At 47.5% G+C, this 72089-nt stretch overlaps 2 long non-coding RNA genes across 2 annotated transcripts; both read right to left on the reverse strand.

Moving 5' to 3' along the window:
- Positions 1 to 43393: 43393 nt before the first annotated feature.
- LOC144767406 (uncharacterized) lies at positions 43394 to 45724 on the reverse strand. Its single transcript, XR_013598190.1, has 6 exons — positions 45656 to 45724; positions 45426 to 45550; positions 45240 to 45315; positions 45019 to 45148; positions 44724 to 44789; positions 43394 to 44521 (listed from the first exon to the last, which is right to left on the reverse strand). It is a non-coding gene; the product is annotated as an uncharacterized LOC144767406 (long non-coding RNA).
- A 3795-nt stretch (positions 45725 to 49519) lies between these two features.
- Positions 49520 to 50915, reverse strand: LOC144767405 (uncharacterized). Its single transcript, XR_013598189.1, has 5 exons — positions 50876 to 50915; positions 50690 to 50765; positions 50469 to 50598; positions 50174 to 50239; positions 49520 to 49971 (listed from the first exon to the last, which is right to left on the reverse strand). It is a non-coding gene; the product is annotated as an uncharacterized LOC144767405 (long non-coding RNA).
- Positions 50916 to 72089: the final 21174 nt, after the last annotated feature.

A 72089-nucleotide genomic window follows, 5' to 3' on the forward strand; every position in this document is an offset into this window, starting at 1 on the left:
AAGGTCATCCCCGAGCAGACTAGGCCGCAATTTGGGGCCGCAACTCACCACGCGCCGCCCCCTCACAATGCAGGAGCATCCAGCACGGGGTCTCACCGGCTCCTGTCCGAAGGTCCTCGGCCTAGGCGGCCTCACCTCAGCGGGCGCCGCTCAGCGGAAGCCGGGCGCCCGCCGCAGGGCCAAATCCGTCCCCACCAGGACCAGGCCGCAAGCCGGGGCCTCACGTTGCGCGGCACGCCGGCCGCGATGCAGGCATGCACTGGGGCCTCTCCCGGTCCGCTCCGCCAAGGGCCGTATCACAGCACCGGTGAGGCGTAGAGAAGCCGGAGGCAGACCGCTGTGTGCGGCGGGGTTAGGGGAACTCGGGAACACTGGGCATCCGCGAGAAGCAGCGGATTTTTTGCGGCTGGAATGAAGCTGAGGGCTCGGGCCGGCGGAGCTCCGGGATCAGGCGGCCCTTTCAGCCGGCGCCAAGCCACGCCCCCCACAGGATTCCCAACTATAGTCTTGGGGGGTACAATACCACTACTAACCGTACTAGGGGGTGCAGGTGTCTTAGGGACTGTAGTGGTAGGAGCTGTGCCTTTCTTGGTGCACTCACTAAACCACTGAGTCTTACTTTTACAGTATTGGCACCATGGTTTCTTTGGAACCTCAGTCTTCTTCTTTTGGGAATTCTGGGACCCACCCTCCTTGGATTGTTGGGGCCCTGTTGAAGACTTCTGGTCATTTTGTTGATTCTGATTACTACCCTTTTGGTCTGCTTTCTTTTGGCCACCCCCCCTGGTTCTGCTGCTTAACCCTGGTTCTGACCCATCTGTCTGCCTTCTTTCCCAATTCTTGGGGAGAGGTCAGATCTGTGTCAATCAGGTGCTGATGCAACAACTGGTTCTGACAATTATTTAAGATTTGTTCTCTCATAATAAGATTGTACAATACTGTGTAATCAGTAACTTTACTTCCCAGTAACCAGCCTTCCAAAGCCTTAGTGGCACAATCAATAAAGTCAGTCCAATCCTGAGCCTGAGTTTTCTGGGTGTCTCTGAACATCAACCTGTACTGTTCAGTTGTTAAGCCAAACCCATCAATCAGTGCAGTTTTTAGGACTTGGTAGTCATTAGCATCCTCACCTCTAACAGTGAGGAGCTTATCTCTGCCTTTACCTTCAAAGGAGAGCCACAATATAGCTGCCCACTGACTCTGGGGTACCTGCTGTACTTTGCAGGCCCTCTCCAGAGCAGTTATCCATTTGTGGATATCATCTCCTGCTTTATAGGAGGGCACTATTTTACTCAGGTGTCTATTATCAAAACTCCTGTCTTTATCCCTAGGGACACTGCTGCCACCAGTGGGCTCTACCCCACTCAATTTCTGCTATCTGGCAAAAACTAGTTTCTCCTTGGCAAGGGCAAGTTCTTCCCTTTGGATCCTCAGATTAACTTCCTTCATCTTTGCCTCATGCTCTCTCCTCTGAGGGAAAGTCATCCTCCTCTGAGCAGATGTATGAGAGATATGGGAGTGAACAGATCTGTTAGAGTCCCTAGAGTGATACCTATCTCTTCTAATCCCAAGGTTAGGCCTGCCTGTGGTTAGGTCTGGGGGTCCCCCAGATCCATCCCCATGTAGGCCTAAGTTGGCTCTTGTAACTCTGCTGACTAAAGGTTGGCCATTGTCTACCTCTCCATCAGAGGTGTCCCCATTTTCCCTACCATCTACATTTTCTGTTTCAGGGAGGTTAGAGTCAGGGTCACTTTCTAAGGGGGGCATGCTCCCATCTGCTGGATCAGAGGGGCCTGGGTTAGAAGCCCTTGTAGCATCATATGTCTCTAAGAGACCTAACAGAAAAGGAAGGTTAGGGTTAGAACCCTGTTTCAGTTTCCTGGAGGTACACAATTGTCTCATCTCCTGGAAGCTGAGAGCTGCATATCTGGAAAGGACCTGTGGAGGGTCACTAACCACAAGGGGAGTCACTGAGGCCTCTCCTGTGGTAGACATGCTTTCTAGTGAGGTGTAAGTGGTGCACTTACCTAAACTATGGGTTTTCCTACTGATCCCTCGCTAAGAGTTGTAGTCAGGGTGTGCTAGGCCCTTTCTACTACAACAGCTGGTTCAGTAGAACTCAGAGTATTTCTAAGCTTGTTATATGTACCTATGGTACCTTATGTGATCTTTCAAATGATATCTCAAGATTATATTTGGTAAAAACAACAGCAAGCTCAAATCCCAACCGCTGCACACCAATGTGAGAAGTTGGCCTGATATATGATGCTCACTAGTTCTAGTGATCACCTTGTATCAGTCCAAACAACCCTTATGGTGATTGGTTGTAAGTCAACCTTATAGACCAGCTATCCTAATGGTAGCATGGACAAAGCAGTCTTAGGCTAAACTCTTTTGGCATGTGAAGCCAGCTGTTTTACCACATATAACCCCTTGAATACCAGATGAAAGGACACCACACAGGTTGTTATGAAAATAAACAGTATATTTATTAATAACAAAACACCTCTGAACTCTTTATGAGGTCAGAGGGCTAAGCACATGACAAGACTCTTAGGAAAAATACGATAAGTTGCACAAATTACAATGGTGCCCTAGGGGCACGACAAACCATATACTAAGTAAATGGTATAAGGAAATCGATAGAGGAAATGAAGATGCCCAGAGGCTGTAGGATCGCTGGGACTACACTACCCTAACCTTAGGTAAGTAGCAGGAGGCCCACGGGACGCGTGTGCAGAGTGTGAACTCACACGCGGGATGCGGAACAAAGTCAATGGGCAGAACAAATTACGAAAAGGTAAGTAAAAGACAGTTCCTACTAGTTACGACTAAAACGACTGGATATCTGGACACTAGGAGAGTCAATCTACCCTTGAGCACCGAAATGCTCTCGTTACCTCACCCACGGGCTGCGGGTGCATAGGTGTGAAAGTGTGTCGGGTGTCCGCGTCGAAGTCTATGGAGCCTTGAAGAAAGATGCTGCAGGCGACCAGGAGGAAGATGTCCGGTGCGATCCAAGGGTGGATCGAGGAAGATGAGGACCTGAAAGCAGAGGGGACAATGTTCAAAGTCACTAGCCAGTGACCGGAGTGGAACCAGGAAGGAACCAGATGCTGTTGTCGCGATCAGGTGAAGAGGGGATGCTTGACTCTGCAGCCACGTGGACCAGGAGGTGTCTTCGACGACCAGGATGGAGGCACGAGCTGTCCCACGCAGGCTCTCGCTGTCGACCGTGTTGGTTCCGGATTCGGCGTCAACAGGCCTTGGCAAAGGCAACCCACGCGGTAAGTGGAAAAAGCGTCTGGTGCGGACCAGGAGGGTCCGGGGTGCTTCTCCTTGGCAGGGAAGCAAAGGCCAGTCTGGAGCAACCAGACCAGCGATGTGGATTTCGTGGATCGTCGTCTAGGAGGCCACTAGCCAGCCGCAGCGGCGGCTGGTCCATAGGGGCAGCTGGGCAGCGCCCCACTAAGCAATCACAAAGAGAAACTGCTCACTGAATCGGGCAAGAATGCAAGCAGACTATCGTCTGTTTACATTTCCGACCTGTGCTGGCAGCAGCTTCACAAGTGAAAGTGCGCATGAGTCAACAGACGCACAGCGCACGCAGGTGAGAGCAGCAGGAGTCCAGAAATGGACTCCGACTGCGCATCTGCGAGAAGGGCGCTTTCGTTTTTCAGCTCCCCACTCCATTGACATTACATTAGGTATGCTGCGCATGCCTAGTGTAGTGGTGGAGTCTGAGGATAGGATCCTGCTCGGGCTGTGACGTGGGGTCGCCCTATGCCCTGTCCCATGCCAGGATACAGCCGAGTAGCCGCCCCCATTCTTCTGATTTGCCAGTCCACTTCAAAGAAAAGAGCGGGGAGAAGTTAATTCCACTGACATCTTGTGGGTGATGATACACGGGACCGGAGCGGGAGATGCCTGGTAAGTTTATTTATTTGTTTTTATGTAATCATTAAATGAAACGCCTTCCCTATCCCCCCCCCCCCTCCAACACCCCCTCCCCCCCCCCACCTTCCCCAACCGCCTGGGTCATCCAGTTAGACGTCACTTTGAAATCTGGTACTTGTAGTTTAAGTTTTGTAGCAAGACCTCCCTCCTGCACCACAGAGCAGCTGAACGCCCGGCACTGCCTTCCAAGAAACCCTCGAATGTGGCAGCGGCACCTCGGCTCTGAGTCTGAAGGAGGGACGATAGTAAGGGTTGCCGAGTGAGGGCGTGTGGCAGGAGCAAGAGAGAGAGAGTGAGAGCAACACGGCCAATCATTATGCAATCATTATGCACAATGCTCCAGCTGACACCAGGCATTCTCTCTTATTATCTCCCGGTCTGCGAAATTGAAGCTATCCTATTGAGGGTGGAGAGGGGAGAGACTGAGAGGGTGCAGGGCCTCGGAGGTGGAAGAGAGAGAGCGGCTGAGACTTGAAGATGGAGAGAGAGAGAGACTGGAGGGAGAGTGGAGCAGGCGCGGTGCGTCCATTGGGGCGAATGAATGAATGATGGATGGATGCAGGATGGATGGGTGGATGGATGGATGGGTGGGTGGATGCATGAATGAATGATGTATGGATGCAGGGTGGGTGAGTGGGTGGATGGATGGGTGGATGCATGAATGAATGATGGATGCAGGATGGATGCAGGATGGGTGGATGGGTGGATGCATGAATGAATGATGTATGGATGGATGCAGGATGGGTGGGTGGATGGATGGATGGATGCATGAATGAATGATGGATGCAGGATGGGTGGATGGATGGGTGGATGCATGAATGAATGATGGATGCAGGATGGATGCAGGATGGGTGGATGGATGGGTGGATGCATGAATGAATGATGGATGCAGGATGGATGGGTGCATGAATGAATGATGGATGCAGGGTGGATGGGTGGATGCATGAATGAATGATGTATGGATGCAGGATGGGTGGGTGGATGGATGGATGGGTGGATGCATGAATGAATGATGGATGCAGGATGGATGCAGGATGGATGGGTGGATGGATGGATGGGTGGATGCATGAATGAATGATGTATGGATGCAGGATGGGTGGGTGGGTGGGTGGATGGATGGGTGGGTGGGTGCATGAATGATGTATGGATGGATGCAAGGTGGTTTGGGCTCGCTCGCTGCGCTCGCTCGCTGTGGTGCAATATGCAAATTAGTTTACGCCTCACCACTTTCAAATGTCACCAGCCGCCCCTGGCCAGCCGGCAAGTGACCAGACAACGCGTCGAGCAGCAACCAAGCAAAAGGGCCCCATGCAGATCTTGTGGATACTGGAGGGCTGGTCTTCGGTGCAGGAGCTGCTCAGGGCTGGGGCTTCTCAATCCCCAAAGCACTTACTCGAGGATGTCTCTGAAGTCGTGCTGGAAGCGAAGTGCAGTTTCTTCAAGATGGCTGGTCCCACGTGTCTCGTCACACCCACGGGTCTCAGCTGTGCTGCAGATGTGGGTAGAGGTCGGAGAGGTCTGGGAATCCGGGTCTCGTCGGGCTCTGCGGTCTGGTTCCGGCAGGAAGGACGACAAAGTGAACCGCTAGGACGCTTGATGGTGCCTGCAGTTGCAGGGTGGACACTCCTTGCCCACAAGGGAGATTCTTCAGTCTTCTGTGGAGCAGAACGTCGAAGTCCAGAGTTTCTTCTTGTAAAGTTGTTCAGGATAATCTAATTTGGAATGGGACCAGCTCCTACCTATATTCTGCTGAAGGGGGCTGCACTAGTGACTAGTGACTAGTTACACCCCCTATCCTTTGTCCGGTTTCACGCCAGAGCTGGGGCTGGAGTGCCCCAGCAACTGGTTTGAACCGGGGGATGCACAGGGACACCTTGTGTGCCCCAGGCATGTCTCATTCCTTTCAGGCCTTCCTACCTCAATACACAAAATCCTGTCTGGGGTGGTGCTAGCACCTCCCAAGGCAGGAAACCCTTTGTCCAGGCCTCCTTCGCTGGAAGGACTCCCAGCAGCAGGAGGTCAGACTTGTGTCTGTGGTGGCAGCATCCATTTTGTGATGCTGAGGCTCGGGTTAACTTTAACCGGGGTTACAGTTACATACATGTCTTATCCCTCTAGAAGGGTGGAATGCTACCCCCGTCACCAGAACTGGGGAGGGGGTAGTATTCCAAAGTGTATTACACCTTACACAACATGTTTTGATAATGCTATGCAAAATAAAAATGGTACCTCACTTGTGTGGGTAGGCATAGTGTTCACGGCAGGAAAGGGCTCAAAACCCAACGTGAATACAATACCCGACATTTTCACAATGAAAATGTACCCTTTTATTTTACGAAGTGTGTAGCTGTTGTTTTTGACCCTAGCTCTACCGGCACCTAGGGAATCCTAGCAAACCTATACATTTTTTAAAACTAGAAACCCAGGGGAACCCAGGATGGGGTGACTTGACTGCCTCCCACCAGGTTCTGTTACCCAGAATGCCTTGCAAACCTACAAAATTGTCAAAAAAGCCACATTTTCCCCACATTTCCGTGGTGGAAAGTTCTGGAATCTGCGTGGATCCCCACATGTCTACACACCCCGCGTTCCCCAAAGTCTTAAGAGAAAAACGGTACCTCACTTGTGTGGGTCGACCTAGTGCCCGTGACAGGAAACGGCGCCAAACGCAGCGTGGTCACACCTCAATTTCACAGTGAAAAATGCCCCTTTTTTTGCAAAGTGCCTAGCTGTAGTTTTTTAACCCTAGCTCTGCCGGCCCGTAGAGAAACCTAGCAAACCTATACATTTTTAAAAACTAGACACACAGGAAAATCCAGGATGGGGTGACTTGACTGCCTCCCACCAGGTTCGGTTACCCAGAATCCCTTGCAAACCTAAAAAATTGTCAAAAAAACACATTTCCCCTATATTTCTTTGGTGGAAAGTTCTGGAATCTGCGTGGATCCACAAATTTCCACCCACCCCGTGTTCCCCAAAGTCTTCCAAGAAAATGGTACCTCACTTGTGTTAGTTGGCCTAGTGCCCGCGACAGGAAACGGCGCAAAACGCAACGTGGTCACACTTCAATTTCTTAGTGAAAAATTACCCTTTTTTGGCAAAGTGCCTAGCTGTAGTTTTTTAACCCTAGCCCTGCCGGCACCTAAGGAAACCTAGCAAACCTGTACATTTTTGATAAGTAGACACCAAGGGGAATCCAGGATGGGGTGACTTGACTGCCTTCCACCAGGTTCTGTTACCCAGAATCCCTTGCAAACCTAAAAAATGGTAAAAAAAAAAACAAATGTTCCCTTCATTTCTGTGGTGGAAAGTTCTGGAATCTGCGTGGATCCACACATTGGTACCTCACTTGTGTGGGTCGGCCTAGTGCCTGTGACAGGGAACGGAGCAAAACGCAACGTGGCCACACCTCAATTTCGCAGTGAAAAATGACCTTTTTTTTGCAAAGTGCCTAGCTGTAGTTTTTTAACCCTAGCTCTGCCGGCACCTAGGAAAAACTAGCAAACCTATACATTTTTGAAAACTAGACACCCAGAGGAATCCAGGATGGGGTGACTTCAGTGCCTCCCATCAGATTCTGTTACCCAGAATCCCTTGCAAACTTAAAACATTGTAAAAAAAAACACATCTTCCCCACATTTCTGTGGTGGAAAGTTCTGGAATCTGCGTGCATCCAGAAATTTCCGCCCACCCTGCGTTCCCCAAAGTCTTCCGAGAAAAATGGTACCTCACTTGTGTGGGTCGGCCTAGTGACCGCGACAGGGAACGGTGCAAAACACAACGTGGTCATACCTCAATTTCGCAGTGAAAAATGACCCTTTTGTGGCAAAGTGCCTAGCTGTAGTTTGTGAACCCTAGCTCTGCCGGCACCTAGAAAAACCTACCAAACCCACACATTTCTGGAAAGTAGACACCTAGAGGCTTCCAAGTAGGTATGGCTTGTGTAGATACCCCAATGTTTCCTTACCCAGAACACCTTGCAAACCTAATTTTTAGCTGAAAAAATCTGTTTTTCACACATTTATGTGTGGGAAAGTGTGGCATCACTGGGCTCACCCAAATTTCCTACCACCCAGCGTTCCCCCAGGCCTTCCGATAAAATTGGTGCCTCACTTGTGTGGGAGCCGCAAGTACCCGCGACAGGCAGGGGCCCAAAACGTAGTGAAGCGACATCAAAATTGCCTATCTCAAAACCACCTGCTTTTGCAAGGTGGGTCACCTGGGTTTTTGGCCCTGTGTTCGGCGGCCATCCAGGGATACCTTCCAAACCCACACATTTCTGAAAACTAAACACCCGGGGGCTTTCAAGGTGGTATGGCTTGCGTGGATCCCCCAACGTTTCCTTACCCAGAATCCCTTGCAAACCTCAATTTTAGCTGAAAAAAATCAATTTTTTCACACATTTCCTACCACCCAGCGTTCCCCCAGGTCTCCCGTTTAAAATGGTGCCTCACTTGTGTGGGAGGCACAAGTACCCACGACAGGTAAGGGCCCAAAAGGTAGTGAGACGACATCAAAATTGCCTATCTCAAAAACACCTGCTTTTGCAAGGTGGGTCACCTGGGATTTTGGCCCCGTGCTCGGCGGCCATCTAAGGAAACCTACCAAACCCACACATTTCTGAAAACTAGACACCCGGGGGCTTCCAAGGAGGTATGGCTTGCGTGGATCCCCTAATGTATCCTTAAACAGACTCCCTTGCAAACCTCAATTTTAGCTGAAAAAATCCAGTCCACACACACCGCCAGCCAAGCGCCAGTCCACGCACACGGCCAGCCAATCGCCAGTCCACGCACACCGCCAGCCAAGCGCCAATCCACCCACACCACCAGCAAAGCGCCAGTCCACGCACACTGCCAGTCAAGCGGCAGCCTACACACACCGCCATCACATTTAAGAATTTTTTTATACAAAAAAAAACACAAACAAATTGCAAATAGATACAAATCTGCTAACAAAATCTGAAACTAAATACATTGCACTAATGCCAACCTTGAAACGGAATAAAAAATGTTACACTATACAGGCCAGGCAGTGCACTTTACCACTCATGGATACTCTCAAAAATTCTTATGCGTGTGGTACGATTTAAAAACAAGCTGACACACACGATCCAGGTTTAGAAGGACAGTCGGGGCAGTACATACGAGTCTCCCTCCGCACACATAATCGCCAACCGACTCTACATCTCCTAGTGGCAAAGTCTTTTGAGGTTGTGGGAGGAATATATTCAGGAAAGTGGCGATCTTTCAATCTAGCCCCATCCTCCACCACTCCAACTCTAGGAACACTTGCCAGTTCCATTAGAATAAAGCTGCCTATTAGCAAAAGTCATCTTTGACTCAGGACAAGAATCCATGAACACAACAAAAGCATTAAAGGTTGCCAAGTGTAAAAGATGAATAGCCAACTTCTTATACCAAATGTAAGCTTTACGAAGAGCAGCGTAAGGTTCCAACCTCAGGGGGCGTGGCCTGGAGCCGTCAATGGTGGACGTGTAGTTTGTTAGCTCCGTCCTATGCCCTAGACACGAGCTAATTATCCTGCACTTCCCTGCCTGCAACCCGCCTAATTTCGACACAGGCTGTCTCCGGAGGCTGAATGAGGGAAGCGGTGTAACGCAGCCCTTCTGAGCCGTCTCCGTTGCTGAGCTCCGGCGGTGAGATCTGGTACGGCCTTCAGGCCACAGCGAAGCCCCGTCATGGAGTGATCGGCCTGGCCGGCCCACCCACAGCCTCACTCGCGGTCCACTCGGGACCCAGACTCGGATTCCTGCTGCTCTCCCTGCCGACCCCGGAGTGCACTGCGGTGCTCATCTTCGCTGCGGCCCCGCTGCCCTTCCACGCACAGCCACTACTGCACGGACAGGCTGCTTTACTGGACGGACCCCTCTGGAACTCGGGGGCGCCACCGGACCGTCCTCCCGTCCGCCCGCCCAGGGGGTCGGCGGGCCTCCAGCGTCCCACCGCTGCGACGAGGACAGCGGAGCGAGTGGCGCACTCACCCTACCACTAACACCGTGACCCAGCTGCCTACGTCGCATTGTGCTTGAGGATCGGCCAGGCATCAGGAACAATCAGGCGCCATTTTATCTGCACGTAGGGGCCTGGTGAAGGCCCTTGAACCCTGACGACCCCCATTTGTGTGCCCCAGCGACGTCGGAACGAAGATCGGGAGCGTCCACGTGACGCAAGGTGACACATATTGCGAATCCACGGTCCACAGGTGCCGGGACCTCTGGGGGTGGAGCGCCACGAGCTTGGACCTTGTATTCCGGCGCTGCAGCCCTGACCTTTGCCGCGCCTCCGTAAGGCAAAACAGACGCACTTTCCAGTGGCCTGGACCCCATCGCCTCCTCTCCCACGACACCTCCACGGCGCTGGGGTAGCGCCTGCATGCGAGGCCTTCGGCGCTGCGCCGACTCATCCCACGCAGACACCTTGGCAAGATAAGCTACGTCGCCCCCACCAGCCCTGGGCCACGCGCCACTCCTGTCTCTACTTGGTGAGGGGCTGATCCTCGTATATCCTCTGCCGGACTCTTCGTGGATCCGCGGCGACCTGCTGCATCCACTGCAGTGCCACCCTGCTAACGAGGACTATGGGCAGGAATAGGGGCAAACCCCAGGACCAGGGCGCCCAGACGGACGTGCAGTCCACGGGCTCTGAGGACATCATCCCTCCGACCGGTACAGGGTCGCAAGACGCCAAACTGGATCTGATCTTGAATGAAATACGCGCGACGCGCGAGGCGCTGGAATCGCGCATAGACAGTATGGCGACCGGCCTATCCCTATTAAAGGCCGACCATAACAAGCTGGCAGACCGAGTGGCGGAGCAAAAAATAGCGCTGGACGACCTAATCCCGCAGCAGACGGAACACTCCACGAAATTGGAGAACGTGGAGAAGCAATTAAAGCAGCTATGGGGTAGAGTGGACGATGCAGAAGGACGTGCCCGCCGCAACAACGTCCGCATCCTAGGCATTCCGGAAAGGAGCGAGGGGAGAGACCCCACGCAATTCGTGGAAGATTGGCTGAAGAAACTGGTGGGCCAAAGAGATCTCACCGCCCTCTACAGTGTGGAGAGGGCCCACAGGATGCCGTCGCGGCCCCCACAACCAGGGGCACCCCCTCGCCCCCTGATCGCTCGTCTCCTCCACTTCAGAGACCGCGACACCGTCCTACGAGCGGCCAGAGAGGACGCACCGATACGCTTCGAGGACAGGAACATTTCGATCTACCCCGATTTCACGCCCACGGTTCAACGAGCCAGGTCCGACTTTCTTGGGGTGAAGCGCAAGTTGCGGGACAGACACATGAAATATGCGCTTTTGTTCCCTGCTCGGCTCAAGATCCTGCATAACAACAAGTCGCATTTCTTCGACTCGCCTGAGGAAGCGGCGGAATGGATGGAGGTCACCTTGACACCGCCGGCATCGCAGGACCCGTTCACCGACCACCACAGCGACACCCGAGGGGGCTCGCCAGGGCGGCGGGACGTCACTCACAGCCCCGGACATCACTCGCCCCACGGCGCATCGGCAACGACGCATCCTTCCGAACGCCGGACAGCAGGGCAGCCGTCTTCCTCCCTACATCAACGTCTAACTGAAGAGGCACTGGCCGCCCACGACGCGGGAGCAACCGGAGACAGACGCACCGTCACCACCAACACCCACACTGAGGTGTCTGGCTCAATCGACAGCTTTCAGCTCTTCCCGAAGATCACGGCCCAGATGGCGGAGGAGTTCTGACCTGCGACGCGATTGATCCTCTCAAGGTGGTAATGTATGACTATCCCCCTCCTTTACACAATGTGGGTTGTAGGTGCAGGGGCCCGTTGCACATTGGGCTGTTGTGCCCACGTGGACAGTTCAGTGCCCATCGACGGAGGCCTACCACCCCCGGTATGCACACGAACTTGACTGAGTTGTGCCCACGTTGGGCACCTTGGTTTGGCCCCTGGGTACGTTGGCTCAGGGACCTTTTTGTTCAGGGAACACTTGGCTGCGAGACACTCTCACCTATTAACATTGCAGGACATGTGGGGTCGTCCAGTTGGTTCATATTACAGCACCACACAGGTGGAAATGGGACCTCTTAACACTTACCAATTGTGCACCTGGAACGTGCGTGGCATGGGTTCAGTGCATAAACGGCACAGAATTCTGGCACAACTCAACCGAAGGGGGACTCAGATAGCGTGCTTGCAAGACACACATTTGAATGCTGCTGAGGCGGTGAAGTTGCGCAAGAAATGGAGAGGACAACTCTTCGCCACCTCATATTCTGCATTCTCGAGGGGGGCGGCGATTTGGTTACGTGGCTCTCTTCCTTTCCAGCTGCTGGAACAACGGGTTGATCATGAGGGTCGATATGTTTTTGTGCGGGGACTGTTGGACGGGGAGGCGGTTGTCATTGGCTGTGTATACTCACCTAACACAAATCAGTCGGACTTCCTGGTTACTGTCAACGGGGTGCTTGCGGACTGGGCTGCTCATAGCTGGATTATCGGGGGTGATTTCAACGCTGTGCTTGATGTCCTGTTAGATAGGTCACACCCTCCCTTGCAGACTACCGAGAGCAGGAAGCAGGCTGATGCGCTTGCGAGTTGGGCTGAGGGTTGGGGCATGGCGGATGTGTGGCGCAGCATGCACCCTATAGAAAGGGAATACACCTTCTACTCCCCTCCCCACCAGCTCCACACCAGAATTGATCATGTCTTCTGCTCCCGTCCCCTCACAGCACTGATTGTCCGGGCCCAACACATGGGGAAGACACTCTCAGATCACAACCCCGTGGAAATCACTTGGCAGTGGGGTAGGCGCCTGGCCCCCATCCCAACCTGGCGACTGTCTCCTGACCTCCTAGAGGACTCGGTCTTCCGATCTGCTCTGTCTGACACTATAGACACCTACTTCTCCACGAATGCACGCACGGCCAGCTCAAGGCAGATAGAGTGGGACGCTTTCAAAGTCTGTCTCAGGGGGACTGCTATGACTGTTAAGGTGGGGAGGAAACGGGAGGTGATAGACCAGTTGAGGGAGGTAGAAGACTCACTAGCGTCCCTGGAGAACGAGGCAGCGGGCACCAACGTTCCATTTACACCACTTCAAGAGGCGCATATTAGACACGCGGAACTACTAGAGGAACTGCGGCTAATAGACTATAGGGAGTACACAAACAGACAGCATACGCAGGCCGACCGTGCCGGTACTCTACTAGCACGCCTCCTACGGGACTCCCCGATCAGCCACCCCATCCTGAGAGTTTTGGACCAATATGGCCGCCCGGCTACCACTCAAATAGGGATTAACACGGCGTTCAAGGATTATTACACCGCGCTATATAGCCCCCCGCAACCCTTATCGGAACCTGCACTTGCGGCCTTCATGGAGGGTCTAACTCTCCCACAACTTACTATCGGCCAGAACAAAGACTTGAAACGTATTATATCTGTGGCAGAAATCAGACAAGCAATCAGGGCCCTTCCAAAGGGTAAAGCCCCTGGTACGGACGGCCTGCCAGCGGAATTCTACGCCACCTATGTTGACCTCCTGGCCCCACGGTTGCACACGGTTTATCTAGAAGCCTTACGCACGTCCTCGCTGCCGCAATCATCCATGCAGGCACTGATCACTTCCCTATTGAAACCGTCCAAGGATGGTCTACACATGGCCGATTACAGACCCCTGTCCCTTCTCAATACTGACTCTAAGATATTGAGCAAGGTGCTAGCGACGAGACTCGTGCGGTACGTGCCTCAACTGGTCCACCCGGATCAATGTGGGTTTGTAACGGGCCGTAATACGGCCATGAACCTTAGGCGCCTGGCCCAACTCATGCTCGGAGACAACTTCGACGCTGATTCCGAAGGATGCATTTCTCTAGACCTGAAACAAGCCTTTGACTCCTTGAGGTGGGACTATATGTTTACCACCCTATTGAGATTCGGGATACCGCCCGAATTCCTAGCATGGGTCAGACTGCTGTACACCATCCCCACGGCCCGGGTGCGCACCTCCAGTCAAATCTCAGGCCCCTTGGCCATAGCCAGGGGCACTAGACAGGGTTGCCCGCTCTCCCCTCTCCTATTCGTCCTTGCCCTCGAACCTTTGCTCTGCAGGCTCAGGTTAATGGCCCCCCGATATGGCATACGACGGCAAGGTGTGGACCATATTGTATCTGCATATGCGGATGATATAATTTTATATCTCCGCGACCTGAGGGGTGACCTGAGCCCGGTTTCCCGGGTTTTCGAGGATTTCAGGGAGATCTCTGGCCTCGCCATCAGCGAATCTAAGTCCTACGGGTTTACATTTGCAGCCGTAGATGGGTCGACCCCTTTACCTTTCTCCCCCCATATGTTCCAGATGGCGGAAACCACGTTCCGATACCTTGGAATACAGATCTATCGAGAGGCGGGCATGATGATGGATGGCAATTTGGGGAAGGCCATTAGATCACTGAAGTCACAGGTTCAATTCTGGCTGACGTTGCCGCTCTCGATACCCGGTAGAGTGGCAGTCTCCAAGATGGTGATGCTCCCCCGTCTTATCTACTACTTCACCAACCTGCCTTTCCAGATCCCGGCGATAACGTTTAAGACCCTTGACTCCCTACTTATCGAGCTTGTATGGGGAGGCGGCCGCAGACGCATAGGTCTGGCCAAACTGCAACTCCCCTCCAGCTCCGGAGGCATGGGCTTACCGGACTTCAGAGCTTATAATTACGCGTGCCAGCTACAATGGCTAGCCTACTGGGTAGCAGGCCGCAATCTACATGAGATTAATATGTCGGTGGATGACCATGCTAAAGGGAGGGTGCACATCTTGCTCCTACCTGGCTCGGTTCTACCTAGAAACGCTCTGCCCCTTCTTAAGCTGGCGATCACGTATTGGCGGAAGGCGCTGAAATACACGTCCCCCGGGACTCCCTACGCCCCCACGGTCCCTCTACTGGGCATCCCACTAGGCTCGGGCACACTCACGACGACCCTCCTGGAGCCCTGGCACGATGCAGGTGCAGTACACGTAGGTGACCTGTTTGCAGAAGGCCACCTGTTATCCTTCGAGGACTTCAGAACCACTCAGGGCGTCCCCAACAGCTCCTTCCTCCTGTACGCCGGACTCCGACACTATATCGAACGCACGTGGTCGCCTGACGGACGGGAGCCTATTACGAACCCCCTCGTCTCAATGCTCTACCTCATGGGAACGGGCGGCCACCTGACCAGATGGCTCACAGCTAGCATTACATCAGGTAGGGCGCCTCCACTGGCACCACTGCGGGCGAAGTGGGAAATAGACATTGGGAGGCCATTGCGAGACAAGGAATGGGAGCGCATACTTCAATTCCCTAGGAAGGTAGCTAGGAACCCCAAATACAAGTTCATCCAATTGATGGTACTACATAGAGCTTACCTGACTCCACACCGCCTGCATGTGATGTTCCCTGCAGCCAGGAGTAACTGCCCTCGATGCGACGCAGACGACGCGTCGTTGGTACACATGCTATGGCAGTGCCCTAAATTGGGGTATTTCTGGACCACTGTTCATGCCTCGCTTGTGACGACTGGTACCCTCCCCCAACCACCTACGCTGGAGAGTACACTCCTAGGACTGGGACCGCCGACGCGCACCAGAACAGTGACGGCGCGCTTCTCGGACCTGGCCCTGTTGCTAGCGAAGCGTGCCATCACGATGAGATGGAAATCGTCTACACCACCTAACCCTGACTTATGGCGGGCAGAAGTAGTGCGCTGGGGTAAGGCAGAGGGCGTGGCATTACAGAGAGAGGAGAGTAGAGGCCTCCGGAAAATCCCGATATCGCTGGAGTGGTTTTATACTTTGGGGGTCTTTGAGGCTGGCACAGACGGAGGGGAAGAAGACACTAGTGATTAACCGCTTAGAATAGTACTACACCATGAGCCACATCCCCACCCACGGGCACTACCCACGGTGCACAACAATGGGGTTCGGGCGCCCCCCGAACCTGCGATTACATTCTCCCACCCTACCTGTGTGTTATATCAGAACATACGCTGCGCGTCAGAACGTTACTGGAGTCCCACATGTCAATTTCTCAAAGAAGTACCTGCCCAGAGAGTGAAGGGAGGGATATTGTTGGGGTGGAGGGAGGGTACGGGGTTGTATGGGGTTTGTTAGACTCTTCTAGTTTGTCGACAGCATAAAGAAGAAAATCGAATGTACTATGCTCCTATCTATGCTCTGAGCAAACGCATGCATGTGACACCGTGATTAACATTGCGCTTGTATGTATTAAACTGTATGCTGCCACTGCTCTTGAAACTATGCTAATAAACAGATTTGAAAAAAAAAAAAAGGTTCCAACCTCTGATCTTCTCTGTCAACACCATAGTCTAAAATGCACACAGGTTTGCGCACTTCAGCAACCTGACCCCAAACAGTCACAGGTGCAGTGCTTTCATCATGGATGGTAGTCAGCACGTAGACATCTCTCCTGTCTGAAAACTTCACAGCTAGAAGCTCCTCGCAACGCAACGCACTGCACTGTCCCCGCACAAGCTTTTGACAAACAAGTTCTTTTGGGAAACCTTTACGGTTACAGCGCATTGTGCCACAAGCAACAGTGCCCACTTTGGCCAATTCCTTGAACAACCGCACACCAGTGTAGAAGTTATCTATATATAAAGGGTGGCCTTTGTTAAATAATCCTCTACCAAGTTCCCACACAATTTTCTCAGTCACTCCAAAAGTGGGCGGACAACCAGGGGGGTTAATGCTGGACTCCTTACCAGTGTACACCCTGAAATTAGAGACATATCCAGTCCCACTGCCACACAGCATATACAGCTTAATTCCATAGCGTACCCTCTTACTAGGAATGTATTGTCTAAAAACCAAGTGGCCCTTGAACAACACCAAAGGCTCATCCACTGCTATTTCTTTTCCTGGAGCATAGATCTCAGAAAAACGATCAACAAAGTGATCAAGGACAGGCCGAATCTTAAAAAGAAGGTCACAATCAGGGTGATCTTGTGGCAACGCTAAACCATTATCGACAAAATGCATCATCTGAAGCAGAAGCACCTACCTATCACGACTCATGACTGCCGGAAATGTAGCCGTTGCCATCAAGGGACTAGTAGACCAATATGAAGACATTGATGGCTCCTTAGCAAGCCCATCAAAAAAGTTAATCCCAAGAACTTCTTCATCTTTTCAAGATTTGTGGGAGTCCACCGGGTAGCTCTAGAATGGGGCTTAAGGCTGGCACTGTTGTCCCTCAAAAACTGTTCGGCATACAAATTAGTCTGCTCAACAATCTCTGCCAAAAAAATATCGTCCATAAACAACTGAAAAAAATGTATCGGCAAAAAGTTCTCAGTATTCACTCTACACCCTGGAACACCAGTAAAGTCTGGCAATGCCGGCTGCACCATGCCAGGGGCAACCCAGAGGCCAGCACTATCAACGGGAAGTGTTGCAGCCCCAGCCTGCAGCCCAGATGCCTCTTGCCGTACTACACCAACGGGAAGCCTAGCAGCCCCAGATGCCTCTTGCCGCACTACACCAACGGGAAGCCTAGCAGCCCCAGATGCCTCTTGCCGCACTACACCAACGGGAAGCCTAGCAGCCCCATATACCTCTTGCTGCACCACTGCCCACCCCTCCCCCAGCCGGGGGCAGTAAGGACAAAAAAAAGACCGACTGCCACCAAGGGCGGCGGGCAGAAATAAACATCCAAAAATATAACCACCTTTGGAACAAACCTTGCCCAAGGGGTCGCTTCCACACACTACACAACACAATCCCTAGGGCCTAGTGGGCCAGAAAGGCCAGAAAAACAGGCAGATCTGGGGCAGACAAACATCAACAAGAAATGGAGGCGACCCTTGCCCAAGGGGTCGCTTCCATCCAAATTGAAATGCCCCCAAATGAGTCCCTGGTGCCTAGTGGTGTTTTTCTGCCCCCCCTCCAGGGGGCGAAACGGCCAACAAAAGGGCTGATTTTCCCCCAGGGGGGGGCAGAAAAAAAGTCCTTAAAAAATGCCCCCTCTAGGAAGCGATACTTGCCAAAGGGGTCACTTCCATCCAAATTTAAAAGCCCCAACTCCAGTCCCTGGTGCCTAGTGGTGTTTTTCAGCCCCCCGGGGGCAAAACGGCCAAAAAATGGGCCAATTTGTTCCTGGGGGGGTAGAAAAACTTTACTTACAATATGCCCCCCTCAAGGAAGCGACCCTTGACCAAGGGGTCGCTTCCATCCACATTTAAATGACCCCAACTACAGTCCCCCTGGTGCCTAGTGGTGTTTTTCAGCCCCCCGGGGGCAAAACGGCCGAAAAACGGGCCGATTTGACACCAGGGGGGCAGAAAAACCTTCCTAAAAAAATGCCCTCTCTAGAAAGCGACCCTTGCCCAAGCGGTCGATTCCATTAATATTTATACCCCCCACAACATTCCCTGGTGCCTAGTGGCATTTTCTGCCACCCCCCCAGGCAAAACGGCAGAAAAACAGGTCGATTTGTCCGGGGGGGGGGCAGAAAATCATTAAAAATATTGGCCGCCACTTGGAAGCGACCCTTGACCAAGTGGTCGCTTCCAATGCACAAATTTAAAATCCCTGGTGCTAGTGGGGGCATTTCCGTTGCACGATCGCGACGTTGTGCGCAATTGTGAAGCAGAAATGCCCTGCAAAGTGGGGTGTCGGGGGTGGCAGCGGAAGCTCTTCCGCTGCCATCCCCCTTTGTGGGGGCAAACTTGGACACCCGTGGGGGAGCGCCAGTGCTTCCCCCGTGGGTGGGACCCATGACGAGCTGGACTCGTCACCAGCACACGTCCACTGTGTGCAATGACGAGTCCAGCTCATCATCAGCAGGGAAGGGGGTAAGGAATCTGTGAACTTAAACACAGATCTATGACTGGGGGTGAATGTTTGATTTGTTCATCATTCCGTACATAATCTGTTCTTTTTGCTTTTGTTGCCCTAAGTGGGAAGGAAATGCCCAGACATGGGCCCTGTGCTCACCGTGCCACTGGATTCAAGCTATTTCTAAAGACAATGGTCCCTAGACAGTAACGAATTTGAAGCAACCAGTACACATATGCTAAATAGACAATATGCTCTTTGTCCAGCCAGACAGAATTGAATTTTTGAATAAGCTTTGTAGAAAGGAATCAATTACAGTTACAAGTGGGAAACAACCTGCATCCAACTTACAAACATAAACGGACAACAAAATATGGGGAAGGGGGGTTTTTAGACAAGGGAAAAGAGTCTGTATTTCATACTGTTTGACAGACTTGAATCACATGAAAGTACCATTGTACATTGTAATCCACAACATTTAGATACATATGGTACATGCAGTGTCAACAACGTTTCGATCCCTAGGGAAGATTCATGGGATCATCCTCAGGACATTAGATATAAAAATGCCTGCTTGCAAACAATATTAGACATTCTGGTTGTTCATGTCTAGATACAATTTAAACCGATGTACATATGGAGGGAAAAGATTTTAGAAGGAAAAGGAGCGATAGAAAAGGGAAGAAGGGGAAAAAAATGGAGAACGGGCATTAATGAAGGGCAGTCCATACAATTTAAAAATTTTAAATTACACGAGTGACATGCGCAACAATCGGGAGTCCGTGGCCGTGTGAGAAGTAACGGAAGTATACAGATCCAACAAGCATTTGCAATGCAATAGGTCTCGCATTAGGAAAGTTTGAGCTATTGGTCTTGTAAATGACACATTTTTTATGTATGTGTTGGTTTTGAAACTAGCGAAATTAATAGCTTTGTCATTTACAATGCCAATACTTGTATCTTTTGCAAATGTGATACCTATAGCATTTGTAATGCAACATGTTTTGTATTTACGTGACTTAGATGTATTGATATTACAAATAACAATGGCTTTTAATTTTGTGAAATAATTAATACTTAAATAAAAGTTATTGTAATTTATAATGGCAATAGCTTAAACTTTTGTAAATAACTTTAGTGAAGGTTATGTTCAGTGTATTTTATTGTGACGAAAATCCAAGAACAGAAGTGAAATATTGATACTGAGAGGAAGGGGTCCCAGTATATAGAGGAAAAAGTTACATACAATTAAATAGAATTAATCAACAACAACTACTTTGATCCACAGAGTTTAATTCACACTGGGATGAAGTATATCAAATATACATCATGCAGAAAACAGTCAACTGTATTTAAAGTCATACAGTGCCCCAGGGAGGGAGAAGGAACGTGATAGTGAGAAGTAGGGGAAGTGATGGGATTAGGTGACAGTAAAATCAATCCTTTAAGCACTTATTCATGCTGTAAATGGTGTAGCAACAACTTGCATAACGCATAGCGACATTATTTGAAAGAAGGGCATACGACACAAGGTACAGTATATATACAAAATGTTGGCGTGAGATTGCCACAATTAAAACAAACAGTCGACGTTTCGAGCCTCTTGTGGTTGCAGGATCGTTTAACCTTGCTGTGGGGTCTTCATCAGGACCGTGGGGGGGGGGGGGGCAAAGGACCTATTGGGGGTATAATGAATTTCAAATTAGAGGGTAATAAATCAGCCTCAGAATTATCACATAGGTAGAGACAAACATATTTCATGGTTCGTTTCATAAGATAGGTTCATGTCATTGATTGGACCCGACTTACATTACGTGAGTCCAAAACTTAACTCAGGGTAAATACTCGGTTAATGCCAAGAATTCAACGGGGGCTTGTATATGAAAACCTAGAGAAACAGGGACTGGTACGGTTAACTAGCCATACACTTGCTGACGGCGGTCCCCAAAGAGAACAGGTAGTTTAGAACAGGGTAAAGGATCAATTAATTCAAACAATTGAGAGGGGGCATGTACGTGAAAGACTAGGAAATGGATGCGTAGCCATACATTTACTGTTGGCGATCCATAAAGAGAACTGGAGCTATCCGGTAGAGGTGCTGGGAAATACCAAATAAATTCGCAATCAACCGCATACCAAGTGTTGGTAATACACTGGGAGATCTCGAGTGGGGAAGGAAAGCCGTGCTACCGCATCTATAGGGATGAACGAGCAGTAATTAAGTCAAGGTAACAAGACCGTTACGGGGTAGTTATTGATGGCAAGTCGGGGACAGTGAGAGCTATCTTACCGAAAGTTGGCGTACTGTTGGTCTCAGAATCGGTAATCAGATGGATAAAATCGGATGAAATGGTGCTGCATCTGGGAGAATGAACAGGCAATATATGTAATACAAGGACTATAAAATTACAAAATTACCATAGTGCCCAGGTCCGGGACTATAAAAAGTGCTTACCGAATGCTAGCGTTTTGTTCGATCTCAAGGATCGGAGAATTCAGACATCATGTGGTTCAGAGATGGATCTGATAAGGCAAGAAAATAGGGGATATTTAGTTGGAGGGACATGTCACCGTAAGGAGATTCATAGCGGGGAGTGGGCCTCGAGCACAGAAATACTCACTCGATACAACTGAATTGGAAAGCTCCGTACGCGGGCCGCCGAGCAAATGCCGCGCTTCCTCGTTTGGGAAGGGAGTCATGGAGACGGGTCACGTGGTAGCCCGAGTTGGCATAGAGCTGGAAAAAAGACTAGATCGCCTAGCACGATCGGTGGAACTGAGGGAAGTTGGTGTAGGCTGAGGATAGTGATGTATCAAGTACCATTACAGTACAATCCAACAACATGTATAAATATTTACAAGTAAATTATAATTAGAAAGATTTAGAAAGAAACTTTTCAGACAAAGCTATACTTGTAACACACAGTGTACATCAAATTTGAGCGTACCTCCCGACAATGAGGGTAAAGGCTCAACAGTGTGTGAATTAGCAGATATTGCCTGCTTAACATTAATGTAGCCACACATGGGATGGAGACATAGTGGGGAGTAACATGACCCGTGTACATAAAACTGAAGCGTACCTCTCAAACATGAGGGTAAAGGCTCAACAGTGTGTGAATTGGCAGATATAATCTCTTTAACAATAATGTTGTCAATAATATAGCCACACATGGAATGGAGACCTAGTAGGGAGTAAGGTGGAACATCAAAGCTAGCTTATGTGGAAAATGTCACATCAGACTGATTAGAGTAGTGTGGCCAATTGGGAAAATGATCTATCAAACTCGTTGAGGCCAGTTTCAATGGAATTGAAAAAGTACATCCATTTCAGTTCTCGTATGTTAAGGATATCAGAGATGTTGCCACCACGTGGTCCCAGTGTTACTCTTTCAATGACCAACCATCGCAAGCTCTCTGGTGAGTGAGTATTCAACTTGAAATGTTCTACTAGAGGGGCGCCGTCGACCTCACAGCGAATCCGGCTCATATGTTGTAATATCCGAGCTTTAATTTTTTGCTGGGTCTGCCCAATATAGATCTTATGGCATGGGCAAACAATGGCGTAGATGACGTTACTGGAATTACAGTTACTGAAAGATTTGAGTTTCACCGTAAGATGAAGGTATACAAAATCCTTCGTCTGAATGGTTGAGTCGCAAGCCTTACAGTGGCCACATTTGGAATGACCAATGACTGGCGGTAGGTTCCATAGAGTGTTAATCGTAGGTTGACACTCAGGGGATAAAAAAGAGTTAACAACATGGTCCCTAATACATTTGGCTTTCTTAAAAGCATGAAGCGGTGTCAGGGGTTGTTTGATGTCATCAGAAACCAAATGCCAGTGCTTGTTAATGATTTTTTTGATGCAGTTGCTTTTGGTGTTAAAAGTGGTTACACATACAATGCGACTCTCCTCCTGGTCAATTCTGTCTTTTGGCACTAGTAGTTCCTCACGGGGATAGAACCAAGCCCGTTTTCGTGCCTTTTTGATCAGACGTCTTGGATAACCCCGGCTAAGCAAGCGATTGGATAGATCCTGAGATTCCGAGAAATAATCATCTTTAGTGGAACAATTGCGACGTATCCTAAGGAATTGACCAAAGGGCAGGTTGTCCCGAAGGGCACGGGGGTGATGACTATTGTAGGCCAATAAGGAATTTCTCTCGGCTGGTTTACGAAATAGTTTGGTGAGGAGTCTTCCAGATTGATGGTAAATGGTGACATCCAAAAATTCTATAGAGTTACTGTCTGATTTGATTGTGAACTTGACCTGGTGGGATTGTTGGTTGAGCCAAGTGAAAAAATTGTTCAGTTGGTCTTGGCTACCATTCCAGACCATGAGAATATCATCGATATACCTCATCCAGAGGCCTACTTGGTCTCTGAATGGGTTGAGTTGACTGAAAATGGTATCATCTTCGAATGCTGCCATATAAAGAATGGCTACGTCAGGAGCAAATGGAGCACCCATCGCTACTCCAGAGGTTTGGAGGTAGAAGTTGGTGTCAAACAAAAAGAAATTCCGGGTCATTGCGATTTTCAATACTCACTCACCAGAGAGCTTGCGATGGTTGGTCATTGAAAGAGTAACACTGGGACCACGTGGTGGCAACATCTCTGATATCCTTAACATACGAGAACTGAAATGGATGTACTTTTTCAATTCCATTGAAACTGGCCTCAACGAGTTTGATAGCTCATTTTCCCAATTGGCCACACTACTCTAATCAGTCTGATGTGACATTTTCCACATAAGCTAGCTTTGATGTTCCACCTTACTCCCTACTAGGTCTCCATTCCATGTGTGGCTATATTATTGACAACATTATTGTTAAAGAGATTATATCTGCCAATTCACACACTGTTGAGCCTTTACCCTCATGTTTGAGAGGTACGCTTCAGTTTTATGTACACGGGTCATGTTACTCCCCACTATGTCTCCATCCCATGTGTGGCTACATTAATGTTAAGCAGGCAATATCTGCTAATTCACACACTGTTGAGCCTTTACCCTCATTGTCGGGAGGTACGCTCAAATTTGATGTACACTGTGTGTTACAAGTATAGCTTTGTCTGAAAAGTTTCTTTCTAAATCTTTCTAATTCTAATTTACTTGTAAATATTTATACATGTTGTTGGATTGTACTGTAATGGTACTTGATACATCACTATCCTCAGCCTACACCAACTTCCCTCAGTTCCACCGATCGTGCTAGGCGATCTAGTCTTTTTTCCAGCTCTATGCCAACTCGGGCTACCACGTGACCCGTCTCCATGACTCCCTTCCCAAACGAGGAAGCGCGGCATTTGCTCGGCGGCCCGCGTACGGAGCATTCCAATTCAGTTGTATCGAGTGAGTATTTCTGTGCTCGAGGCCCACTCCCCGCTATGAATCTCCTTACGGTGACATGTCCCTCCAACTAAATATCCCCTATTTTCTTGCCTTATCAGATCCATCTCTGAACCACATGATGTCTGAATTCTCCGATCCTTGAGATCGAACAAAACGCTAGCATTCGGTAAGCACTTTTTATAGTCCCGGACCTGGGCACTATGGTAATTTTGTAATTTTATAGTCCTTGTATTACATATATTGCCTGTTCATTCTCCCAGATGCAGCACCATTTCATCCGATTTTATCCATCTGATTACCGATTCTGAGACCAACAGTACGCCAACTTTCGGTAAGATAGCTCTCACTGTCCCCGACTTGCCATCAATAACTACCCCGTAACGGTCTTGTTACCTTGACTTAATTACTGCTCGTTCATCCCTATAGATGCGGTAGCACGGCTTTCCTTCCCCACTCGAGATCTCCCAGTGTATTACCAACACTTGGTATGCGGTTGATTGCGAATTTATTTGGTATTTCCCAGCACCTCTACCGGATAGCTCCAGTTCTCTTTATGGATCGCCAACAGTAAATGTATGGCTACGCATCCATTTCCTAGTCTTTCACGTACATGCCCCCTCTCAATTGTTTGAATTAATTGATCCTTTACCCTGTTCTAAACTACCTGTTCTCTTTGGGGACCGCCGTCAGCAAGTGTATGGCTAGTTAACCGTACCAGTCCCTGTTTCTCTAGGTTTTCATATACAAGCCCCCGTTGAATTCTTGGCATTAACCGAGTATTTACCCTGAGTTAAGTTTTGGACTCACGTAATGTAAGTCGGGTCCAATCAATGACATGAACCTATCTTATGAAACGAACCATGAAATATGTTTGTCTCTACCTATGTGATAATTCTGAGGCTGATTTATTACCCTCTAATTTGAAATTCATTATACCCCCAATAGGTCCTTTGCCCCCCCCCCCACGGTCCTGATGAAGACCCCACAGCAAGGTTAAACGATCCTGCAACCACAGGAGGCTCGAAACGTCGACTGTTTGTTTTAATTGTGGCAACCTCACGCCAACATTTTGTATATATACTGTACCTTGTGTCGTATGCCCTTCTTTCAAATAATGTCGCTATGCGTTATGCAAGTTGTTGCTACACCATTTACAGCATGAATAAGTGCTTAAAGGATTGATTTTACTGTCACCTAATCCCATCACTTCCCCTACTTCTCACTATCACGTTCCTTCTCCCTCCCTGGGGCACTGTATGACTTTAAATACAGTTGACTGTTTTCTGCATGATGTATATTTGATATACTTCATCCCAGTGTGAATTAAACTCTGTGGATCAAAGTAGTTGTTGTTGATTAATTCTATTTAATTGTATGTAACTTTTTCCTCTATACACTGGGACCCCTTCCTCTCAGTATCAATCTAACCCAGGTCCCAGTGACTGTATATGGGTTCAACCCCCTTGTTTATAAACCAGAAGTGAAATATTAACATCTTTTTGTGACATTTATAATAAAGCTTGAAGCATTGAGAGAACATATTTGAACCAGTTGTTGTTGAATGGTTGCACAGATTGATACTGTGGTGGCACTGAGTGATGTTGTGGTGGCGCTGAGTGATGTTGTGGTGGCGACGAGTGATGCTGTGGCGTTCAGTGATGCTGTGGTAGCGCATAGTGATGTTGTGGTGCCCCTGAGTGATGCTGTGTTGCCCCTGAGTGATGCTGTGGTGGTGCGATAGATAGTGAGAGTGAGGGCAATAGATAGCTAGAGGGAGGGCGAAAGATAGATAGAGTGAAGGCGATAGATAGATAGAGTGAGGGCGATAGATAGAGTGAGGGCGATAGATAGATAGAGTGAGGGCGATAGATAGAGTGAGGGCGATAGATAGATAGAGTGTGGGCGATAGATAGAGTGAGGGCGATAGATAGAGTGAGGGCGATAGATAGATTGATAGAGTGAGGGCTATAGATAGATAGAGTGAGGGCGATAGATAGAGTGAGGGCGATAGATAGATAGATAGATAGATAGATAGATAGATAGATAGATAGATAGATAGATAGAGTGAGGGCGATAGATGTGCGTGGTTGTGTGTGTATGTGGTTGTGTGTGGTTGGGTGTGTGGTTGGGTGTGTGGTTGGGTGTGGTTGTGTGTGTGTGTGTGTGTGTGTGTGTGGTTGTATGTGTGGCTGTGTGTGTGGTTGTGGTTGTGTGTGTGGTTGGGTGTGTTGTTGTGGTTGTGTGTGTGGTTGTGTGTGTGGTTGTGTTTGTGGTTGAGTGTGTGGTTGTGTGTGTGGTTGTGTGGTTGTGTGTGTGGTTGTGTGTGTGTGGGTGTGTGGGATGATGTGTGGTTGTGTGTGTGTGGTTGTGTGTGTGTGGTTGTGTGTGTGTGGTTGTATGTGAGATTGTGTATGTGGTGTGGTTGTGTGTGTTTGTGAGGTTGTGTGTGTGTGGTTGTATGTGTGTGGTTGTATGTGTGTGTGCGGTTATAGAAGGATGTATGTGGAAGAGAGCAGCAGATCAGCACAGCAGAAGAGAACAGGGAGTTAAAGAAGGAGGCGGGTGGAAGAGAGCAGCAGATCAGCCCAGGAGAAGAGACCAGGGAGTTAAAAAGGAGGCGGGATGGAAGAGAACAGCACATCGGCACAGGAGAAGAGAACAGGGAGTTAGAGAAAGAGGCGGGAGGAAGAGAACAGCAGATTAGCATAGGAGAAGAAAACAGGGAATTAAAGAAGGAGGCGGGTGGAAGAGAGCAGCAGATCAGCATAGGAATAGAGAAGAGAACAGGGACTTAGAGAAGGAGGCAGAGTGGAAGAGAGCAGCAGATCAGCACGGGAGAAGAGAAGAGAACAGGAAGTTAGAGAAGGAGGTGGGTGGAAGAGAGGAGCAGATCAGCACAGCAGAAGAGAACAGGGAGTTAAAGAAGGAGGTGGGGTGGAAGAGAGCAGCAGATTAGCACAGGAGAAGAGAACAGGGAGTTAGAGAAGGAGGTGGGGTCGAAGAGAGCAGCAGATCAGCACAGGAGAAGAGAAGAGAACAGGGAGTTAGAGAATGAGGCAGAGTGGAAGAGAGCAGCAGATCAGCACGGGAGAAGAGAAGAGAACATTGAGTTAGAGAAGGAGGTGGGTGGAAGAGAGGAGCAGATCAGCACAGCAGAAGGGAACAGGGAGTTAAAGAAGAAGGTGGGGTAGAAGAGAGCAGCAGATTAGCACAGGAGAAGAGAACAGGGAGTTAGAGAAGGAGACGAGTTGGAAGAGATCAGATCAGCAGAAGAGAACAGGGAGTTACAGAAGGAGATGGGGTGGAAGAGAGCAGCAGAACAGCACAGGAGAAGAGAACAGGGAGGTAGAGAAGGAAGTGGGGTGGAAGAGAACAGCAGATCAGAACGAGAGAAGAGAACAGGGAGTTAAAGAAGGAGGCGGTGGAAAAGAACAGCAGATCAGGACCAGAGAAGAGAACAGGGAGTTAAAGAAGGAGGCTGGTTGGAAGAGGACAGCAGATCGGCACAGGAGAAGAGAACCGGGAGTTACAGAAGGAGGCGGTGGAAAAGAACAGCAGATCAGTACAGGAGAAGAGAACAGGGAGTTAGAAAAGGAGGCAGAGTGGAAGAGAGCAGCAGATCAGCACGGGAGAAGAGAAAAGGGAGTTAGAGAAGGAGGCGGATGGAAGAGAGCAAAAAGATCATCACAGGAGAAGGTAACAAGGAGTTAGAGAATGAGGCGTCTGGAAGAGAAGAGCAGATCAGCACAGGAGAAGAGAACAGGGAGGTTTTAAAAAAAAATATATTTATTGAGAATACAAGAGTACAGAATAATAATGCATGGCAACACACGGCGAGGCAAAATATAATAGTTTGATACAAAAGTAAATCACAAATTAACAGTACCAGACATTATGCAAATTATCATACCAAAGGTCCTGAATCATAAGACAAAACACATTCATAAATAGGAATACATATGAAGTCAGGGGAGTTTACACAACCACTTCTAAGTGGGACATGACTTCCCCCCAAATTTGCTCCCCTAATTTTCTTTTCCGCCTGCCTTTCAGGGCATATAAACTATGTTCAATGTTGAACATAACAAAGAACCTCGCCCTCCAGGCATCGAATGATGGAGCATCCTTTTGCAGCCAAGAAGAGGCTATACAGAGCCTAAGCACGGCTGTGGCTACAAAAACCAGATATACAATATTACTGGGCAAAGAGCTCGCGTTTGCACCCGTTTCTACCCCCAGCAGAATCTGCATAAATGACAGTTGAACGGGTATTCCCAAAATTGCAGATAGAAACTTGCCCACTTGCTCAAACAAACTCCTCAACTCTACACATGAGCAAAAAATATGTACCACATCAGCCACGGGTGCACCACATCGGAAGCATTTTCCATCCGGTTCGCCACCCCATTTTGAAATTTTACCAGGCGTATGGTACAAATAAAAAACAGTTTTATAATGTTGGGCGGCTAAGTTAGCACACATGAATAGTCATCCAGCTAATTCAATTGAGGTCTCAAGTGAGATCCCTTGGCATCCTAGTCTATTCTCCCATTTATTAGTGTGAGTTTCTAAATCATTAGGCATTGCATCTAGCATAAGATTATAAAGTATACCAATCCGTGCTGCTTTCTTATTTGCTTTGATGAGAGGGTTAGGTTGTATATTCTAGCGAGCTTTCAGCAGATAATCGCGAATTTGCAGATATTTTTAAAAAAGTGAGCGCGGAAGCTGGTATTGCTCCCTAAGCTGCTCAAATGATTTTAGCCCATCTTGTGTAAATAAATCACCAACACACTTTATACCTTTATCTCGCCAGCTTAACACAACCCGATCCCAGAATACACTAGGAAAAAAAATCGGAGCAATCAGTGGAGTGTACCAAGTTACTTTTTCTTCCATGTATATTTTTTTATAGCTTTCCATACTTTATACGCGGCTATTAAGTCCTTGAATCTTGTGCGCTTATATCCAATATCCAAATTCAGGAAAAGGCGATTTTGTACTTCAGTACCTAACAGCATACTGTATATAGAGGGTTGCTCAGCTGGGTCTGCCTACCCCCGTGAGCAAGTTGTTCATATGTTGGAGCATGCAAGCATAATAATACAGCACAAAATCAGGTACCGCCCACCCCCCTACGGCCCTAGGTAAAACTATGTATCTCTTTGCACGCCGAGCTTTACCACGTGACCATATGAATCTCATACACATGGATTGAAGTTTCATAAGATTAGCCTGAGATATCTCCAATGGTACGCATCTTAAAAAATAAATAATCTTTGGGAGGACCATCATTTTTAAGATATTGCATCTGCCTCCCAGCGATAGATGCAAGCATTCAGATTGGTCTAGTTGCTTTCGGATCCCAGTCATCAACCTCGTCCAGTTAGATTCTACCAGGGCAGAGGCAGAGGCCCCCCAGATACGTCACCTCTTGCAATACCCTAGGATCTGTGTAGGGTGCAGTATTGACACATAAAATGTGAGTTTTGGCAGTGTTTAATTTATAACCAGAGACTGCTCCATATACCGCCGCTAATTGCTCTATCTCCAGCATTGCTACTGCTGGTTTTGGGGAGACAACAGCCACGTCGTCGGCATATGCAAAGACGCGGTATTCTTGTTGGTGTATTATTACTGACGGTATCCGAGAATTATTCTCGATCATCTTTAAAAACGGGTCGATATATAGAGAAAATAAAAGTGGGGAGCAAGGGCAGCCTTGTATTGTTCCCCTCCATATAGACACTTCTGCCGATTGTAGCCCCATAGTACAGATCCTGGCTATTGGTTGATGGTATAACGTCTGCAGGGCTGTAATGAACTGTGGCCCGAATCCGAGACTTCTCATCACGGCCCATAAAAAACCCCAAGATACTTGATCAAAAGCCTTTTCGGCGTCTAAAAATATATGGCTTAATGCCTCACCAGTGCCGTTAGCGTGGTCAATTAAGGCTATTACCCGGTTGACGTGATCTGTTGTTCCACGTTTGGGAATAAATCTGTGCTGCCGTATTGACACCAATGGAGAGATCACTGCTGCTAAACTTGACACCAAGATTTTTGAATGGATTTTACCATCTGTGTTTAGCAACGATATAGGGCGATATGAGGCTGCCTGATCTGCAGGTTCTTCCTTTTTTCTAAAAACCACAATACTGGCCTCATCCAATGACTTAGGATATCGACCAGTCTGAGCCCGCCTGAAGATGACTAGCATATCGTCCTTTAGGACTTGTAAGAAACTTTTATAAATCTCCAGCGGGAGTTTGTCAGGCCCCACCGCCTTACCTGTGGGTAGCCCATTAATAGCCTGTTCCAGTTCAAGAAGCGTAATAGGAACCTCTAGCTTCGCTGCTGCCTCAGCACCCAGATCTTGTTCACAATACTGCTGCAGTAGGGTTGTGGCTTTTTGGCTGTCGTAATCTTCACTTGAATATAATGTTTCATAGAAGTGCTGAAATACTTCTAATATTTCGGGCTCACGTTCTACCAATCGCCCAGTGCAGTCAACAAGGGAGTTAATTCTTTGGGCAGCTTCCTTAGATCTCATTTTTTGGGCCAGGCACCTGCCACTTGCCTCCCCATACTCATAGTTCAGCTGTCGCTTCACAGTATATGTTTTGGCCGCCTCTTGGCTCCACTGGAGATTTATTTTTGCCTTACAACAGGCTACTTCGGCTGTTGAATCTTGAATATCACTGCCTATGTGTATATCTTGCCCAAGCCGTTCCTCAGCCATTCTAAGTCCTTGATAACAACTCCGACAGTTTTAACCGTACTTGTTTTTGCACATGCAACCCAAAACTAAGAACCTCTCCCCTAAAAACGGCTTTGAATGCGTCCCAAACGTAGCCCATCTCAGTACTCTTCCTGTTGTTCCTAAAGAATTCTGTGATCTAACCCATCATATAATCATGAAATGTTGGGTCCAACAGCAGTTTACGATCAAAGGAGAAATCCCTAGGCTTACTGGCTACACCAATAGTAGTTAGAGTCAAAACCACAGGCCCATGGCCAGATGTGACCCTCAGGTAGACCTGAATACATGCATCAGTTAACAGATATTATGCGACAAAAAGGTAATCTAATCTCACCAATTTCTGATGGGGCGAAGAAAAGAAAGTGTATCCCGGATCATTACCCCTGAGATAAGACCATGAATCCACCAATCCATGTGCTGTTAAGAGTGATTGTAGTGATTTAAACACTTTTGATTTCCTGCCCGTATACTTATAACTGTCATTACCCAGTGAGTTTGGTTGTAAATTTATGTTTAGATCACCACATACAATTACAGGGGTTGGCCAGGCCGCTAGCTCCACATTAAGAAAATCTAAAATGGCAGACTCATCCAAATTAGAGTCGTATATGGAGCATAACGTGAATTTTAGTGATCCGACAGCACATTCAGATATTGTCCATCTACCAAGTCCGTCCTCTAATATCCGGCCTGTGCCCACTATATGTTTTTGGGCCAGAATTACAACGCCACGAGATGTACAAGCTTGCTTAGTGCATACTAATACATTATAACCCAGTTCAGTTAAGAGTTTCTGCTTAGCCCATACAACATGCGTCTCCTGGAGACAATAGATATCACAGCAGAGCACCTGAAGCTCCCTTGCAACCCGCTGTCTTTTATTGACAGAGTTCAGGCCCCTGACATTCAGTGTACCCAGTCTAATACCTTTAACTGCCATTAATTTCTTTCTTATAGACAACAATAGCATAAGGCCTCCACCTAGCAAACCTAAATTTCAAATAAAGAAAAATGTACTCTTGTATTGATTTTATGCTTAACCCCACTCCCCTGCCTCCCCCAACTCTCGATCACTGCCCACCCAGCGCCCCCCTCCCCCACCACCCACACCAGGGCTTAAGGACCATGTCCTCAGTGATGAGAGTGAATGTGCATTACCCTCCCCCAGGGCCCTCAGCCAGGCCATCAGCCAATATTCCTGATCCTTCAAATTGACACTGAAAGTTGTTCTGCCAAAAATACCATAGAAAAGAATATCTTATACATCAACTATGCAGTCAGTTATGCTTGCAGAGATGTTACAATTTATATTTTAATCGCAAAGACCGGTCGGACTAATTAAATCATTAGCCGCCCAATCCGATAAAGAAGTGCAAATGATGAGCAGACATTCGAGAGAAAGAAAGAAAAGAGAGAATAAGAGAGAAAATAAGCCAGAGCAGCAAATATCAAATTTGTCTGTTACAGAGCAAAGTACAAACGCTTTGTATTATTCACTTGCCAGTGTCTTCAAATAGTCTTGCGCCATATCGTGTCTGTTCTTTGTATATCACCTTTAATTTGGCCGGTTTAAGAGAAATGCCTGGCCGCCCTTGGCTTGGAACAACAAAATTAACTGTCGCAGTTGCCATCTTTGCTGAACAGTGGAAGGGCAGAAATCAGGGCGAACAAAAAATTCACATCCTTTACCAGAGCGCCATCTATCTGGGCGCGCTAAATCATAAATTGCCTCGCGGAGTAGATAGTTGTTAAGACATATTAAAATTGCTCTAGGCAGTACATTTGCCCTCCCCCCCCCCCTGGAATCAGCATTACGTCGGCGTTGTACGAAAGGGAATCTATGTGTCCTGATAACCTCAGTTTCCCATTGCCAGTCTTTTAACTCAGGGAAGGCCTCTGTAAAGACTTCAACAATAAACTTGCGAACATCCTGGCCTTCCTTGGCCTCAGGCATGCCCAGAACACGTAGATTATTGCGCCTTGCGCGATTTTTTAGGTCTGTTAATTTCCACTCAACATCTGCTTTTGTCTTCTGCAGTGTCTCAATAGCCGCTTGTTGTTTGATCAGGGAGTCCTCTGCACCAGCAATGCGCTCTTCGGTTTCAACTACTCTCGTAGTTAGTTCTGCATACGATTTCGCCATCCGTCGCACCATGTTTTGCAGTTTCTGCACCGCTCTCTGTGTGCGCACACTCTCTGCCTTAGTTTCTGAACGGTGAGCCATTATGCTTTTGTAAATAATATTCAAAGTAACCACCTCATCTTCCTCAGAATTGCCCAGACAGAGCTCTGACACCTGATCACACGCATCTGGAGATGTACCGTCCCATCTAGGTTGTACAAGACGAGACAAAAGAGGGGAGTTTTTATCCAATTTGTGGATTCTTCTTACAGTGTCTTGATCAAGAGGCTGCGCTAAAGATTGGACAAGAGATTGCCCTCTTTCATCATCTTCCAGCATCTCGCCTTCATCCCCCCAGTCACCAACTGTGCTAGTATTATCATCACCAGAGGCAGTTGACAAGTCTGACATTGAGTAAAACTTGGCCTCTGAAATGGCTGACTCTGCATCATTCGCGTCCTCATTTGTCTTATCTGCAACGGAGGGAATCATCTCTTTATGTGTATTAGTAATTACAGCCACAGCAGCAGTTACTGAAGACCCATTGGCAACCATCAAGTTGTCAGCAAGTTTACTGACGCTAGAGTCCGTCACATTACTTTTATCTGCTGCAGTAACATCTCTTGTATTCCCCCCGTCTTGCGGTCTTGAATGAGAGGGGGCTTGTGTACCAACCCCCGCCAACGCAGCACCAGTTTTGACTTCGGCATTAGGCTTTTTGATAAATATTGCGGGCACCGTAAGGTTTTTAGCAGAAATGTCAGGTAGTGTATCAGCTTGCTCACCTGGAGCCGGAGCCCGTGCCAGAACCGGGGCCGGTAAGTTGTGTGCAGGCTCACCCTGCTGTCGTTTGGTCCCGCCATTGCCTCTGCCGCGCGTTGCTGATGGGCCGTTGCCCAAATCAGGCACGTCTATGCCGGGTGTAACAACCGTGCGGACAGCTTTGCTCACGCCTGCCGCGTCTAACCCGCGGCTGCAGCACCATTTGAATTTACCGATGAAGCGGCTCCTCGGGTTTTGGCTCCTCTCCCTTTCGGAGCCATGAGTCAGTCTCGTTTCTGCTACTGCTACGGTATGTCGAGCGACTGCTAGCCGAGTTACACTCCGCCTCCAAACATACGGAGCCAGCTGCACCTCAGGACGCCGTAGGCTCTACGTCTGAATGCTGGATCCAAACTTCACGCTAACCACGAACCCGACCGCAGTTACACACCGAGCCGAACCCGGGCAACTTCTATAGGCAGCAGAAGGCTACAGCATCCCGCTACGGGAGATATCCTGGGAACTGCAGCGTAGCATTGGACATTAACCGGGTGAGTAGCTGCTGGGAAGGACCACTGAGGAGGTAGCGCACCGGTCACTCACACGGCCACTACTGCGGCCGCCATCTTGCCCCTCCCTCGTAGAGAACAGGGAGTTAAAGAAGGAGGCGGGTGGAAGGGAGTAGCAGATCAGCACAGGAGAAGAAATTTCTTACAGTGAGTTAAAGAAGGAAGTCGGTGGAAGAGAGCAGCAGATCAGCACAGGAGAAGAGAACAGAGAGTTAAAGAAGGAGGCGGGTGAAAGAGAACAGCAGATCAGCACAGGAGAAAAGAACAGAGTTAAAGAAGGAGGCGGGGTGGAAGAGAGCAGCAGATCAGCACAGGTGAAGAGAACATGGAGTTAAAGGAGGAGGTGGGGTGGAAGAGACCTGCAGATCAGCACAGGAGAAGAGAAGAGACCAGGGAGTTAAAGAAGGAGGTGGGGTGGATGAGAGCAGCAGATCAGCACAGGAGAAGAGACCAGGGAGTTAAAAAAGGAGGTGGATGGACGAGAGCAGCAGATTAGCACAGGAGAAGAGAACACAGAGTTAAAGAAGGAGGAGGGGTGGAAGAGAGCAGCAGATCAGCACAGCAAAAGAGAACAGGGGGTTAAGGAAGGAGGCGGGTAGAAGAGAGCAGTAGATCAGCACAGGAGAAGAGAAGAGAACAGGGAGCTAGAGAAGAAGGCGGGTGGAAGAGAGCAGCAGATCAGCTCGGGAGACGAGAAGAGAACAGGGAGTTAGAGAAGGAGGTGGGTGGAAGAGAGCAGCATATCAGCACAGGAGAAGAGAACAGGGAGTTAACGAAGGAGGTGGGGTGGCAGAGAGCAGCAGATCAGCACAGGAGAAGAGAACAGGGAGTTAAAGAAGGAGGTGGGGTGGAAGAGAGCAGCGGATCAGGATAGGAGAAGAGAACAGGGAGATAAAAAGGAGGTGGGGTGGAAGAGAACAGCAGTTCGGCACAGGAGAAGAGAACAGGGAGTTAAAGAAGGAGGTGGGGTGGAAGAGAACAGCAGATTAGCACAGGAGAAGAAAACAGGGAGTTAAAGAAGGAGGCGCGGTGGAAGAGAGCAGCAGATCAGCACAGGAGAAGAGAAGAGAACAGGGAGTTAGAGAAGGAGGCAGAGTGGAAGAGAGCAGCATAACAGCACAGCAGAAGAGAACATGAAGTTAAAGAAGGAGGTGGGGTGGAAGAGAGCAGCAGATCAGCACAGGAGAAGAGAACAGGGAGTTAAAGAAGGAGGTGGGGTGGAAGAGAGCAGCAGATCAGCACAGGAGAAGAGAACAGGGAGTTAAAAAGGAGGCGGGTGGAAAAGAACAGCATATCGGCACAGGAGAAGAGAACAGGGAGTTAGAGAAAGAGGCTGGTGGAAGAGAACAGCAGATTAGCACCGGAGAAGAAAACAGAGAGTTAAAGAAGGAGGCGGGTGGAAGAGAGCAGCAGATCAGCACATGAGAAGAGAACAGGGAGGTAGAGAAGGAGGTGGGTGGAAGAGAGGAGCAGATCAGCACAGCAGAAGAGAACAAGGAGTAAAAGAAGGAGGTGGGGTGATAGACAGCAGCAGATTAGCACAGGAGAAGAGAACAGGGAGTTAGAGAAGGAGGCGAGGTGGAAGAGAGCAGCAGATCAGCAGAAGAGAACAGGGAGTTAAAAAAGGAGACGGGTGGAAGAGAGCAGCAGATCAGCAAAGGGAGTAAAGAAGAGAACAGGGAGTTAGAGATGGAGGTGGGTAGAACAGAGCAGCAGATCAGCACAGCAGAAAAGAACAGGGAGTTAAAGAAGGAGGTGGGGTGGAAGAGAGCAGCAGAACAGCACAGGAGAAGAGAACAGGGAGGTAGAGAAGGATGTGGGGTGGAAGAGAACAGCAGATCAGCACGAGAGAAGAGAACAGGGAGTTAAAGAAGGAGGTGGGTGGATGAGAGCAGCAGATCAGCACAGGAGAAGAGAACAGGGAGTTAAAGAAGGAGGCGGGTGGAAGAGAACAGCAGATCGGCACAGGAGAAGAGAACCGGGAGTTACAGAAGGAGGCGGTGGAAAAGAACAGCAGATCAGTACAGGAGAAGAGAACAGGGAGTTAGAGAAGGAGGCGGGGTGAAAGAGAACAGCAGATCAGCACCGGAGAAGAGAAAAGGGAGTTAGAGAAGGAGGCGGATGGAAGGGAGCAAAAAGATCATCACAGGAGAAGGCAACAAGGAGCTAGAGAATGAGGCGGGGTGGAAGAGAAGAGCAGATCAGCACAGGAGAAGAGAACAGGGAGTTAGAGAACGAGGTGGGGTGGACGAGAGCAGCAGATCAGCACAGGAGAAGAGAAGAGAAGAGAACAGGGAGTTAGAGAAGGAGGCAGGGTAAAAGAGAGCAGCAGATTAGCACGAGAGAAGAGAAGAGAACAGGGAGTTAGAGACGGAGGTGGGTGTAGGAGAGGAGCAGATCAGCACAGCAGAAGAGAACAGGGAGTTAAAGAAGGAGGTGGGGTGGAAGAGAACAGCAGATTAGCACAGGAAAAGAAAACAGGGAGTTAAAGAAGGAGGCGGGTGGAAGAGAGCAGCAGATCCGCACAGGAGAAGAGAAGAGAACAGGGAGTTAGAGGAGGAGGCAGAGTGGAAGAGAGCAGCAGATCAGCACAGGAGAAGACAAGAGAACAGGGAGTTAGAGATGGAGGTGGGTGGAAGAAAGGAGCAGATCAGCAGAGGGAGTAAAGAAGAGAACAGGGAGTTAAAGAAGGAGGCGGTGGAAGAGAGCAGCAGATCCGCACAGGAGAAGAGACGAGAACAGGGAGTTAGAGAAGGAGGCAGAGTGGAAGAGAGCAGCAGATCAGCACAGGAGAAGACAAGAGAACAGGGAGTTAGAGATGGAGGTGGGTGGAAGAAAGGAGCAGATCAGCAGAGGGAGTAAAGAAGAGAACAGGAAGTTATAGAAGGAGGTGGGTGGAAGAGCGAAGCAGATCAGCACAGCAGAAGAGAATAGGGAGTTAAAGAAGGAGGTAGGGTGAAAGAGAGCAGCAGAACAGCACAGGAGAAGAGAACAGGGAGGTAGAGAAGGAAGTGAGGTGGAAGAGAACAGCAGATCAGCACGAGAGAAGAGAACAGGGAGGTAAAGAAGGAGGTTGGTGGATGAGAGCAGCAGATCAGCACAGGAGAAGAGAACAGGAAGTTAAAGAAGGAGGCGGGTGGAAGAGAACAGCAGATCTGCACAGGAGAAGAGAACCAGGGGTTACAGAAGGAGGCGGTGGAAAAGAACAGCAGATCCGTACAGGAGAAGAGAACAGGGAGATAGAGAAGGAGGCGGGGTGAAAGAGAACAGCAGATCAGCGCCAGAGAAGAGAAAAGGGAGTTAGAGAAGGAGGCTGATGGAAGAGAGCAAAAAGATCATCAAAGGAGAAGGCAACAAGGAGTTAGAGAATGAGGCGGGGTGGAAGAGAAGAGCAGATCAGCACAGGAGATGAGAACAGGGAGTTAGAGAAGGGGCGGGTGGAAGAGAGCAGCAGATCAGCACGGGAGAACAAAACAGGGAGTTAAAGAAGGAGGCGGGTGAAAGAGAGTAGCAGATCAGCACTGGAGAAGAGAAGAGAACAGGGAGTTAAAGAAGATGGTGGGGTGGAAGAAAGCAGCATATCAGCACAGGAGAAGAGAACAGGGAGTTAAAGAAGGAGGTGGGTGGAAGAGAACAGCAGATCAGCACAGGAGAAAAGAACAGAGTAAAAGAAGGAGGCGGGGTGGAGGAGAGCAGCAGATCAGCACAGGTGAAGAGAACATGGAGTTATAGAAGGAGGTGGGGTGGAAGAGAGCAGCAGATCAGCACAGGAGTTGAGAACAGGGAGTTAAGGAAGGAAGCCGGTGGAAGAGAACAGCAGATCAGCACAGGAGAAGAGAACAGGGAGTTAGAGAAGGAGGAGGATGGAAGATAGCAGAAATATCATCACAGGAGAAGAGAACAGGGAGTTAGAGAATGAGGTGGTGGAAGGGAACAGCAGATCAGCACAGGAGAAAAAAACAGAGTTAAAGAAGGAGGCAGGGTGGAAGAGAGAGCAGCAGATCAGCACAGGTGAAGAAAACAGGGAGTTAAGGAAGGAAGCGGGTGGAAGAGAACAACATATTAGCACAGGAGAAGAGAACAGGGAGTTAGAGAAGGAGGTGGGTGGAAGAGAGCAGCAGATTAGCACAGGAGAAGAGAACAGGGAGTTAAAGAAGGAGGTGGGGTTGAAGAGAGCAGCAGAACAGCACGGGAGAAGAGAACAGGGAGGTAGAGAAGAAGTTGGGTGGAAGAGAGGAGCAGATCAGCACAGCAGAAGAGAACAGGGAGTTAAAGAAGGAGGTGGGGTGGAAGAGAGCAGCAGATTAGCACAGGAGAAGAGAACAGGGAGTTAGAGAAGGAGGCGAGGTGGAAGAGAGCAGCAGATCAGCAGAAGAGAACAGGAGTTAAAGAAGGAGGCGGGGTGGAAGAGAGCAGCAGATCAGCAGAGGGAGAAAAGAAGAGAACAGGGAGTTAGAGAAGGAGGTGGGTGGAAGAGAGCAGCAGATCAGCACAGCAGAAGAGAACAGGGAGTTAAAGAAGGAGGTGGGTGGAAGAGAGCAGCAGATTAGCACAGGAGAAGAGAACAGAAAGTTAAAGAAGGAGGCGGCGTGGACGAGAGCAGCAGATTAGTACAGCAAAAGAGAACAGGGAGTTAAAGAAGGAGGCGGGTAGAAGAGAGCAGCAGATCAGCACAGGAAAAGAGAAGAGAACAGGGAGCTAGAGAAGAAGGCGGGCGGAAGAGAGCAGCAGATCAGCTCGGGAGAAGAGAAGAGAACAGGGAGTTAGAGAAGGAGGTGGGTGGAAGAGAGCAGCATAACAGCACAGCAGAAGAGAAAATGGAGTTAAAGAAGGAGGCGGGTAGAAGAGAGCAGCAGATCAGCACAGGAGAAGAGAACAGGGAGTTAAAAAGGAGGCGGGTGGAAGAGAACAGCAGATCGGCACAGGAGAAGAGAACAGGGATTTAGGGAAAGAGGGGGGAGGAAGAGAACAGCAGATTAGCACAGGAGAAGATAAGAGAACAGAGAGTTAGAGAAGGAGGCAGAGTGGAAGAGAGCAGCAGATCAGCACGGGAGAAGAGAAGAGAACAGGTAGTTAGAGAAGGAGTTGGGTGGAAGAGAGGAGCAGATCAGCACAGCAGAAGAGAACAGGGAGTTAAAGAAGGAGGTTGGGGTGGAAGAGAGCAGCCGATTAGCACAGGAGAGGAGAACAGGGAGTTAGAGAAGGAGGCGAGGTGGAAGAGAGCAGCAGATCAGCAGAAGAGAACATGGAGTTAAAGAAGGAGGTGGTGTGGAAGAGAGCAGCAGATCAGCAGAGGGAGAAAAGAAGAGAACAGGGAGTTAGAGAAGGAGGTGGGTGGAAGAGAGCAGCAGATCAGCACAGCAGAAGAGAACAGGGAGTTAAAGAAGGAGGTGGGTGGAAGAGAGCAGCAGATTAGCACAGGAGAAGAGAACAGGGAGTTAAAGAAGGAGGTGGGGTTGAAGAGAGCAGCAGAACAGCACGGGAGAAGAGAACAGGGAGTTAGAGAAGGAGTTGGGTGGAAGAGAGGAGCAGATCAGCACAGCAGAAGAGAACAGGGAGTTAAAGAAGGAGGTGGGGTAGAAGAGAGCAGCAGATTAGCACAGGAGAAGAGAACAGGGAGTTAGAGAAGGAGGCGAGGTGGAAGAGAGCAGCAGATCAGCAGAAGAGAACAGGGAGTTAAAGAAGGAGGCGGGGTGGAAGAGAGCAGCAGATCAGCAGAGGGAGAAAAAAAGAGAACAGGGAGTTAGAGAAGGAAGTGGGTGGAAGAGAGCAGCAGATTAGCACAGGAGAAGAGAACAGGGAGTTAAAGAAGGAGGTGGGGTTGAAGAGAGCAGCAGATCAGCTCTGGAGAAGAGAAGTGAACAGGGAGTTAGAGAAGGAGGTGGGTGGAAGAGAGCAGCATAACAGCACAGCAGAAGAGTACATGGAGTTAAAGAAGGAAGTGGGTGGAAGAGAGCAGCAGATCAGCACAGGAGAAGAGAATAGGGAGTTAGAGAAAGAGGCGAGTGGAAGAGAACAGCAGATCAGCACGGGAGAAGAGAAGAGAACAGGGAGTTAGAGAAGGAGGTGGGTGGAAGCGAGGGAGGGCAATAGACAGAGGGAGGGAGGGCGATAGAGTTAGGGCAATAGATAGAGGGAGGGCGATAGATAGAGGGAGGGCGATAGATAGATAGAGGGAGGGGGATAGATAGATAGAGGGAGAGCGATAGATAGATAGATAGAGGGAGGGCGATAGATAGAGTGAGGGAGGGTGATAGAGTGAGTGAGGGCGATAGACTGAGTGAGGGCGGTAGAGTGACTGAGGGCGGTAGTGAGTGAGGGCGGGAGAGTGAGTGAGGGCGGTAGAGTGGTAGAGTGAGGGTGGTAGAGTGGTAGAGTGAGGGCGGTAGAGTGGTAGAGTGAGGGCGGTAGAGTGAGGGCGGTAGAGTGGTAGAGTGAGGGCGGTAGAGGGAGGGCGGTATAGAGTGAGGGCGGTAGAGTGAGGGCAGTAGAGTGGTAGAGTGAGGGCGGTATAGTGAGGGGGTAGAGTGGTAGAGTTAGGGCGGTAGAGTGGTACAGTGGTAGAGTGAGGGTAGTAGAGTGAGGGCGTGAGGGTGGTCGAGTGGTAGAGTGAGGGCGTGAGGGCGGTCGAGTGGTAGAGTGAGGGCGGTAGAGTGGTAGAGTGAGGGCGGTAGAGTGAGGGCGGTAGAGTGGTAGAGTGAGGGCGGTAGAGTGGTAGAGTGAGGGTGGTAGAGTGAGGGCGGTAGAGTGGTAGAGTAAGGGCGGTAGAGTGAGAGCGGTAGAGGTAGGGCGGTAGAGTAAGGGTGGTAGAGTGGTAGAGTGAGGGCGGTAGAGTGAGGGCAGTAGAGTGGTAGAGTGAGGGCGGTTGAGTGGTAGAGTGAGGGCGGTAGAGTGGTAGAGTGAGGGCGGTAGAGTGAGGGCGGTAGAGTGGTAGAGTGGGGGCGGTAGAGTGAGGGTGGTAGAGTGTTAGAGTGACGGCGGTAGAGTGGTAGAGTGAGGGCGGTATAGTGGTAGAGTGAGGGTGGTAGAGTGAGGGCGGTAGAGTGCTAGAGAGGGCGGTAGAGTGAGGGCGGTAGAGTGGTAGAGTGAGGGTGGTAGAGTGAGGGCGGTAGAGTGAGGGCGGTAGAGTGAGGGCGGTAGAGTGGTAGAGGGAGGGTGGTAGAGTGAGGGCGGTAGAGTGGTACAGTAGGGCGGTAGAGTGAGGGCGGTAGAGTGGTAGAGTGAGGGTGGTAAAGTGGTAGAGTGAGGGCGGCAGAGTGAGGTTGTGAGGGCGGTAGAGTGGTAGAGTGAGGGCGGTAGAGTGAGGGCGGTAGAGTGGTAGAGTGAGGGCGGTAGAGTGAGGGCGGTAGAGTTAGGGCGGTAGAGTGAGGGCGGTAGAGTGAGGGTGGTAGAGTGAGGACGGTAGAGTGAGGGCGGTAGAGTGGTAGAGTGAGGGCGGTAGAGTGAGGGTGTGAGGGCAGTAGAGTGAGTGCAGTAGAGTGGTAGAGTGAGGTTGTGAGGGCGGTAGAGTGAGGGCGGTAGAGTGAGGCCGGTAGAGTGAGGGTGGTAGAGTAGCAGAGTGAGGGTGGTAGAGTGGTAGAGTGTGGGCGCTAGAGTGAGGGTGGTAGAGTGAGGGCGGTAGAGTGGTAGAGTGAGGGCGTGAGGATGGTAGAGTGGTATAGTGAGGGCGGTAGAGTGGTAGAGTGAGGGCGTGAGGATGGTAGAGTGGTAGAGTGAGGGCATGAGGGCAGTAGAGTGGTAGAGTGAGGGCGGTAGAGGGAGGGCGTGAGGGCAGTAGAGTGCTAGAATGAGGGCGGTAGAGCGGTAGAGTGATGGCGGTAGAGTGTGGGCGTGAGGGCGGTAGAGTGAGGGCGTGAGGGGGGTGGGGCAGCAGGCGGTGAGTCGGGGACAGGTAGAGAGTCACTCCAGGAGAAGGCGAGTTAAGAGGATGGAACAATGGGGGCAGAGAGCCAGGGAGAGGGCGGAGAGGGAGAAATAGAGAAAACTCCTGCTTGGATATCAGTTAAAAGGAGAGGAATGAGCGGGAGAGAGTTATGTTATGTTATGTTATGATGAATTTATATAGCGCACGGCTACTCCGACAGAGTGTCCCGGCGCTTTCCACAAACAACTCAGTGTGTAAATAACATAACACGAAACAAGATACAGAAAAGAAAAACCCACCCAAAGAGCAACTAGACATGAAAAAGCCATGTCTTCAGGCTCTTCCTAAAGTGAGCTAAGGGGGCGGAAGAAACGTCTGCAGGGGAGCAGAGACAGAAGAGAGATGTACAGAGACAAAGGGGATGAGAGGAAAGGGCGAACGGTGGAGGCAAAATCGGACGTGGGAAGAGAAGCAACAGGGGGACATATGTGGGACATTCAAGAGAGAAAGGTGAGACTAAAAGCAAAAGGCAGAGAGGTAGCGAAGTAGAGAAACTGAGGCAGTGACAGGAGAGAGCTGGTGTGTGGGATAGACAGAAGAAGGCAGAAAAATGGGTAGAACATGAGAGCGAAAACAGCAAAGAAGGCAGGTAGCAGGCAAATGGTGGTGCGCGATGTGCACGCGTGGGGCGGGGGAGTGGCAGCCTTTTAAGTCTGATGCCTAGGCACAGACAAATGGTGGTGCACGAGGCGCACGCGGGGGGAGTGGCAGCCTTTGAAGTCTGATGCGAGGCACAGACAAATGGTGGTGTGACGTGGCTGGCGATGGCGTGCACGCACATAGATCACATGAACTGTACGTGATGCGCAAGTTTTGAACTGCCTACTACAGCGGTTCCCAAACTTTTGACTACTGAGGACCCCCATTGACTCACCACTGGAAGCCGGGGACCCCTAGCAATTTGTATGATTTAAATTTCACACATTAAAAGAGTAATTCGAATAAAATAAACAGACGTACACACAAAACAAACACTCAAATTACTAAGGATTTTAGCATTTTATATTGAGAGAGTTTGCAAAAAAGGGAAACATTTTATGGGAAGGTTGGTGCTGTATCTCCGTAATTAACTTTTAAATGGTTAGTTTTATTTCGCAGTACAAGGCTCCTGCTCCTGCCAAGGCCAGAATGGAAACCCAAAGCAGCCCTGGCAAATGTTTTCAGACCAGTCTCTATACAGTGCACACCAAGTGCAGTGAGTGAGCCTGACCACTACAAAGGGAGCTGTGGGAGGCTCTCCCCTCAAGACAATTTAGGATACAATGATACATTCTACAACACATTTATCATTATGTATTGAATTGTATTTGCTTTTAAAGAATAGTAAATAAGGACCTTTCTACGTACCAGGATACAACAATCTTTGTTGGGGTTCTTCAATGATTCCCTTATTATCACCCTTCAACAGTGCCTCTCATTTCTCCATAGCACATCTGTCACATGTATTTCATTTGTTTTATAGCTTCTCTCATACCATTGTAGGATGTCAGAGCACTTTACATCACACACATATAGAGACAATGAATCATACGTGTAAATCAGTGTAGAGAAAATGTTACATAAGGCAAAGGGGACTACAAGGTGTAGGATTCACATGCCATTCATTCTGGTATATGAAAACAAGAATAGGGTTGGCTCGAAATCAGCAAGGCTGAGCCTGTACAACAAATAACAAAAGAAATGCCAATACTGATGATACTTATTCAATCTTCACACTTAACATCCACACTAAGAAAACTAATTCAAAATGGGGTATTTGCTTATTATTCGCATCTTTATTTATCAAGATTCACAATTATTACAAAATGTTTTTATTTTTTATAAAAAAGAGAAGCATATAAGAAATGAGGACACATTAAATAGTAACTTCATACATTCTGCATCATCAATCATATCACAAGCAGCAAAACATTCACCCTATTCGTATCTCTATCATACATATCACATACTACTACTATAGTAAAATAAAGAGTGTACTGGATCTGCACAAATTATACAATCGTTTGGTACAATTTAAAGAAAATACATTCCTATTTGTTAATGAATTTAGAATCATTCATTAGAGCTTAATACAGTTGGAGGAAATGTACAGAGAATGGTAAGGAGCCCGGGGATGTTACTGCCCCCCGAGTCCCCAAGCAGACCAGTAAGACAATGGCCTACGCGTTTCGAATCACCTGTTACTCGTCAGGGATTCTCATCAGGGCCTCAGACACTGTAGATATAAAAAAAGAAAGACATAACAATGACTACTTGATTAAAATAGTGAGGGAGCAGTTTTGCTAGAATTGTACATAAGCAGTCTACACATATAGGCATACACCTAGTGGACAGTCATTATAAAAGATTTTTGGAGACACGGGGAGGCCCTCTGATGTTACATGGGGGGGCTGATTGTATGGCCAAAAAATACTTACTACCCAATTGTCTGTTGGTGTGGTCTACGGAAGTCATAGACTGGAGGCTTCTCTATAGTATAATACCTAGAAAAACCAAAGAACAACTCTCTCAGTTTTCTGTACCAATCCATTTCGGCAGAAAGCAAAAGGGTTGTTGACACCAGGGTGCTTCCAAATGGCACAACATGAATGAATCAACTCAGAACACATTCTTGACGCCATCTTGCTCTAAATCTTGTCTGTCATAAACTACGCGTTTATCATGACTACTGGCTAAACACTACGATGATGGAACTCATTTGGGGGCTGTTACCTTGAGGATTGTAAGCAGCCGCCGAGAAGAACACTTTTGCGTGGGAGATGCAAGGGGAAGGACCGGACGCTTCGTTAGTTGACTCAGAGAATTGTGTCACTTTGACTGGTATTAATAGTCGGAAAGAAGTCTACAACAGACAAAAAGCAACAAATTTCCAATCAGTCACCTAATCTTTTTCCATTGTGGGTTGCAGCAACAGAATTAGAAAATATTCATACCTTTCGAACGTCAATAGTGGTCTCCGACAGTTGTTATGGGGGCAGCGTCAGCACATGTAAATTCAGTCGACGTGTGCTGAAATAATCGAATAAACACGCCCAAATGTTAATATTTACACCCTACCGTGACTCAAAAGGTAGTCAAGCCTGGCTTTAGTCAAACATATCCAAGGACTGGTGAATTACCTTGAGATTAATCTCCAGCCCGAATACTTTGAAATCTGTGGATGGGCGGCCCGGCACTGATTTGATCCGCAGGCGCGTTGGTGAACAAGGGGTGGCGTCAGCACATCCCCGGGAAATGGAGTGTACTGGAAAGAAGTAGATACATCCTATTACGAATTTACTCCACATTGTTGTAAACCTAGGCAAGCGACTAAGATTTCGAATGAATGGGGGAAGAACGGGCAAATTACCTTAAGAACTCGATCTAACACAGTCCCTACGCAGGCTGTCGGCGTGTAGCGAAGCGCTAATCTCTCGCGCAGGCGCATTTTGGAAACCTGCGAATGCTACATTTATACAGGGCAGTGTGCTGGTGTAGCCAATCAAATGCTGTATAGTGTAAAAGGAGGGCAGAAGTGTAGCGAAGCGCTAATCTCTCGCGCAGGTGCATTTTGGAAACCTGCGAATGCTACATTTATACAGGGCAGTGTGCTGGTGTAGCCAATCAAATACTGTATAGTGTAAAAGGTGGTGACTTCGCCGTAGTTCTGAATAAAGAAACGATCGGCAAATTTATAATATTGTCTAGGTGTGTGTCCAGGTACCAAAAAAGGACTTTAAGGGTAGCCATTGCGTCAATAGCTTCAAGACAAGAAGGGGAAGACATTAGGATGTATTATAGTCAAAGTTTGAAAATTTCCGAAAGCTCGTTCAGACCTGACACCGCAGTATAAAATTTGACAATTAGCATTGCCTCTCTTTTGGACAGTTTGAGGCTCAGGTCACCGCCTCGGGGGTCTCTTTCTATCCGTGATATGACTGTCCATTTGAATTCATTGGGACCATGTTGCATCCTGGTCCAATGATTAACCAAAGGGGCGTTCTCCACGTTTCTTTTCAGTCTGGACTTGTGCTGTGAAATGCGTTGTCGCACTTTCTGCTCAGTCTTTCCTATGTACAGGCAATCACACGGGCATATGATGCCGTACACTACAAGTTTCGATTTGCAATTACTGAATGCCTCATGTTTCCATGAGACACCCTTGTGCTGAAAGACCGTACCTTGTATCGTGGTGTCGCAACAGAGGCACGTGCCACATTTGTGGTGGCCAAGCACAGGTGCTAAACCCAACATTTGGCGAAGGGAAGGTTGGGTTTGCAATGGCATTGCTGCTCTAACGACATGGTTTGCGACGCTGTTCTCTTTTTTAAAAGCGAAGAGCGGAGGCTCTTTAAGGCTTTCATCTAAATTCTTCACCAAATGCCAGTTCTAACCAATGATTCGTTTTAACTTATTGGCATTGGGGCAGAAGGTGGTTACGCAAACTTGGCGCTTCTGTTCTGTTTTCGTTCCAGTAGTATCTCGCGGGGTGTCCATCTAGCTCTTTTCATACAATCTTTGACCAGTTTTTTGGGGTACCCTCTATCGCATAGTTTAGAGACTAGTTTTTCAGCATGGTATGTGTAATCCCTCTCATATGTGCAGTTTCTGCGTACTCGCAAAAACTGCCCGTGCGGCAAGTTCTCCTTTAAACTTCTGGGATGATTGCTCTGGAATAGAAGAGCCTTATTGCGATCTGTAGGTTTTACAAATGAAGTTGTCGCTAATTTGCCAGATTTGGAGAAAACCTCCACATCCAAGAATGGAATCTTTGTTTCGGAATGGGTGAGGCTGAATTGTATATCAGGCGTTCTGGTGTTCAGCCATAGATGAAACTTAGTTAAATTGTCAAGGCCACCCGTCCATATCATGAAAACATCGTCTATGAAACGATACCATTTCCCAATAAACTGTCCAAAGGGGTTGTTATTATGTATGTACGAATCTTCGTACATTGACATAAATAGCACCGCCAATTCGGGGGCAAAGGGACATCCCATCGCCACCCCTTTTACTTGGAAATAAAACTCGTTGTTGAAACAAAAATTGTTTTTTTTAAGCGCAAAGGATGCCAGGTCTACCAGAAACTGTGTAGGAACACGCATAGGTCTAGAACGTGAATCTAGAAAGAAGGCGAGGACAGCCAACGCCTCATCCTGAGGAATCTGCGTATATAGTGATGTCACATCGAGAGTGACTAGCAAATCTGTCCCTTCGCAGAAGGTTATATTCTCCAACTTGGTAATAAAGTCGGTAGTGTCCTGTAGATATGAGACCACTTGGTTCATGAATTGTTTTAAAAAACAGTCCACGTATTTTGCTATGGGTTCCAGGAGAGAACCACATCCTGCCACGATGGGTCTCCCTGGCGGTCTACTCTGGTCTTTATGCACCTTGGGCAGTGCATACAACATGGGGATCTTGGGATGCTTGATCTGTAAATATTCGCCTTCTTTCTTGCCAACAAATCCTTGTTCAAGGCCCTCTTGGATGATGGCAAAGAGTTGGTTTTGTAGTTCCTTTGTTGGATCCCTATCAATTTTCCGATAACAAGAGGGATCCTCTAATTGTCTTCGTATTTCATTTATGTAGTCTTGACTGTCCCATAGTACAATGGATCCGCCCTTATCGGCTTGCTTTATCACAACAGACGAGTCATTTTTTAAGGTGGTTAGGGCAGACATCTCTTCTTTTGTGGTGTTAAATTTAATGAATGATTTTTCTTTTTCCATTTGTGAAATAGCCGACAAGACGCTTTTTTCAAAAATTATCAATTCCTTGGGGATCTTATTTCCAGGTGGGCAGAATGTCGACTTATTGCGTAAGCCTGTTACCTCAGTTGTAGGTGGTACCGGATTTTCCAGGAAGAACATCGTTAGCCTTAATTTCCTACAGAATTCAATGAATTCTGTTTTCATGCGAACAAAATCTGTTCTTTTTGAAGGAACAAAGGATAACCCCTTGGACAGTATACTCTCTACTGCTTTAGTTAGTACTCGTTGCGAGAGATTAAAAATAGGGGACCTATTTAGTTCTTGTACTGCTGTCTGCGGGTCTTCATTTCCCATGGGATTGTGTATCTGACTCGGCCTCTCGGTCTCGTCTGGCCTCTTCCTAAAAAAGAGTTTTGGGCCTGTCCACGCTGTTGTTGATGGGAATTCCAGTTTTTATTTCTATTGGTTTGGTTGGTATTGCCACTCGTATCGCTGTCGTTACCCGAGGATGAAGAAGTTTCCCCAAAGGAAATGAAATGTTTCCTAGACCTACCCTGATTACCTGTTAGGTATTGTCTAGACTCCGATTTAGTATAAAAATCGGATTGTAAATATGGATAAGTATTTTCTAGTGAGAAATTCTTTTTATCCTTCTCAAACTGGTTAGATTTTTGGGTTACGGTGTAGTCCTTAAACTCCTGAATTTCCTTTTCTACTTTTTCTAATAAGGATTTCGCGTCAGGTATTGTTGAATTAGTGCTGATCTCAGCTTCTAATTTCGCTATTTCTTCGAGCTCAATTTTAGAGAGTCTGACGGCTGTCTCGACTGTCAGGACCATAAGGTCCCTACTGCATTTGGTTTCGATGAGGGAGAAACCTTTTTTGAAAATTGGATCCTCGGTGAAAATCACTGGAATATTTTTAATCTGAAGACCAGCTGGAATGGTTCCTTCCCTAAGATGTTGTAATAGGAAGTGACCATGTAGGTCAGTTCTGATTTGCTTCTTTTTCAGACGCAATAATTTATCCGATTCGTTATGGGATGTGGCTGACACACTAAGGGAGACAGAAGCGAACACTGGTGGATCCCTAAGTAGACTGCTGATGTGCTCTTCACTATAGGCAAACGTGTCCTTGTCTGCCATCACTTAAAAACCAGAAAGAGGAGAATGGTAAATGATTAAATGGTAAAAGGACAAAAGAAGTTATAAAAAAGGGAGTTATGAAAAAGAAGAAGAGGTTTGATCAGAGTGCTGTCAGTAGATCTGCACTAGATCGCACCAAGTATCAATGAGCTATTGGATATACTCAAACTCCAAAGTTAATGGAGAAACACAAGTACCTCGCGGGCAAGCGCCAGCTATAATTATATGAAAACAAGAATAGGGTTGGCTCGAAATCAGCAAGGCTGAGCCTGTACAACAAATAACAAAAGAAATGCCAATACTGATGATACTTATTCAATCTTCACACTTAACATCCACACTAAGAAAACTAATTCAAAATGGGGTATTTGCTTATTATTCGCATCTTTATTTATCAAGATTCACAATTATTACAAAATGTTTTTATTTTTTATAAAAAAGAGAAGCATATAAGAAATGAGGACACATTAAATAGTAACTTCATACATTCTGCATCATCAATCATATCACAAGCAGCAAAACATTCACCCTATTCGTATCTCTATCATACATATCACATACTACTACTATAGTAAAATAAAGAGTGTACTGGATCTGCACAAATTATACAATCGTTTGGTACAATTTAAAGAAAATACATTCCTATTTGTTAATGAATTTAGAATCATTCATTAGAGCTTAATACAGTTGGAGGAAATGTACAGAGAATGGTAAGGAGCCCGGGGATGTTACTGCCCCCCGAGTCCCCAAGCAGACCAGTAAGACAATGGCCTACGCGTTTCGAATCACCTGTTACTCGTCAGGGATTCTCATCAGGGCCTCAGACACTGTAGATATAAAAAAAGAAAGACATAACAATGACTACTTGATTAAAATAGTGAGGGAGCAGTTTTGCTAGAATTGTACATAAGCAGTCTACACATATAGGCATACACCTAGTGGACAGTCATTATAAAAGATTTTTGGAGACACGGGGAGGCCCTCTGATGTTACATGGGGGGGCTGATTGTATGGCCAAAAAATACTTACTACCCAATTGTCTGTTGGTGTGGTCTACGGAAGTCATAGACTGGAGGCTTCTCTATAGTATAATACCTAGAAAAACCAAAGAACAACTCTCTCAGTTTTCTGTACCAATCCATTTCGGCAGAAAGCAAAAGGGTTGTTGACACCAGGGTGCTTCCAAATGGCACAACATGAATGAATCAACTCAGAACACATTCTTGACGCCATCTTGCTCTAAATCTTGTCTGTCATAAACTACGCGTTTATCATGACTACTGGCTAAACACTACGATGATGGAACTCATTTGGGGGCTGTTACCTTGAGGATTGTAAGCAGCCGCCGAGAAGAACACTTTTGCGTGGGAGAAGCAAGGGGAAGGACCGGACGCTTCGTTAGTTGACTCAGAGAATTGTGTCACTTTGACTGGTATTAATAGTCGGAAAGAAGTCTACAACAGACAAAAAGCAACAAATTTCCAATCAGTCACCTAATCTTTTTCCATTGTGGGTTGCAGCAACAGAATTAGAAAATATTCATACCTTTCGAACGTCAATAGTGGTCTCCGACAGTTGTTATGGGGGCAGCGTCAGCACATGTAAATTCAGTCGACGTGTACTGAAATAATCGAATAAACACGCCCAAATGTTAATATTTACACCCTACCGTGACTCAAAAGGTAGTCAAGCCTGGCTTTAGTCAAACATATCCAAGGACTGGTGAATTACCTTGAGATTAATCTCCAGCCCGAATACTTTGAAATCTGTGGATGGGCGGCCCGGCACTGATTTGGTACCAAAAAAGGACTTTAAGGGTAGCCATTGCGTCAATAGCTTCAAGACAAGAAGGGGAAGACATTAGGATGTATTATAGTCAAAGTTTGAAAATTTCCGAAAGCTCGTTCAGACCTGACACCGCAGTATCAAATTTGACAATTAGCATTGCCTCTCTTTTGGACAGTTTGAGGCTCAGGTCACCGCCTCGGGGGTCTCTTTCTATCCGTGATATGACTGTCCATTTGAATTCATTGGGACCATGTTGCATCCTGGTCCAATGATTAACCAAAGGGGCGTTCTCCACGTTTCTTTTCAGTCTGGACTTGTGCTGTGAAATGCGTTGTCGCACTTCCTGCTCAGTCTTTCCTATGTACAGGCAATCACACGGGCATATGATGCCGTACACTACAAGTTTCGATTTGCAATTACTGAATGCCTCATGTTTCCATGAGACACCCTTGTGCTGAAAGACCGTACCTTGTATCGTGGTGTCGCAACAGAGGCACGTGCCACATTTGTGGTGGCCAAGCACAGGTGCTAAACCCAACATTTGGCGAAGGGAAGGTTGGGTTTGCAATGGCATTGCTGCTCTAACCACATGGTTTGCGACGCTGTTCTCTTTTTTAAAGGCGAAGAGCGGAGGCTCTTTAGACTTCCGTAGACCACACCAACAGACAATTGGGTAGTAAGTATTTTTTGGCCATACAATCAGCCCCCCCATGTAACATCAGAGGGCCTCCCCGTGTCTCCAAAAATCTTTTATAATGACTGTCCACTAGGTGTATGACTATATGTGTAGACTGCTTATGTACAATTCTAGCAAAACTGCTCCCTCACTATTTTAATCAAGTAGTCATTGTTATGTCTTTCTTTTTTTATATCTACAGTGTCTGAGGCCCTGATGAGAATCCCTGACGAGTAACAGGTGATTCGAAACGCGTAGGCCATTGTCTTACTGGTCTGCTTGGGGACTCGGGGGGCAGTAACATCCCCGGGCTCCTTACCATTCTCTGTACATTTCCTCCAACTGTATTAAGCTCTAATGAATGATTCTAAATTCATTAACAAATAGGAATGTATTTTCTTTAAATTGTACCAAACGATTGTATAATTTGTGCAGATCCAGTACACTCTTTATTTTACTATAGTAGTAGTATGTGATATGTATGATAGAGATACGAATAGGGTGAATGTTTTGCTGCTTGTGATATGATTGATGATGCAGAATGTATGAAGTTACTATTTAATGTGTCCTCATTTCTTATATGCTTCTCTTTTTTATAAAAAATAAAAACATTTTGATTCATTCTGGTAGGCATTTTTTAAAAGTGCTTGGTCTGGAAAAGCACAAACTCAGGATTCAGACCATAACACAGTAGTTAGCATTGACTAACAATAAAAATCTATTTCCACCCAAATAAGCCCCTTTAGCAGCATAAGGATAATGAAAGACTGGGAAAAAACATGTTACTAACTTGTACCATGCAGTGCGTAAAAAGCTCTTTGATGACAGTTTATAGGTCTCTGTGCTAGATTATGATTATCTCTTATGAGAAGCAGACTAACACAAGAATATCAATGACAAAAACAGTAACCCACTGACCTATGCACATAAAATATTTATTTTTTCAAATGCATGGTAGGCGTTCTTTGCAGCAGGCACATTAACCCTCTGTGCTACATCAGATAAGTCAAACCTGCCACTGGACAACACTTTCATCTCCCTCCAGCAGGTACATTAATCACTGGTGTTATCTGGACACTTTTATTGTTGCTGGAAAACTGCTAATTCTACAAGGAACTTTGCAGTGCTTTTAAAGCTGTTGCCTGAGGACACCCTGGGAATGTGTCACGGACCCCTGGGGGTCCACGGACCCCAGTTTGGGAAACACTGGCCTACTATAATCTCGCCTATCTATCCCTGCGGGATATAATAGTCGAGACCTAAAAATGACCATTTGAAAAGCATGTGACGATCAATAGGTGAAAGAAAAACAAATAAAGGCCGTGTAATATGTCGTCTGTGGGGCAACAGTGGGTGGGCCAATAAGTGGCGCAAATTATTACCCGAGGTAGTGCTGGTTGATGATTTGCACGTCGCAGTGGCAAAGTAAGCTGGTCGGGTACCAGCAGTGGGTGTCCTGTAAGTAAGGAATTGTAGTGATAATGATGAACAAGCGAGGACTAGAATTGGGCAAGGGTGGGGGCAAGCGAGCCTTACCGGGAGTTAGACTGCTACCAGTGGCCGGGAGCCGCGGGTATTATCACAAAAGGTATGCCGAAATCTAGAGAGACATGGCAGGAGTCAGTAGACATAGATTGACGTCTCTTAAGAATGCAAGATCGCGGGTACAAGGAATAATGCTCACCGGGATATAGTTAGAAAGACGTGGCAAGTAGCAATGACCGTCACGGCGGGGGACTTGTTGGCCAAATTAATGGTGACCAAGAGTATTGGGGGTGTTTAGGCAAAAGTCTACAGGTGCAGATGGCATTAGGCGCTAGTCACTTACCGAGACAGTGCTCAATGGAGGTCCAAACGGCGCGGCTCAGAGAATAGAGTCAGGGCTCGGCGTGCAGTGCATTGAGGTTAATGTATAAGTGCTGTGATGGTGGTCACGTGTGCCGGGTCATGTGCTAGACTAAGGGGGCCTATTGAGTGGAAAGCGGGACATGGCGGCCATCTTAAACTAGTGCAGGGATAGCGAAACGAACCATGGAGTGGTGAAAAAAGGCGAGGGGATTAAAACAAACATGATATTGGGCAACTGTGCATCGGGAGACTAACATTCCAAGTGCAGTAAAACCGCTGGAAGGCAAGTGCACTAACGTGCAATTTGATAGCAGGTTGTAATGACGGTTACGTGAGTCGGCTCAAGTGCTCGAATAAGGGGGCCTATTAATTAAAAACTAGACTTGGCGGCTATCTTAGGCTAGTGCAGGGATAGCGGAAAGAACCATATAGAAAGGCAGAATGTAGGCAAAGTAATTAAAACAATTAGAATGTTGGTCAACAACGGGTCGTGAGACCAACATTACAATTCAGTTAATACCTGGAGGGCAAAAGCAGTTACCAGTACAACTTGAAACTAATGGGCAACGGCAGCAGTACATACAGTTTTTTGTATTACAGAAGAAAGGTCCAGTCCTCGAGGCGGTTTAAACCATTGCGTATACTGTTGGTTCTCAGTATCCATTTAAGTTCCTCCTTTTTAAGCAATTGGTTAATGTCAGCGCCTCTTGGGGGAGGTTTGATTGCAGTGATAATAGTCCATGCAAAATCCAATTCGCTGTGTCCAGATGACGCAAAGTGATCCACCAGTGGTGCGTTAGAGGTCTTGCAGCGAATCCTGCTGCGATGTTGCCCTATCCGGAGTCTGACCTTCTGTTTGGTCTGGCCAACATATATTTTCATACAAGGACAAAAAATTGCATAAATAACGTTGGCAGTGTTACAATTTGTAAAGTGTCTCCTTTCAAACTTTATTTGGTCATAAGTAAACTCTTTTCCTTCTATAGTGGTGTCACATGAAATACACTCACCACATTTGGCATGGCCAGCAAGGCGTGGTAATCCCCACAAGTCATTGAGAGTGCCCTTAGGCTCATTAGATGGGAGGGCAGCCCGTACCAAATGGCCTCAAATGTTTTTTGCTCTTTTGAAGGCAAACATGGGGAGTTTAATGTTTAATACGCCTACATTTAGGACCTTCCAACTTTTCATAACACTTTTACGTATGGCATTAGATGCAGGAGATAAGGTGGTGACACAAACCAGCCTACCCTGTGTTCTTTTGATTTTGGGCTCCAGGAGAACGTCCCGGGAACAGTACCAGGCCCTTTTTAAGGACCGGTGAACTAGTTTGCGTGGGTAGCCACGGTTACATGCTTAAGATGGCAGCCATGTCCTGCTCTCCATTCAATAGGCCCCCTTAGTCTAGCACATGGTCCGACAAATGTGACCGACATCACAGCACTTATACCATAACCTCACTGCACTGCACGCCGAGCCCTGACTCTATTCCCGAAGCCGCGCCATTTGGACCGCCATTGAGCATTGTCTCGGTAAGTGACTAGCGCCTAACGACATCTGTACCTGTGGACTTTTGCCTAAACACCCCAATACTCTTGCTCACCATTAATTTGTCCAACAGGTCCCCCGCCGTGATGGTCATTGCTACCTGCCATATCTTTCTAACTACATCCCGGTGAGCATAATTTTTTGTACCCGCGATCCTGCATTCTTAAGAGACGTCAATCTATGTCTACTGACTCCTGCCATGTCTCTCTAGATTTCGGCATACCTTTTGTGATAATCCCCACGGCTCCCGGCCACTCGTAGCAGTCTAACTCCCGGTAAAGCTCGCTTGCCCCCACCCTTGCCCAATTCTAATCCTCGCTTGTTCAGCATTATTACTATAATTCCTTACTTACAGGAAACCCACTGCTGATACCCGACCAGCTTACTTTACCACTGCGACGTGCAAATCATCAACCAGTACTACCTCAGGTAATAACTTGCGCCACTTATTGGCCCACCCACTGTTGCCCCACAGACAACATAATCCATGACCTTTATTTGTTTTTCTTTCACCTATTGATCGTCACATGCTTTTAACCCCACCGCTGCTGCCGATGTTCAGCGGACGCCGCGTGCACTACCTCGGTAGTGCTGCGCACGTCCGTTAGAACGTCGCGGCTTCGCCCGCGCAATAGAATGTTCCACACTAGCGCGGAACGTTCAGCGCAGGCAAGGGGTTAAGATGTTCATTTTTGGATCTAGTCTCCTGTATACTTCCGTTACTTCTCACACGGCCACGGACTCCCGATTGTATCGCATGTCACTTGTGTAATTTTAAATTTTAAAATTGTATGGCCTGCCCTTCATTAATGCCCGTTCTCCATTTTTCTCCCCTTCTTCCCTTTTCTATCGCTCCTTTTCCTTCCAAAATCTCTTCCCTCTATATATACATCGGTTTAAATTGTATCTAGACATGAACAAACAGAATGTCTAATATTGTTTGCACGCAGGCATGTTTATATCTAATGTCCTGAGGATGATCCCATGAATCTTCCCTAGGGATCGGAACGTTGTTGACACTGCATGTACCATATGTATCTACATGTTGTGGATTACAATGTACAATGGTACTATCATGTGATTCAAGTCTTTCAAACAGTATGAAATACAGACTCTTTTCCCTTGCCTGAAACCCCCCATTTCCCATATCTTTGTTGTCCATTTATGTGTGTAAGTTGGACGCAGGTTGTGTCCCACTTGTAACTGTAATTGATTCCTTTCTACAAAGCTTATTTAAAAATTAAATTCTGTCCGGCTGGACAAAGAGCATATTGTCTATTTAGCATATGTGTATTGGTTGCTTCAAATTCGTTACTGTCTAGGGACCAATGTCTTTAGAAATAGCCTACACACCCAAGGTCCCTGTCATATTGCCTGTGGGTCCCCTTGTTTCTTTACAAAAATTGGATTCAAGCTAGCCTGGATGAGGAGGAGTGATTCCCTAAAACCGGTCCCAGGATGCTTGATTCCAGCCCAGGGAGGACCTGGCCTGGCAGTTCGGTTGTACCGTTCTCATGGGGAGCAGGGTCAAGATTGATATGCATATGGCTGGGCCAAACTGGGGTGGTGAGCAAAAAAACAATGGATTAAACCCAGATCTTTGAGGGGGGTGAATATTTGATTTGTTCAGCATTCCACCCATCATCTGTTTTTTTTGCTTCTTTCCCTAAAACATGGTAGAATTAGCTTTCACCTAATTTACTTTACATGTAAGTTCCTAATAAAATGGTACTGCATGCACCCAGGGCCTGAAAAGTAAATGCTACTAGTGGGCCTGCAGCACTCATTGTGCCACCCACTGGAGTAGCCTTTTGAAAACACATCAGAGGCCTGCCACCACAGACTATAGTGCAGTTTTAAACTGACATTTTGACCTGGCAAAATAATCTTTTGCCAGGCCTAAAACTTCCTTTTTAATACATATAAGTCACCCCTAATGCAGGTCCTAAAGACTCTTAGGGCAAAGTGCACTGTACTTAAATAGTAGAAAGTGTGTGTTTCATTTTTAAATGCCCTAACAGTGAAAGACTCATTAAGCGTTGTTCACTGTTGCCAGGCCTATCTCTCCCGTTGAATAACACTGGGTTATCTTATTACATGTAATAATTGATAGCTAGGACTGGGAGCTGTAGGGAAATAGGTACTTGTTGTAGTACCCCCCACTTTTTGCCTGGTTTTGTGTTACAACTTTGACCGAGGTGCACAAGGTCTCTGCTAAACTGGTTCCCAGTACCAGTGTTCTCTCCCTAAATCTGTACCAAGACTGGCACAACTTCAGCAACCCCTGTAAGTCCCTAGTAAATAGTACCCCTGGTACCTGGGGCATTGGATGGTCCTCTAGGGCTGCAGCACAAATTGTGCCACCCTAGGGACCCCTCACCAAGATTATGCATACTGCCATTGCAGGGTGCGTTTCTTGATGCAGAAAAAACTGAAGAGTCGACATAGCACATGTCCCTGTGTGTCATGCCAGAAGACACTGCATGCCGTATAGGTAAGACACCCCCACTGTAGGCCTTACAGCTGTACGGCAGGGTGCACTGTACTCCATGTGGGACTAACTGCATGAGCCGATATGCCCCTGTACTGGGCAATTCTATTATTACCAGTGCAAGTGAACAGGGAAGACATGTTAAAACATGTGCTGAGCAATGGTGAAAACGAGTTCCCCAGCTACATGATGGCTTCACTGATTATAGGGATGTTTAATATCCCACAATGAATGACAATGGTGACAGCGTGCTCCCCCAGCCCAGCAGAGACAAAGCTCAGCTTGGACATGCTCACTGTGGACTTCCCAAAGCTGCCTGCAGCCTCTTTGTGCATGCCCCCTCAACCGCTCCCAGTGACAAAAACCCGACATCTAAGGAGACCTCTGCACCTGTTGGCCCTGGAGAAGAGAACTGATGGTGCCTCTACATCCCTGGAAATCACACGAGTTGAGCCCCCTTGTTAGTTCAGCTCAACTGATCCCTCTTTGTGATCGGACCGATCTCCCGTGAAGTGAATGGAGCACCCAACGCGTAATGCATCTGATGCCCCAGAGCCTTCCAAAGTGAGCTGTTGTTGTTGCCGTGGACCTTGCCCCATACTCACCTTAAGTCCATAAGATAGGTCCTGTAAGTCGCTGCTAAGTACCTGGATGCTCTGTGTGTTTTTCCTGCATAGCTTAACATTACGTGGAAGACTTGAAATTCCAATTTAAAGTATCAAAAATCACTCCAATACTCCTGACGCTGAAAAACACACCTCTGCACCTGGACACCCCAGTGCCTCCCTAGGTGACCGGTTGGTGCTGCCTTGGACCTTGCCCCATACTCGCCTCAAGTCCTGGGGAAGGGTCCCTTATGTCGGTGTTAAGTAACCTTATGCAGGTTATGTTTTCTCCATAGCTTAACATTGCTGCAAAGTGCTTTAATCACGATTGAAAGTATTAAACAGCTGTTTACTTCCAACCTGCTATTTTAAACAGTTCTTACCTGCAAGATTTTTCTCTGGGGCCTAAACATATATAAAGATACTCTCTATTTATATAAATTAGTGTGGGATCTCCTTGAGTTGTGTTGTCATTTATTAAGCATTGTGTGTATTTGCAAATGTCTTACACTCTTCTGTGTAAAGGCTTAGGCTGCTCGACCACACTACCTCTAACAGAGCACTTTAGGATTGCATAGCAAGGCCCTGTGCACTTTTAAGGGAACCACTGGACCCCTTGCATGGTATATCAAGAGCAGATAGAGATATGCTGTTTAGACTCATATTATTTGTAATTTGAATGTCTCTTTAATGATAAAGCTGGATTTTGAGTCACAATTTTGAAAATGCCACTTTTAGGAAGTTCAGAACACAAAACAATGAACCCGGCTCCGTACTACCATGCACTACTACTACTCATGGAGTAACGAACAGTCAACTCTTTTATCTGTCCGAATGGAATTTTTATTAGACCATTCCTGTTTCTTTAAAAGTTCATCAAAATTATTTTTTTTTGGACTGAAAAAGAAACATAGACTTATTAACTTCACAGATGAACTTACATGTATATTGCACTTTTATGCCCCTAGTTATAGCAGTCGCCAAGTACCTGGGATGGGCATGGCCTATTAGACAGAGAATTATGGCCAAAAGCTTGCCCCTACAAGCACCCTTTCTAGCAATCACTGTTACTAAGTAATTTTTTTAACATTTATAATGTATTAACTATGTATTTTATCTTTTTTAATGATTGTCAATCAAAAATGAGGTATTTATTTAATGTGGTTTTAATATATATAAATGTATGTATGTGCTTTTATGAGAATTTTTACTCGAATAAAGCCTCTTTGACTTGACTGGTATATACAATTCACAATAACATACACTTAAAGACAAAAATGGACTTGGAAACTGAAAAAATTATTAGCAACAGCTTGCAACGTGACAAAATCAGCAAATGAATTCATACATTAATCTGATGCAAAACACATTTTTAGAAAAATTTACATCATATACAAATATTAGTAATAAACATGAACACCAATGTTATGAACCACATATGTTATTCCAGCTCCCTCGTCAAAACAGTATATGAATAGTATCAATCCTTTATCCAATAGTTTCCTTCAACACTCGCCGCATTCAGAATTAACTAAATGCCTCCCAAAATGCCGACGCATTTCAAGACGCATTCAGAATTAACTAAATGCTTCCCAAAATGCCGTCGCGTTTCAAGAGCCAGGCGAATAGTACTGGGACTATCATCAGGGCTTCATATAAATGGACCGGATTTTCTGTTTTCTAGAGTTGAAGCAGCCGCTCCAGCTCATTTACTCCAAGAGTATTGGGCTTTTCTGCCACTGGACTCATTTATGTTACTGCCTACGAGGGTCCCTTAACTTTGCCAGTATAAATTTCTTTGCTGCAGACTATGGGCAGGACTGAGTTCCTTGAAGACTCTTTATTTTTACTGCAGCTTCACCAATTCAAAACTGCAATGAACTATCCTTTTGCTCAAATACAGGCGCGCTTTCCCTCACGGGTATTATTTTTCACTCAACAACGAGAAGGAATATTCATCTCGTGCACCATGCTGGTTGTGACTCAACTCGGCATCTCAAACCCTGTTGCTATTTTGAATAGCCCTACCTGGCCCCGGTCTTTTGGGCTTAACCCCTGTAGGTTTTTGTACTTTTAGGAAGTTAGTATTTTTTATCCTAATCATTTGTGCTCTCTGCTAAAATCCTGGGTCACTTGACTGTGAATTAATCTGCTGTTGGGGGTTGTGTATTCCTGAGAGACAATTACAAAAGGGGCTTAGGAGTGGACAGTTTGGGCTATCCTGTCATGATGGCTGGGAACTGAGCAGTACTTTGCCCCACTTACACTTCAAAAACTTGCCTACAACACACACAAATGGCCCTGTCAACCCAGGCTTCTTTGCGCACTGACAGGGGAAGGAAAGAACTTTCCGGAACAAGATGTGGGTGTAGCACAGGGTCCACTCACACATTCAAAGGTTGGCACCAGGTATAAGTATTGACCCTTCTGAACCCCTCCTCAATACACGGACCTGTGGACAATACAGCATAAGGACTGCCTTTCTGCTTCCAGAGGGCGGTCTTCTGCTACCAGAGGTCTGTCCTGCTGCTTGAGGACTGCTTTGCTCTCTGAAAAGGAAGACTGAATGTGCTCCCTTCATCCCAGGCTAACCTCTATGCCTCCAAGTGCAAGCTGGCTGGCCTCCTGTCTGAGGTACAGGGAGACACGTTCCAGAGGCTTCCGTGTAAATGTCCAGATGACCAGCTGTACTGGCCCTGCCTGAACTTGCAACTGGACCTACCTAAGCCCTACTGGCCTCTGCTGAAGTGAGGTCCTGATCCACAAAAGGTGCCTTACCAGGTCCTGGACCCTTGGCTTGCATCATTTGAGCCCCTCATGTGACAAAAGGTGAAATCCTGAAGTTTTGGGCTCTTCACAACCATGAACGGGACCGTTCACACCGAGACTCTGTCGTTCTCAACAACTGCCAACACGAAGCTTCAGTGAACCCAACTCTGCACCACAGTGACTGACAGCAATGACTGGCACCAAAGACCTATACTATGCGCTGCAGCAAAGATAGTCCGGGGTGATCGCCAGTGCAAAGCCCTAGGTATGACTGTCCTGTAAAGATCGACCAGCTCTTCGCGCCACAGTAGCAAACATCCACGATGCAAACCCTGATCCTCGCAGCCTTTTCCACCATGAACTGAACTCTTCACACTGTCCTTTGAGAAGGTAGATTCTACAGGATTAACCTGGTCCCTGACAAAGCCTGCACTCCATCGTGGCTGGCCTATACTTGTGACTTTCTCCTAGTATAGCATGATCAGATGACCACAAGTGGTGCTTTGAATATCTCCGGTTCTACGGATTGGATTTTTGTTGTTCTGGTCTGATTTTATCTATTAAAATATACTCCGGTTTTTTACATTGGTTTGAATTTTTTATTGTGTTGTGTTTTCACTTTATTACTGTTTTTGTGCTGCATAGACACTTTAAACTTTGCCTCTGAGTTAAGCCTGTCTGCTGTGTGCCAAGCTACCTGAGGGTTAAGCACAGGTTAATTTAGTACCTTTCCTAGTTCACCCTGACAAGGATTGTGGCAGTTGTATGAAAGCCCCCCATTCCCCCTGCAACCAATAACCCAATTTCTTAATGTGTTACATCACCCTTGGGGGTGAGAAGGGCAATATCAAGAGGAGGGCAACACAGTGTGATCCCAAAGGCAGTTAGAATTTAATGGGAGGGTGGTAGCAAAGACGGGCAACTCCATTGATTAAATAGCTTGATTTTAGGAGGGGAAAAAGTCCAATGCCAAGATGACTCTTATGGAAGAGGAGACCAACATGAATATGGGCCCCTTGGCGAGACAGCTTTTACTTCAAAAGAATTATTTCATTAATGTCTTAAGGAATGTATGCTTCAATTTACATACGTGTGTCACTGAGACCCCATTCTTTCCGGTGTTACTTGTCAGACTGCCTTTAGCTTGAATCTTCAAGGCAACTAATTGAAGGAAAGTAGAATCTTTCTGGCATAGTTACCCCCACTTTTTGCCTGGTGTCAGTGTGTTTTGACTGTAGTACACTCGGATTCTGCTATTCAGGACCCCAGTAAATGTGCTTTCTCTCCTCAATTCATTGCTAAGTGCTTTGTACACCCCACTATTGCTTTACCGGTGTACCCCTGTAAGTCCCTACTAAATGGTAGTAAGGTACCTAGTGCATTGGTACACCAGGTGTCTTCCATTGCCTGCAGCAGGCATCATTGTGCCACCCATGGGAGCCCATGCAAACTGTGTCTGCAGGTCTGCTATTGCAGTCCGTGTGAAATGGTCCATGGACCATTCACTTCAGATATATGGTTTTCCTGATATCCCAGTCACTGCACTTAAAACCTATAAGTCTCCCATAAGGTAGGCCTTACAGCCGTCAGGCAGGGTGCATGGTACTAAGTGTGCGGGTGCCCCTGCAAGAGTAGAGACACCCCTACAAACCCCGGAGTCCATTCCCTGGCTTTGTAAGTGTGGGGAAGCCATGTTAAGGTATGTAGTGGACACAGGCAAAGTCGAGATGTCCAGCTACATAAAGGCTTCACTGAACCCGGTCATGTTTGTTATCAAACATGTTGGAATCAAGCCACTACACTGATTCTGGTGCTAGTTGCATGATCCCATGTACTGAGGGGGCTCCATAGAGGACCCCCCCATGTCAACCTATGTAGCCTTGCAGTGTATGTGTGCAAGCCAGTGATGCTGCCGACCCCAGACACTGTTCTGCCGTCCTGCTGCTGAACTTAACTTGGGCAGGGGAAGGCAGAACAAAGGATTTCCTGTATAAGAGAGGTGTAGCCATCTCTCCTTTAGAAATAGGTGTTTTGGGGGTGCTTCCAAGCTCTCCAAGCACTTAACCCTGACTTCAGTATAAAAATAGAGAGTTCCCAAATAAATCACTTTTGTAATTTTACTAGGTGATACTATACACGATTAAACAATTTAGATAATTCGGAGTAGCCTAAAATGAGTAATGTTGAATTACGATTTTAGGTCACTATAAGCGGGACAAGGTGAGAATAATACTAGGAGACCCAATACGTAGTCGTCATAAATATACAGTATTCATCAGTATAGAGTGAATAGAATATGGACCTGACTAAGATGGCGCGCATGAAGATCCAAGAGTACGAGAAAGGTAAACACTTGATCCCTTCACAATATGGCGCCGAAAAATTCAACCGGAAATCACGACAATTCTTTCCGGTTCGGCAAAAGGGCGTAGGCGTTAGTAGCGGGAACTAGGATACTATTTAAGATCACACCAGCACCGGCCTCAACGCATGCCGCGGAAGGGGAGAACTGGCAGGAAGAATACATACACGGAAGGTCACATCGCAAACGAGGTAAGCGCCACGGACGTGTTTGTGAGAAAAAAATCGGGGGAATCTAGGACTTGTTGAGATAAGGAATCACCAAGACGCAAGGGGAGTTCTTAAGTCTAAGGCCCGAGTGAGTAGCAATACGTGACTAGGGAGATATGTCGAAGCGCAATTGAGCGAGTCCAAGAGGGTTTTTGAAAAGTACATTCAAAGGAGATCGCTGGAGTGTGTAAAATATCCAGTGGAGGTACCATTTAGAATAAACGTGGTATGCCAGGAATAATACAATGTATCTCACACAATGGTAGCTCCTGGGAGTATCAGACATAGAGAGAAGAACGATTATACCACAGAGAGTAGATATGTTAAAAAGATAGAAAACGTACACTTTTGGAAACCTCCAAAGGCTAAAAAGGGAAACAATCTAATAACGATGTATATGATCTTTTGTCTACTTCTTGACGTAGAATCTGTTACAACTCTGAAAGCGATGCGCAGAGAAGTCAAGTTGCGCGTATGAGAGGCAGGACATAAGAAGATCCGAAAGGTAGCCCCATATCATGAGACATTAAGGTCAGTCAGTCATATTGATTCAATTCACCACTCAAAATAAAGGGAGAACAAGAAAACTAATTACTCGTTACTATCTTCTAGGTCAAACAGAAATCAAAACTTAAAAACAAAGACATTTTAACCTGCGCCCCCTTGCCGAAAAAAGAAAAAAAGGAAAGAATAGGCCCCTATTCACGTAGATGACAAGATACTTTGTGGTAAGAATTGTGCCAGTTTGTGTTGCTTATGGTTGAAACAACTAGAAAACGAGTGATATAATGATACAATTACCTTTATTTAGAGAGTCCATAAGAATAAACTGCAATACTAACAAGGCAATAAGGAGGAGTCGAATACAGGACATTTGCAGAAATATTAGTGGTAAGAGTATCTTGTTCTTCACACATGCCAATAACATATATGGTTAAGGAAGTAAGAACAAACACGTGATATTTTCACTTTTTGCTTAGGTGGGACAGATGGACTTTTTATACTGACTACAAATGAACATGTTCGGGAAAGGCCTTGTATGGATTTGATTGGAAGGTAAAAGACGAGAACACAATCTGTATATAGACTAGATAATGTTGGGTCCAGAAGTAGTATAAATATGTGGAATCACCAGGATTAGTACCTGCATAACATGGAACGGACGACTATCGTCAGCGCTCTCTAAGCCCCGGTGAGACTAAAGACGATACAAGGGGCACATAGAATCGCTCTACCCTAGACTCGTCTCTGAAGTAGAATACACAAAATGTACAGACATAGGTTCATGGTGCCACTATCTCTAGGTGTGATTTGATGTCTCTAAGTTAATGTCCCAATGAATTGTATATAGTGTAATAATGAATACTTAAGAAGAATTTTGCCCTTGAATAGGGATTTAGTTACAGGAATATGATATTGTACCTTCTTTTAAATTACAGATACCCTGCACACAAAGAAGAATGAAAGGATAAAACTATTTCTAAGCTGGTCCTGAGGAAGGTGGTCTTATCCCACCGAAACGCGTAGACCTGGCGTTAGGAAACATTTAAAATCTTTGTTATCCCAAACTTAGAGATTGTTTTAGAACTTGTAAGAGTGTGAAACGGTATGAATGAGATGTATGTTAGGTAGCTAATGTGTGCCACAGGGGTATAATTGGTTTTGTTGTCTCTATGCATTCTTCAGAACAAACAATACATTTTGGATTGTATAAATGATGAAATTCGATTTTGCATTGTCTAATTTATTTGGATTAAAATAAATGTTAATGAATTGATGATTAACACGGAAAAAAGACTCAAAAAAAGAAAAAAGTTAAATAACTGTTTTAAATAATTTTGATAAAATCTAAAAAAGAAATAAAAGAGATTTAAATGAAAAATATGAGACTGTCATTCCTGTACTAAATGTAAATGTTGATGGTTAAATTTTGAGAGCAAAGCCAGAAAAGAAATTATGTTTTGACCATGGGGGAATTTTGATAATTGCTGATATATAGTGTATTCCTCTCTCTTCCCCGGTCATTAAAGTACATATAGAGGGGGTCCCGTAATATTTATTTATTTATTTATTTATTTATGGTTTTTGTAAAGCGCGACACTCGTCCCATGGGACATCACGGCGCTGTAAATCAAAGGAAACTGCTGAGGACTGAATTGGGGAGTTAGTTTTTGGGGAAAAGGTGAGTTTTAAGTTTTTGGCGGAATTGAAGGTAGTTTGTGGTGAGTCTGAGGTCTACAGGTAGCTCATTCCATCTTTTGGCAGCCAGGTATGAGAAGGCGCGACCGCCAGTTCGCGCTTTGTAGATGCGCTTGGATTTAGCCAGCGCCAGGTGGTTTGATCTTAGATTCCTGCTGGGGATGTAGAACTCGATTTTCTCACGAAGAATGAGGGGGCCCGTTTTATGAAGAGCTCTGTGTGCATGACAGAGTAGTTTGAAGGTGGCCCTCTGACGCATTGGTAGCCAATGGAGTCTTTTGAGACATGCGGATGCCGAGTCTCGCCTGCCTTTGTTGCATACCAGTTTGGCCGCCTGGTTTTGGAGGATCTGTAGGCGGGAGAACAGTTGTTCGTTCATCCCTTCGAACAGGGCATTTCCATAGTCCAGGCGGCTAACTAGAAGGGCTTGAGTGACAGTGCGTCGACAGTCCAGGGGTATCCAGGAAAAGATTTTTGCCAGGAGTTTAAGTATTGCGAATCCCTTGCCCCATAATGAACGGATGTGGTCCTTCATGGACACGACATCGTCCATAATGATGCCGAGATTCCTGGCATGCTGTTTTGGAGTAGGAGCTGATTCCAGTGAGGATGGCCACCATGTGGCATTCCATGTGAGTTTAGCTCCTCCAAACAGAAGTATCTCTGATTTGCCGGCATTTAGCTTTAAGCAATGGGTGCGCATCCAGCTTGCCATTTCAGAGAGACAGCCGTGTAGCTTTTCTTTTGCTGTCTCTGGTCCCTCATCCATTTTCACCATCAGCTGTGTGTCGTCGGCATAGGAACATATGCCGATGCCCCACTTTCTTGCAATGTCTGCCAGAGATGATACGTAGACATTAAAGAGAGTGGGGCTCAGTGAGGCCCCTTGTGTAATATACATAATAGGTGCTTCCAAGCTCCTCCAGACTACTTTGAAGGGCACATTTCATGCCTTGAATAAACAGATTTGCCCCAGTCTAGGAGCCCTTGGCTCCCACTCTGGCACAGCACTATACCAACTACAGGGGAGTGACCAACCTCCTGTCCAGCTCCTCCCCTGGGAGGTGCTCAGAGCTCTGCTAGGTGGCCATTTGATTCTGCCTTCTTGAATCTTAGATGAGCAGCGGTCCCTAGGAGCATCTGACTGGCCAGTCCACCAGAGTAGCGTCCCTGCCACCGCAGAAGTAGTCCTCTCCCCGTTCTGGGTTACTTAGGGGCTCCCCTGAGGGTGGGGTCCTTAGATTTGTCTGGAGTTCGTCTTCTAGAACCGACTGACTTAACCTGAAGATTGTTCTAAATACTTTTCTGCTGTTGGACACTGAACTCTGCTGCTGCACCGAGCCAGGAACCAAGACAAAGACATCATGCCTTCCCCTCAGCCCAAGTTTCTCAAATGGGAAGGATGTTTATTCAAGTAACAGAGTAGGCTTCAACCATGAAAAGGCGCATGCCAGAATTTAGAATTCTCCATTTTGTGGCCCATGTAAATGACTAATGGACTTTTTGATGGTGAGCTGCACCTGATATGGTCAGTTGCTCTAAACCTTAAGATTTTCTGAATCTACTTTCTAAGCGGTGACGAGGAGAATAATTAACTGTCTTTTCAGTCATGAGTTTCTTCTGCCGTGATTATCAAAGAACATCATTAGTAAACATGAATCTCATTATGACTCTGTAAGAAGCTGGCTTTTTATGTAGTGTACCAAAATGAGGTACACTTTGTAGGAAGTCCAGACGACCCTTATTGACTTACAGGACTTAAATTAATAATCCCAAATGCCTGCTTTGTGGTAGTGTGGGAGCGTGTAGTTTAGGCTTATCAGAGGGTAGTGTTAAGCATTTGTTCTACACACAGTCAATAAATGAGACATACACTCAACCAGAAACTCAAGACCAATTAAAAAATATAACACATTTGTATATACATTTTGACACCAAGATTATTGGCCTCAGGTAAGTACTTTAGATGTTATCAATTTTTACAGTATAAACAGCAGGAAATGACAGCTGTCAGATTTGAGGGATGAGCCTCAAGCGCTGTAATGTTATCCTCTGGGAGAAACATACACTTCATAGGGACAGTTACAGATGACTTCCAGGACTGTTCTTCTGGACTTAAGGTAAGTAGGGGCCAACGTTCAAGAAAGCACCAACAGTTCAAGTTTACCTGCCTTGGTGTTTCCAGTTGAAGATGTACTGTACGCTGTGGTAGCCTCAAACGCTACCCACTAAAGTCAATGGGAAAAGCACCTTTAAGAAAAAAGCTGCAAGGGAGGAGTGGGGGACCAGTCCGGCAGAACCCAAGGGGGGGCTCAGCTCATGAGGGGCTCAGGACCACAGAGACACTGTTGGTTTACTTGAGCCCGGAATGGGGAGCTCGGGGGCAGAGGTGTTTTGTCCGGTGGGTGGGTGAGTTAGAGGCTCTCACGGTTCTTGGGGTTCCGGCAGAAGAAGAAAAGAAACACAGCAGGGCCATTCTTGATGTGAAGCGGAAGCTGGCCTCTCTCGAAATTACTCGACGTGCAGGTAAGTTCTGGCGGTGGTGGCGGTGGTGGTATTCCAATTGAACACAAACAAACCTTGGTGCTTGCAACCGCCTAACACCAATACCTCGGGTATTGGTGTTAGGCGGCTCCTGGGGATCCTGGCGTCTCCAAACAAGGCAGGGAGATGGATCTGACGTCCTGGATCAATGAAGACCTCTTTTTGGGGTGCTGCTCCATTGATCGGCCCAGGAGTCGACAGAACACTGTATCCGGTAGGTGCAGTTGGTGCCTGTGTTATGAGCCCCAGTGTACCCCAATGTAGGCCTAGGTAGTTACACAACCTTTTACCTACATTTGTCCCGTCTTGCTCTGCATAACGGTACTGGTACTGACCTTTTATCTAGTTATAGGCTGAATAAATAAAGTCCAATTGGTCGCACACTGATTGTCCTATCAGTGTGTTGCCCCAAAGCATTGTGATCCATGAAGTAAGCATCAGCGGGTGCGCCTCTGCCAGGGTCTTGAGCAAAAAATCACTGTCGCGTTGGCCATCCCTGGACACGTGTTTCGAGGTTGTTACCTCTCGTCAGCTGGGAATAGGCATATATGTAGGGGTGCTGCGTAGGCTGCCAAAAAATATCCTCAGGGCCGGTACCACTCGTGGCACGCAGGTGCGTAACCCTGGCTCGTCAGCCCCACCAGCTCAAGGGAGCTTGAATATAAAGAAAGTCCAATTGGTCGCACACTGCTTGTCCTATCAGAGTGTTGCCCCAAAGCATTGTGGTCCATGAAGTAAGCACCAGCGGGTGCGCCTCTGCCAGGGTCTTGAGCAAAAAATCACTGTCGCGTTGGCCATCCCTGGACACGTGTTTCGAGGTTGTTACCTCTCGTCAGCAGGGAATAGGCATATATGTAGGGGTGCTGCGTAGGCTGCCAAAAAATATCCTCCGGTCCGGTACCACTCGTGGCAAGCAGGTGCGTAACCCGGGCTTGTCAGCCCCACCAGCTCAAGGGAGCTTGAATATAAAGAAAGTCCAATTGGTCGCACACTGCTTGTCCTATCAGCGTGTTGCCCCAAAGCATTGTGGTCCATGAAGTAAGCATCAGCGGGTGCGCCTCTGCCGGGGTCTTGAGCAAAAAATCACTGTCGCGTTGGCCATCCCTTGATACGTGTTTCGAGGTTGTTACCTCTCATCAGCAGGGAATAGGCATATATGTAGGGGTGCTCCGTAGGCTCCCAAAAAATATCCTCACGTCCGGTACCACTCGTGGCACGCAGGTGCGTAACCCGGGCTCGTCAGCCCCACCAGCTCAAAGGAGCTTGAATATAAAGAAAGTCCAATTGGTCGCACACTGCTTGTCCCATCAGCGTGTTGCCCCAAAGCATTGTGGTCCATGAAGTAAGCATCAGCGGGTGCGCCTCTGCCAGGGTCTTGAGGAAAAAATCACTATCGCGTTGGCCATCCCTGGACACGTGTTTCAAGGTTGTTACCTCTCGTCAGCAGGGAATAGGCATATATGTAGGGGTGCTGCGTAGGCTGCCAAAAAATATCCTCAGGTCCGGTACCACTCGTGGCACGCAGGTGCGTAACCCGGGCTCGTCAGCCCCACCAGCTCAAGGGAGCTTGAATATAAAGAAAGTCCAATTGGTCGCACACTGCTTGTCCTATCAGTGTGTTGCCCCAAAGCATTGTGGTCCATGAAGTAAGCATCAGCGGGTGCGCCTTTGCCAGGGTCTTGAGCAAAAAATCACTGTCGCGTTGGCCATCCCTGGACACGTGTTTCGAGGTTGTTACCTCTCGTCAGCAGGGAATAGGCATATATGTAGGGGTGCTGCGTAGGCTGCCAAAAAGTATCCTCAGGTCCGGTACCACTCGTGGCACGCAGGTGCGTAACCCGGGCTCGTCAGCCCCACCAGCTCAACGGAGCTTGAATATAAAGAAAGTCCAATTGGTCGCACACTGCTTGTCCTATCAGCGTGTTGCCCCAAAGCATTGTGGTCCATGAAGTAAGCATCAGCAGGTGCGCCTCTGCCAGGGTCTTGAGCAAAAAATCACTGTCGCGTTGGCCATCCCTGGACACGTGTATCGAGGTGGTTACCTCTCGTCAGCAGGGAATAGGCATATATGTAGGGGTGCTGCGTAGGCTGCCAAAAAATATCCTCAGGTCCGATACCACTCGTGGCACGCAGGTGCGTAACCCGGGCTCGTCAGCCCCACCAGCTCAAGGGAGCTTGAATATAAAGAAAGTCCAATTGGTCGCACACTGCTTGTCCTATCAGCGTGTTGCCCCAAAGCATTGTGGTCCATGAAGTAAGCATCAGCGGGTGCGCCTCTGCCAGGGTCTTGAGCAAAAAATCACTGTCGCGTTGGCCATCCCTGGACACGTGTTTCGAGGTTGTTACCTCTCGTCAGCAGGGAATAGGCATATATGTAGGGGTGCTGCATAGGCTGCCAAAAAATATCCTCAGGTCCGGTACCACTCGTGGCACGCAGGTGCGTAACACGGGCTCGTCAGCCCCACCAGCTCATGGGAGCTTGAATATAAAGAAAGCCCAATTGGTCGCACACTGCTTGTCCTATCAGTGTGTTGCCCCAAAGCATTGTGGTCCATGAAGTAAGCATCAGCGGGTGCGCCTCTGCCAGGGTCTTGAGCAAAAAATCACTGTCGCGTTGGCCATCCCTGGACACGTGTTTCGAGGTTGTTACCTCTCGTCAGCAGGGAATAGGCATATATGTAGGGGTGCTGCGTAGGCTGCCAAAAAATATCCTCAGGTCCGGTACCACTCGTGGCACGCAGGTGCGTAACCCGGGCTCGTCAGCCCCACCAGCTCAAGGGAGCTTGAATATACAGAAAGTCCAATTGGTCGCACACTGCTTGTCCTATCAGCGTGTTGCCCCAAAGCATTGCGGTCCATGAAGTAAGCATCAGCAAGTGCGCCTCTGCCAGGGTCTTGAGCAAAAAATCACTGTCGCGTTGGACATCCATGGACACGTGTTTCGAAGTTGTTACCTCTCGTCAGCAGGGAATAGGCATATATGTAGGGGTGCTGCGTAGGCTGCCAAAAAATATCCTCAGATCCGGTACCACTCGTGGCACGCAGGTGCGTAACCCAGGCTCGTCAGCCCCACCAGCTCAAGGGAGCTTGAATATAAAGAAAGTCCAATTGGTTGCACACTGCTTGTCCTATCAGCGTGTTGCCTCAAAGCATTTTGGTCCATGAAGTAAGCATCAGCGGGTGCGCCTCTGCCAGGGTCTTGAGCAAAAAATCACTGTCGCGTTGGCCATCCCTGGACACGTGTTTCGAGGTTGTTACCTCTCGTCAGCAGGGAATAGGCATATATGTAGGGGTGCTGCTTAGGCTGCCAAACAAATATCCTCAGATCCGGTACCACTCGTGGCACGCAGGTGCGTAATCCGGGCTCGTCAGCCCCACCAGCTCAAGGGAGCTTGAATATAAAGAAAGTCCAATTGGTCGCACACTGCTTGTCCTATCAGCGTGTTGCCCCAAAGCATTGTGGTCCATGAAGTAAGCATCAGCGGGTGCGCCTCTGCCAGGGTCTTGAGCAAAAAATCACTGTCGCGTTGGCCATCCCTGGACACGTGTTTCGAGGTTGTTACCTCTCGTCAGCAGGGAATAGGAATATATGTAGGGGTGCTGCGTAGGCTGCCAAAAAATATCCTCAGGTCCGGTACCACTCGTGGCACGCAGGTGCGTAACCTGGGCTCGTCAGCCCCACCAGCTCAAGGGAGCTTGAATATAAAGAAAGTCCAATTGGTCGCACACTGCTTGTCCTATCAGCGTGTTGCCCCAAAGCATTGTGGTACAAAAGGGGGTGGTGATGGACGGAGCATCTGAATCAATCAAACACTCACACCCAGTCAAAAGATCTGGGTTTGATCCATCACCGTTCTTTAGCCCACTCTGCCACCCCAGTTTAGACATGGCTATATGCAAATCAGT

The sequence above is a fragment of the Lissotriton helveticus genome, chromosome 7, assembly GCF_964261635.1.
Source record: "Lissotriton helveticus chromosome 7, aLisHel1.1, whole genome shotgun sequence".
Taxonomy (NCBI): Eukaryota; Metazoa; Chordata; class Amphibia; order Caudata; family Salamandridae; genus Lissotriton; species Lissotriton helveticus.